The sequence below is a fragment of the Eschrichtius robustus genome, chromosome 2 (genome assembly GCF_028021215.1).
Source record: "Eschrichtius robustus isolate mEscRob2 chromosome 2, mEscRob2.pri, whole genome shotgun sequence".
NCBI classification, from domain to species: Eukaryota; Metazoa; Chordata; class Mammalia; order Artiodactyla; family Eschrichtiidae; genus Eschrichtius; species Eschrichtius robustus.
This window is the reverse complement of record NC_090825.1, coordinates 10,670,583-10,742,671: the sequence shown is the minus strand read 5'-3', so window position 1 is coordinate 10,742,671 and position 72,089 is coordinate 10,670,583. Positions and strand designations below refer to the sequence as shown.

The following is a 72,089-nucleotide window of genomic DNA, read 5'->3' as shown; positions in this document are numbered from 1 at the left end:
GGTCCAGAGACCAAGTCATATTAAAAGGGTGGCATCCGTTGTGAGAGAATTGCTACAAGACAAACAACACAGCACTGACAAATCATTTAAAATGTTTAAACGTGTGGACAGTAATTTCTAGGTGATTGACAGTTCTCTCCGAGTTTTTTAGTAGCAGCTATATACAAAAGGAAGAAAAAATTTTTTAAATCGAGTCATTGTTGATTAAAGGAAAAACAAAAATTACACAAAAAAGGAAATAATCATACTAGACCACTTGGGTCAGCATAGACTGTGATATTCAAAATGATAATAATGTAAAGTGGTAATAGCATAAAATCAAACAATGTAATGGAGCGGAATTTTAGGTGAATGACGAAAACAGAGATGAGAATGATTTTGTAAATAAGAGAAATCCTTTAGCTGATAGATTAAAAGCCAAAAGATATATACTGTCTAAAATTGATAATGTAAAAAAAAAAAAAAAATCATTAACATACTGCCTAAAACAGAGGGATCAAAATAAAGTAGTAAAAATCACTAATTCTGGGGAACAGACTGGGGCCTGGGCATGTGGATTACAATAAAGAACTGATGTTTTCCAGATAAGACATTTAGTACTGAATGACTTTTTTTTTAAGTACAATGTACGTATTACGCTAAAACTCTTAGTTTGACATTTAAAACTGTTAGTCACATTTCTGCCCTTTGTACCACCTGTAAATGTGTTGACTGCAAAATTCTGGCATAACCAAAAGCACATCTGGAAGTTACATTTCTCAATAAGCTAAAAATAGAACCCAGGGTTAACCTAAGTGTACTGGCAGTTCTCTAAGAAGGAAGGATTAAAGTGCTCCTAAAGACTACTGAAGTGTTTACAATTTAAACACACCTGAGACACCTCTTCATCTCCTGCTTTCTTGAGATTCCCCAGGTCCCGGTGTGTCACCTGGGTTGAGGATTATCCACTCACAATTTCTAACACACAGTCTGGGAACTGTCTTTGGAAGAACATTATTGAAAGTCACTTATAAGATATTCGGACTTTTGGTATAAAATGTCAAGCAAAGACTTTTTAAATACCTGCCACACGGCATCTTAGTCGACCATATACAATCAAAATTACGTCTTAAACTCATTTTTTCCTTGACAGTACTGTGTTTCTCTTGCCAGTAGAATTGTTTACAGTGCCAGCTGTAGGCATGCCTATATTTAAAGGGTAAATATATATTTTATAAATGAACCCCCTGGAACCACTTCTAAAGGCTAACCAGGATTTATTCAGTTCCATAAATAAATTTCTGTGTTATTGCCATGCCGTGATTTCAGAAATCACTTACAGACCTTAATGCATGCAACGCTTTTTTGGGTGTTGCAAATGTACGAATGACAAGACCCATAAACCAATGTTCCAGCATCTTTCAAATAAACGACTTAAGAATCCAGAGGAGGCAGTAACTGCTCCAAATCAGGAAGGCAGTGGATCTTTCCTATGAAACTATGAAAAGGGTATAGGGTGAGTAAAGGCGTTTGAAGCAGAGGGAATAACACATACAAGGGCATAGAGCAGTAAAAATGGTTGCCCTTGGAATAATGTTCAGTTAACTGGGAGGGGTTCACTATGGGCAGAGTAAATTATATACGAGGTGAAGTGTCGTGGGATAAAGTTACTCAAGGGACTGATGTTTTGAACACCCATTATATACAGATGCTGCCTGATGTGCTTTGTATATGACAACTCATTGAATTGGGACCAGACAGTAATACATTATTGGAAAAAGAAATCCACAAGACTTTTGAGGAGAGAAGTGACGTAATAAGATTTATTTTAGGAAGAAAATGCTGGAGGCAGTGATGAGGCACGAGTAACTATGTGGGATATGGGCAACACATGCCTCAAAGGAAAAAAAATACAAATCACTGCTAACAGTTTAATGATGAAACTTACAGCACGATCAATGAAGGAAAGAATGATTATCAATATCGTAGAGATAAAGAAAGAAGTAGATGTATTAAGCTGTTATAGGATTCTTACATGTTGCGTAAAGTGTTACCCATTAACTCCAAATAGACAATGATAAGTTAATGGTGATTCTTTTATATTCCCAGAGCAATCAATAAAATATAAATAAACAAACAAACCAGTAGGTTAGCTAAAAGCCAATAAAGGAAATTTAATGGAACACTGAAAATAACAATCATCCCAAAATAAAGCAAGACATTTGAAACAGAGAATAAGAAATAAATTTAAAGGGGAGAAAACATAGGAAAATTGGATATTAAGTACCCAAATAACAGTAACTAAATTAAATATAGATGGACTAAGCATGCTAATTACAAGGCAGAGATTGCCTTCTGTTTTAAAATAAAACAAGACCAACTATAAGCAATCCACAGGAGACGAATTTCTAAAATAAAGATGCAGGTAAGTTTAAAGTAAAATGATGGATAAGAATTGAGCATAAGAAGACACTAGTGGTCACATTAAATTCAGTCAAGATAGATATTCAGAGATAACATATATTAGCGTAGATAAAGGCAACTATTTCAAAAAGACTAAGGATCAATTCATAAGATATAGCAATAAATATACTTTTATAGGATAGCAAAGCTTCTTAATACATGTAACAAACACTGACATAATCAAGGGCAGATATACTTATTGTACAGTATTCATTCAACTTACCAGATTTGAGAGAAAAGGGAGAAAAAAACTGAGCAATACCAGATTGAATAATAAGTTAAGGGCAATATTCATACATTGCTTGAGCAAGCATGATTTGTTACACATAATTTGGAAATAATTGAGCAATATTCAATCTAATTCAATTTTTGCATATCCAACGATTGAACAATTCAACTCTAGTTTCATGCATTAAAGACACATTCAAAGATTTTTATTGCAACATCCTTTTGTAGAAGAATTCAGAAATAGCAATGTCCAAAACTAGGAGAATGAATGAATAAATTGCATTATCATAACTTGGTTTATTGTAGAAACAGTTGAAAGGAATGAACTGCACTTTTAACACTGGCTAGGTTACAAAGTCAAAATGTTGATCATTAATAGATCCATATGGATAGAGTAAAAATTAACAGCATGAATTGTAAATAAACATATCAGATTAAGAACAGTGAAGCTTTGGAAAGCATGGAAGAATGAGGAACATAATTTGGGAGGATTAAACATAAGTATTGAATATTTCAACCATATTTGTAAAATTTGCAATTTATGTTAAAATAAACAGTTTTGGTAAAACATATTAAAACTTAACATTGTATTTCATTCCTGATAGACTATCCATGAGTGTCTGTTATAATCCCTTCCTAATTATGTATGATTAAAAATTTTTCAAATTAAAATGAAGAACAAATGCATACACCTCAACAGAACTAGAAAGAAAACCAAAGGTAAAAGTATTATCTTGAGTCATAAGCAAGAAGTTAGCACATATGCAAGGAATTTAGTATGTTGTCACCTATCCTATCTTTCTGAAAATGTAAGTAGTGATGTAGAAAACTATTTAAAAAGAATGGTTATTGTCAAATGTATTTGCATATGTTTTAATACATAAATTAATTACAAGTATAAAACAGAAACTAAAGAGCCCTTATTTTAATTGAGGTATAATTGACATACAGCATTATGCTAGTTTCAGGTGTGCAACATGATGATTTGATACTAGTATATATTGCAAAATGATCACCACAATAAGTCTAGTTTATATCAGTCACCATATACAGTTTACAGAATTATTCTTCTTGTCATGAGAGCTTTTAAGATTTACTCTCAGCAATTTTCAGATATGCAGCACAGGATTATTAACTATAGTCTCTATGTTGTGCATGACAGCCTCATGACTTATTTATTTTATAACTGGAAGCATGTACTCTTTGATTACCTTCACCCATTTTGCTTCTCTTCAACCCCCAACTCCTGCCTCTGGAAACCATCAATCTGTTCTCTGTATCTACGAGCTGGGTTTTTTTTGTTTGTTGGTTTGTTTGTTTTGTTTTGTTTTAAACAGCTAATATTTTTAAAGTGAGAGAATATACAAATACAATTTGTACTATAACAGTCTAGTCGTATATCTTAGAACATGTTAACACATCTGAAAAACATATTTGCTTTGTACGACTATTTAGAAAGAATTTTTGAAGAAAAGAGCATAAATGTGGGGTACTCTCATCTTTTATTTAATGTTATTAAAGTGAACATCTTAAGACCAGATGCCAGAATTTTTATACATAGATTTGCTTTAAAAGATAATCAAATCAAAATTTATAGTTGCAGACAATTTTACAGATGGGTAATTTCAAAATTCTAGATGTAAACATTCTTTCTTTGTAAAAATTTCTGAATGATAAAAAGTACTCTCCAAAATTTTATATAAGATTACAGATTGAATCCAAAAGCTAGTAAAGATCATATGAAAGAGAATCAGTTTTAAATAAATCTTATTTTTGAAGGGATAATAATACTTTAAGCTTCCTTTTGCAAGCATAGTGATCTCTGCTGAGTGTTGCCGTATTTAACACAGCTAATCGACTCTAGTTAATGGAGATTTGAAAATTTTGTTGCCACTTGTGAGCTCTGGGAATTGTTTGGGTTACAGTTGCTTCATAATTCTTTTTCAGGATTCGCTTAGCCTTCTTTTATAGAATTTCACCTTATGCATGCCAAAGGCTCAAGGCCAAACCTATGCAGATTTTTGGACTCTTGATTGTTGGGTTTTATGTGGGTTCCTCCTCCCTCAACCACTATGTAGATATTTCCATGGCCCAAAACTCTGGGGAAATGTGGAGCTCACTTTGTTAGCTTCCTATAGCTTAAGAATCATATCTCTACACTGCTTCCTAATTTCTAATTTCAGAAAGAAAGTTTCTGATATTTTGTTCAATTTGGAGTGTGTTTAAAAATGTGATTCTGAACCCTATTGCACACTCAGAGCTGGAAGCAACATTTGTCTGCTTATTATTTTTATAAGATATACTAATAGTATATAGTAGTGTAGAACTCAATCATAATTCTATGTTTATTCCCCATTATTCAGTTAGACAGAGATATTCAAAATACTGTAAATTACCATATAAGAAGAAAAATTTTTTGTATTACATGCAGAAAACCACTTTCAACCCCTGATTATAAATACAAAAACTGTCTATAGTGAAGCACAGAAGTAAATGATTCTCACACACACACGAGTTCTTGGAACTGGTGTGTATAACCCAAAAAATTATTTCCAATCTTATATGATGAAATTATTAGTACATAAAATGTTTGATAATTTCTATGCCCTTTCTCTTGGTGAAAATATAAATAATTCATGTAGAATCAAATACAAAAATGATGTTTTCTTAAAATATAAAAAGATATTTGAGGATTTTGAAGGAATTGGATATCATATTTTCTAGAGTGATATGACATTTACATAGAAGAATTATTTTTTAAATTGAAATACACAAAGGACTTAGGAAAGTATTTGTCTTTATATTATGTCATTTACTAGACAGGCTGTGAATCATAGCAAAATTTTTGATGGAGAAGTATTCAGGTTATTAAAAATAATAAAATATTAGTGTTCAAGATGTGAAATTTAATTTTGTTAAAATGCTATAATAGCAAGCAAAGAAAATAAGCACAGGAATTGGCAAGTAGATAAAATAAAAATACTTTGAAAGACAAAAAGCTCTAAAAACAAAGAATACCTTCCATAAGAGAAAACATTCCAAAGAGTAAAATATAAATCCCTAAAACAAAATTTCCAGGAATAAAATGCAAATGAATCTAAAAGAAAATAAAACTTAGTGGACATCCAGCAACAGTGATTATCTGAAAATATCATTGCAATATCAAGAACGATATATCATGGTAATAAATTCACAAAAATATGTTAAGATAAAATGATTCCATCTCCGAGAGGAAATATTAATGAATTTTTGTAAGCCATTAAAGCCAAACACTCCATTTCTCTATCCCAGTATTGACCCCAGTATTGACCCCAGTATTGACTACCTTGATACAGCCCCGATTTGCAGTGTCTCGGAACTGGCAAAACCCCAAGGAAAAAGAAAATTCAAATCATTCAGGCTCCCCGTGGTTCCCACCACTCCAGAATCATAGTCCCTTGGTCTTTTGTGGTTCTTTAATTTTGTGAAATATTTGATTGGATGATAATTTTATATAAACATTTTACTGACATACAACAATCGTGAAAAACAAAGCTCAAATCATAAGTATACTGCTGTTAGAATTTTTTACAAAATGATTATAACCGTGCAATCATGGCTGAAATGAACAACAATGGCAACAGTAGACCATTATTGGATCAAATCCAGTTCTACCACTCCTCCACCCCAGAAGAAATATGATCATAGCTTATTAATCATAAAGACTACATTGCCTCGCTTTGAAATTTATATAATGAAGTCTTTGACTTTATTTACTTAATATTAGATTTGTAAGGTTTATCCATGTTGTTGAATGCAGTGTTCGTTCATTGTCTTTTATTGCTATATGGTTTTCCAGTGTCTTAGGTATCATAATTTTTAAATATCTTCCACTATTGATGGGCACTGAGTAACTTAACAGTTTAGAAAATTATGAACACTGCCGCTATGGTCTTCCTTATATATATATTTTGGCAAACATTTACATGCATTTCTGTTGAGTATATACCAGGAATAGAATTGTTAGATCATAAGATATTCATTCTCTCTCTCCCTCTCTCTCTCTCTCCCTCTCTCTCTCTCTCTCTCTCCTTCTCACAACTTGATTTGCTCTTCTTACTCTTCTGTTTTCTAGGCAACATCTTTAATATTTACATCTTCCATTTTATCATGCCATTGAGTTAGAGTCAACGTCTCGACTCCTTAATCAGCTCTAGGTTTAAACAAATACCCATCTCTTGGAAACTCAGTATGTAAGAGTATAGGAAAACTGGATAAGGCTTTCTTTGCTTCCCCCTTCTTAGATCTAGAAAGAATCAGTCTGGGAGTTTCTTCTTCACTGATATGAATTAATGAATTACCTCACTACAACCCACTGGTATGGGAAGAACAAATAATTACAATTACCATTCTTACTTTAAATTACATATCATGTATATTTTTGTTACAGTATTGGTTAAGAATATGGATTTTAGAAACAGACTGCTGGGATTGGATCCCACCTCTGTCACTCATTATTAGATATTTGATATTTAGATAACCCGTATACAAGTTTGCCATTTTTTAATTTTATTCTTAAAGTGATCTAAAAAAAAAAACTACTTTAAGGTATTTTTCTAGTCTTTCATGGTCTAATATCAGCATTAAACTATAATCTGATACCAACAAGTAACAGCTTAATTAGACAGTAGCTAAAAGATTGAATAAAAGTTTAACATTTAGTGAATTCAAAAAGTTCTTAGGATTATACATTTCATTTTAACATATTTTGCACATTGTAGTTTTAACAGAAGCAATTTCATAAAAGAGATTCTCACCTCACTGTCTATAAAACCTCTATTTTATTCTTGATAAATTTTTATACAACATATTAAATAAAATGATCTATTTTAATTTATATTTACTAAGTAGAACTTGTGCTGTTTAAAGCAACCTCTTTTCTTAGTCTTTTCTTTTTCCTTAAATAAAAAGACATTGTCCCTATCTATCAACAAAGCAGTACCTTTGAATGCCTGACATTTTCATTCTTGGAATATTTTATTTAGATTATATGGGTTTATGGAAAAGGAAGCTTTTTAAATTTTCTCATGCCCAAATTTTCTTGCAAAGTATCAGTGTTTTCTGGGAAAAATTTTTTTTTTACTAAAGCTAAACTAAACTCTTGGCATTATTTTTGAAATTCTAAAAACTGAATCATTTTAGATTATTGGAAAGATATTTTGTTTAAATTCAATCTCAATTCTAAAGTATATTCTTACTTTATTAGAAGGTGTAATGGTATAAGCCTTTATTTATGCAAGTGAAAAACTTAACTGTTATTGTTCAAACATTATATGAACTATATCCAACCAGTGACAAATTTGATATATTTATTTCAGAGATTATTTACCATCAAATCCTTCGAGAAAAAAAAAAAGTCTTGTGAAAACACATTATTTGCCATCTTTTAGTAACATGAATTTCAGTAACATGAATCTTTCTAATTCTTTGTTACCAGTCCTGTATAATAGAATTTATATTTCCTCTCATAATTCTAGAAATGAAACTAGTTTGCTGATTCCTAAGAGGATTTGGGAACAGAAACTGTCTAGAGCAAGATAGAATGTAAAAAGTTGAGACCTTAGAAACATTAATAAGGTTACAGAATCAACCATCAATTTGATATTAGATTACTATTTATTTGGTAACAGGGTCAAATATGCACAAGAATCTTCAATTAATAATAGAATAACTTAAATAGGCTTGCCTCATGGAGTGAGACTGCACATCTAGGATGTTGCTACTATAATATTATCACACTTCCCTGTTACATTTACTAAAACATCTTCCTTTCTCCTTTTGTCCTTCTTTCAGCTCTTTCCAGGGAACTTAAATTTTCTTAAAATAAAAGTATTTATTGATATCTGTAAAGGAGCTAGTCTGATAATCAGACATCATCAGATAGAACTTTGTGCCACCTGTTAGGGAAATTGCTGGTTTGATGCTACAAATTGTAACACAGACCCTATACTGTACTATATTAAGTAAATTCAATAACCATATACATATAGACTAATGTGTCACACTTTGAATTCCTGATTACGTGAGCTTATTTTAAAACAACAAAAATAAGTATAGAAGAGCTACTATTTGAATTTCAAACAATACTGGGTGGGGGGAAAGATTCTAGAATCTTTGTAGTGTTTATAAACATAAATCTTTCTGAAAATCAAGGGGTAATATTAATGGTAATAATTTTCAGATTCGAATGTATTATCATTCAAATTTTGCAGGGAAATATATTAAAAACAGCATAAAAAGCTTTTACTACAAATTTTACTTAGCAAGAAAATCCAAAAAGTTGTGTGGATTGCCTGACATGAGGCTCTGGGGAACTGAATGTTATTTATGTGAAGCTTGGCTAGTGTTGCTGTTTGGATTGTGGCTGAACAAAAGCCAAGTGCTTTAGAATTTTACATCAGGAAATAAAACTTTCACAGAACTCAGTAGTCACAGATGCGTACTCTTCTCTCTTTTGGCCAAAGTTCCCTATATTTATGAATTTTAAACTGCACTGTTCTATTGTTTCATTTCAGCAAATGAGATTTTTTTTTTGAGAGGGGAAGTAATTCCCAAATTAATCTCCCCATACTTAGTGAAAACATTTATTTAAAATGAACTATGTTGTATTTCATATTATTTTTATTTGTTAAATGAAGTAAAAGGAGTACATAGTATAATTTTATTGCATTAGTAAATATACTGAATTGAATTTGTATTGTGCTAGAAATGCTCTATATCTTAAGTGAGTTGTATATTTAAGAATTTGTTTACTTACGAATATTAGATTGTACCTCAATAAAATTGCCAAAACATAAATGTAGTCAATTATAAAATATTTTATTTTGCCTTTCTTTTATATGTATCTATTAATCTTTTCTTATACTCTGACATTTCGTTTTTGTGTCACGTTGCTTTTATACTCCTCACCACCTTTTTCCTATGCTGTTTCATTTTGCAGAAGGTTGACGCTTTCCCCACCAAATTTCTAGCTTCAGGTCAGGCCCAGCCAGGTTGATTTCTTCCATAACTAGAGAGAAGATTGGACAATGGGTGGTGACCTCTCCAATAGCTGCTTGTTCAGGTAGCTCTTCCCTTTATGGCCTGAGTTCCCATTGGGCAGCCCCACTGTAACTCTTTCCTCTGTTGAGCAACTCCAAATCCTCATATCTGGTTTCATCCACTACTCCATTCTCCCATTAAATTCTATTTTGCTGTTATTAATGTCACAGTTCTGTCATTAATATACCCTTTTTAGCTTCTCTATCAGTTTTTTAACCAGTTACCACATTAAATTGCATGGATTAAGATACCTGGCCAGGATTTTGTTTTCCTGAATGGACACTGTTTCGTACAAGCTGAAAAAATATTAAAATAAAATAAAAAATTTAAACTTTATATTCAGTTACTCTTTGAGTGTACACTATGAGGTAGGGTTTTGGGGTTATTTTTTATTATTATTATTATTTTTAGTTTTTTTCCCTATATGATAAGCAATTTCCTCTGTAACATTTATTTGAAAGTCCATCTAAACATCCTCTTATGATGTCATCATAATAATAATTTGTGATTCTATACAGTCTCAAGTCTATTTGTTTGATCTCTATTCTTTGGCCTATTTTTCTATGCTTTAATTTGTAATATATCCTTCTATGTAGTATAACACATTACATTTTTATACTTCTTTATAATAAATACCCCACAAAATGTGTTCTTTAAACTGTATTGATATTTATTCACTCACTATTCTATGTGAATTTTGGGATGCCATGTTTTGTGTGATATTCTGCTGGCATAGCAAAACATTATAGATTAACTTGAGACGGTTGATGTCCTTTTTATACTTTATCTCCCTATCCATGAATATTGTATACATCTATATTTATTCAAGAATTCTGTGAAATTTAAAATGTTTTCTTACTACTCAGTGAATACACCACATACATATTTACATGGATTAATCTATACTGTTTCTATTCCCTGGTATTATGAGTAGATTGTACACTCAGTTATAATTCAAATCTGTATATGAGTTATAGATTTTTTTATATGTTGATCTAGAATCATACACAGTACAAATTGTTAGTTGATTTATACAGTGTCTGATTTTTTTCAGTGTACAATCATATTATCTCTGAATAAAAATGATGTTATTTCTTTTCTCCAGTCCCAATGATTTTATTTTATTTCTCTATGTTATAGCATTGAATTAATCCAAATGTACTGTGAGGAACTGAAACAATTACAGAGGGCATACTTGTTTTGCTCCTAACCTTACTGGGAAATTTCCCTAGGGGAAAAACCTGGTTTTAAGATTCTGATATATATATTTTAACAGTTTAAACAGTTCAGCTCTCTTCCTGGTTTTCTGGGAAATCATTTTTTTGTTGTCATTTGTGAATGAAAGCTGAATTTAGTTATTTTTTATTTGCTACTTTATTCTTGATAAATAGTATCCTATAATCTTGAATATTATTTTATTTGTTTATAAGATCATTATTTTACTTTATTTTATATATTTATTATATTTAAAGTTTTAAAACATATGTGTAACCATTTAAAATAAAACAAATTTAGAAATCTATAATTATCCATGTATATATTACATCTTATTTTCACCAAAAAGCAAATTTCATCTTCAGAAACCAAATACAAAATTCATGTATCAATTTTAAATTAGTCAGTGTAATTCACCTAATTAATTAAATTAATATGTATATACCTGTGTATAGAGAAACATACACACTCCTTAGATCACAAATTTTTTGCAGTCTTTCCAAGTGTCTGTGTGTGTGTGTGTGTGTAATTCTTGGTGAAATAAAGCTGGTTAAAGTTTTAATGAAGATGCTACAGTTTTTAACTCTTAGTTTTTCTGATACTGAAATACGTCTGTATTTGTCAATTAAATGATAGCTTAGCTAAGTAAGAACATGTAGTAAGGCAGAGTTTCCCCTTTCACTTTGAACATATAATTTTATTGTGTGTTGTTTTGTCTCTGACACTAAGTCAACTATCAGTCTAATTGTAATTTTTTTTATAATCTGGTGTTTTTCTTTGGTATCTTTAACTAATGTCTTTAAACAATTTCTGTAGCTTTACTTCTGTGTCTAGGTATGGATTATTTTTTAATTTTTAGTTTGTATTCAGAACTCATTTTTTCCCTAGGATTCATGATTTTTCTTCACACCTGAATAATTCTCAGCAATTATCCCTTCAAATTTTACTGCGTCACTCTTTCCCCTTGTGTCTCATTCTAGGAATCTTATTAGATGTTTTCTCAAGTTGTTAAATGTGTCTTTCATTTAACTTAATATTTTTATATATTTTAAATTTTTTGATATCTGAGCTTTGTTCCTAGAGAATTCACAGAAGAATTTTAACATTCTCTTATATTTTTCCAAACTAGAATATTTTCCATATAGCTATATTTTCACTGTAATAAATATGTTTTAGATTATATTATCTGTTTTATCCTTTTTCTATCTACTGTTTTTTTATTTCTACCTATATGTTTTACATTTTCTTACGCTTTCATATAATGCTATCTCTTCATTTTTTGACATATTTGAAAAATATGCCATAATTTTCGGTTTGATTGTCTTGACTATCTTTTTATGTATTGAGAATTTTGTTTACAGACTAGTTATTTTTTTTTAACATCTTTATTGGAGTATAACTGCTTTACAAGGGTGTGTTAGTTTCTGCTTTATAACAAAGTGAATCAGTTATACATATATCCCCATATCTCTTCCCTCTTGCGTCTCCCTCCCTCCCACTCTCCCTATCCCACCCCTCTAGGTGGTCACAAAGCACTGAGCTGATCTCCCAGTGCTATGCGGCTGCTTCCCACTAGCTCCCTATTTTAGATTTGGTAGTGTATATATGTCCATGCCACTCTCTCACTTTGTCCCATCTTACCCTTCCCCCTCCCCGTATCCTCAAGTCCATTCTCTAGTAGGTCTCCATCTTTATTCCCATCTTGCCCCTAGGTTCTTCATGACCACTTTTTTTTTTTTTTTTTAGATTCCATATATATGTGTATATGCATACGGTATTTGTTTTTCTCTTTCTGACTTACTTCACTCTGTATGACAGACTCTAGGTCCATCCACCTCACTACAAATAACTCAATTTTGTTTCTTTTTATGGCTGAGCAATATTCTGTTGTATATATGTGCCACATCTTCTTTATCCATTCATCTTACAGACTAATTTTTTATGTGACTTTCTAGCTCTTGTGATTCAGCTCCCTAATTCTATAATTGTATTAAAAGCATCCGAAATTCAGTCTCGAAATCAACAGACAGCCAAGCTCTGATCCTGAATGCAATCAGTTAGGAAGTAAACATGGGTATACAGCTATCTCCTGGTTTTTGAAAGTTTGCTTTACATCACTTCACTTTTACAAAAGACCTACATGAGTACCGGTGTTCGCTAACTGAAAGAAATCCAAAGAAAATGTTCACTTTTACCAAAACAAGTCAAAAAGCAAAAGTAGCCAGAAGGCATTTGTTTTGCAGCAAACCATTATAAAGGCAGTGTGCACCCCAAACAGCAAGAGCGGCACCTCCAAGCTCCTTCCCTGGGAACTACTCTCAGAATCAAGATGCCATAGCTTTGAACTGTCTGTGAGCATCTGTGCTTTACCCAGATTTATTTTGTGCATCAAGCAAGGTGTGTCCTAAGGTAATTACTTCTTCGCTTTACACCATTTCAGGAATGCTCTGCTTTCAGATAGTGGGGGAAACCTGTACTTAAAATACCCTAGAAGGACTTTGGGTAGCAGAAGACAGTTTTTGGTGCCGAACGTCAATGTCATTTTCACATTAAAGATAAAATGTATAGCCAAAGCCTAGTATAATATTTAGAAAGCCAAGAATGAGTATAAATGTGAAAACTAAATTTAATTTGGTACTTCTGATTATTTATTTCAGTAAAACTTTATAATTATGCAATAGTGCTAAACATTTTAACTGTGTACACTTAATAGAGAGTATTTTCAAGTCATTTCCTGTTTTGAGTCATGTGTTTATGGTTTAAATACATTGTGTTTGAGTGCTTGAAAGGATGCTATTATGTATAATGGATGCTGCCACTTTAGGAAAGCTGGAAAAGTTATTGAGATGTTACATTTGACATTCTATTTGATGGACTTAAACAGATGATCTATGCAAAGCCTGCTATATAGCTAAGGGGAAAAAAACCAGACTAACAGCAAGAAATATCTTGTATCAGCAGAAGGACATGGAAATTGTTGGATGGTAGCCAATTGCATGAAAAGAGTGATGCAACTTTAACTTTGTCTAAAGTTCTTAGTCATCTAGAAAATTGTTAACAATGACCTGACAATCCAGGATGGACTATGTATACAGGGATCATAGGAAAATATAGAAACAACACAAAAGCAAAACAAAAATAGCTTTAGAAGAAGATTCTGGCTATTTAAAGACAATATAAATGGGTTAATGGAACATGTATCAATATATAGAAGATGCCTATCAATGAATTTTAATGGACATAAACACTGTTTCGTAAAATTGTTCTTTATCTTCTTTGTTTTGCAGGGTTGTTTTTTTTTTTTTTTGGCATACACTATGACTAAGTTTCAGTCAAAATAAATCAATACAATTGATAAGGGAAAATAGCAATATTAGTGCTATCAATAAAGATAAACTGAAGTGGAGTTTGAATGGGACTCAGTGTTATAAGAAAAAGGAAGACTTTGATGCCAGAAAATACAAAAAAAACCTCCAAACTTGCGCAAAATAAAATGCTTAAATATATTATGCCGGACAGTTTTATCCCACTGTAAGAGTAAAGTCACAAAGTAATAAGGAGGATTAATTTGAAAGCACTGCCAAAACTAAAAGTATAGGAAAATACAGTGCAATTTAACTAATTATTTATTTTCTAATTAGCTAAACGTGGCTTGTATTTAAAAGGATTTACTGTAGATTGCAATACCCTTTTGTCTGGACACAATTTCCTTAGAAATATTGATTTTCCTTGTTCAAATATGGAAGTAATCTAGGTAAGTTACCTTTTTATCCTGGAAAAAAAGTAAATTATTTAACCTCTCTGCCCAGGATCAACCAGAAATTAGTACTGAGGCAAAGACTGGTTTATAAGTCCTTTTATTGAGGAATTTGATCCCAAAAGCAGGACTAAGGGACGAAGGAGAGAGAAATGTAAGGAAGGAAGCAGATACAGTAAAGGAAGCATTATCAAGTTGACTGCTGCTGAGGGTGACTACTGGTTAGATCCAACACTGGGAGACAGAATTAGGGATGCATTTATCCATTAGCTCCTACTACTCACTGTGCAAAAGTTTACCCAATAAGGCATTAACTCTGCTGATTTCCTATAGGTGCTGAATAGGTTTTCTCAGAAGCCCATACTACAGTAATAACAGAGAAGTCCTGAACACAGGAGCAAAAGAAAAAGTACAACGCCGTCCTGTGTCAAAGTACTGTCAATATCCACTTGTGTGAAGATGGAGGGAAGCTGTGCAAAACTAGTCACTGCAGGGATGCCTTGACTAAGAGAGAAAGCCAGGTCAATTATTTAGAAGTGATGGAGAAGAGCTGTCCAGTACATAACACTATATTCTGAGCATAAGATTATAGCTAAATTTAGGCTAATTTCATCTTACCTGATGAGTGTTTGATATAATTTATTTTGATAAATTTATTTGTCAACCTTCAACTGTTGTTTCCTTAGAACTAAATATATTTATTAAGTCTCCGTATGGACACCAAGGGGAGAAAGCGGGGGTTGGGGAGGGTGGTGGTGGGATGAATTGGGAGATTGGGATTGACATGTATACACTAATATGTATAAAATAGATTAATAAGAACCTGCTTTATAAAAATAAATAAATAAATAATATTTTAAATTTTTTTAATAAAATAAATAAATAAAAATAGAAAAATAAATAAATAAATACATTAAGTCTCCAAGTACATACTTGGATCTCAGAAGAATCTTTACCTAGAACCTTACTACTTAGAGTGTGGTTCATGAACCAACAACATTGGTACATGGGCACTTATAAGAAGGGCAGAATTTTGGGTCCATTCCCAGATCTAATGAATTGGAATCTTTATTTTGAAAAGATTCCCACATGACTTGTAAACTCATTGCATGTGGAGATGCATGAATCCAGGTGGGATCTTCATTAATTTTACTTCTAATCTTCTGTATCACAAAGATATTTAACTCAAGGGTTAAATATATGGAAACAGACCCAAAATGAAAAACATTCATCCCTGAATTAATTCATTGTTACTGAAGAATTTATGAAAAAACATACTAAAAAACCATTCAATTTGTCATTGGCCATGATATATTAATACTCAGCTGTATACAATGTTAAGGAATTTTGAAACTATATTCAAAATTTATAATCCTATTCATAACATAAATCATGATTATGTCAATCATGTTAAAACATATGTTAAAAACACATCTCTTGAGAATGCTAATTATGTATTTGTGAAGTATGAAAGATCTTTTTCAAAAAATTATTTGGTATAGCACTGGGAAAATAGATAAATTTTTCTCCATGTCAGTAAGATGGTGGCATAGGAGGTCCCAGCACTCATACCCCACAGAAATACTAATTTAATAATCATACGTGGACTAAAATATCTTTATGAGAGATTTTGTTTCTAGTTAAGAAGTTACAATACCCTAGACAAGCACAGAAAACAGTCGCATTGAAATGGGAGAAAAAGAGACAATGTTGGTTAAATGTTTATCCAGCTACCCTAACCTTTCACTGCACTGCCCTAGGGAAAACAAGTGGTGGCTTATTGCTGCCAAATCAGCTCTGAGAGATCCGGATAAGGCACACACCCCTGAAACATCTCCCCCAGAAGGGAAGGAGAGGAATGAAGGTGTGCATACATGGAAGGGATCCCAGGAATCTCTAGCTGGGCTGATTGGTGAAGGTCTTTCCCTGTCGAAGCCTGTCTATAAAGATGGGAAGAGGTGATCTTTTGTAAATTCGCGGACACCAATACAAAACATAACCCTACAAAAAATCAACAAAACACAAAGGAAGACAGCAACAGAGGGAAAAAAATGTCGAATGAACTATGAGATAGGCAGAAAACAACAGTATTTCCTTCTCAATTGATAATCACTTTAAATATAAATGAATTAAACTTCCCAATCAAAAGACATAGAGTAGCTGAATAAAACAAGATCGAACTCTATGGTTTCTAAAAGTGAATCACTGTAGCTTTAAGTACATATATACAGGTATAGTTTGGAAATATTTTGGGTTCATTTCCAGACCACCACAACAAAGCTAATATCACAATAAAGTGAATCACACGAATTTTTTGATTTCCCAGTGTGTATGAAATTTATGTTTACCCTATACCATATTCTATTAAGTGTGCAATAGCATTCTGTCTTTAAAAAACAATGTTTATACCTTAATTTTAAAATATTTTATGCTAAAAAACACTACCATATGAGCCTTCAGCAAGTTTTTTGCAATAGTAACATCAAAGATCACAGACACCATAAGAAATATAATGGAAAAGTTTGGAATTGTGAGAATTATCAAAATGTGACACAGAGACATGTAGTGAGCAAATGCTATTGGAAGAATGGCACCAGTAGACTTGTTTGACTCAGGATTGTGACAAACCTTCAATTTGTAAAAAAACACCATATCTGTGAAGCACGAGAAAGCAAAGGGTAATGAAATGAGGTATGCCTGTGAGCTCTAAGTGAAGGGATGGTAAAAAGATATTCCATGCAAATGATAGCCAAAAGATAGTAGGGGTAGCTATACTTATATCAGACAAAATATACTTTAAATCAAACACTGACACAAGAGACAAAAAGTACATTGTATAAAGGTAAAAGGATCGATTCATCAGGAAGATACAATTATAAATAGATATGTACCCAACATCAGAAAACCTAAATATATAAAGCAAACATAGACAGAAGTGAAGGGAGAAATATACAGCAATACAAACGGAGTAGGACATTTCAATACCCTACTTTCAACAATGGATAGATCATCCAGAAAGAAAGTCAGTATGGAAATAGCTCAGTTTAACAAGACTATATTCTACAACATGGATGAACCTTGAGAACATTGTGCTAAATGAAATAATCCAGTCACAGAAGGAGAAAAACTGATAATACCACTTAGTTATCCAAAATACTCCAATCCATAGAAGCAGACAGAAAGTAGAATTGTGTTTGCTAGCTACTGGGGAGAGGGGTAAATAAGGAGTTGTTCAACAGGTATAAAGTTTCAGCAATGCAAGATGAATAAGTTCTATTCATCTGCTGTACAACATACTGCCTATAGTTAATGGTATGATATTGTACACTAAAAAGCTTGTTAAGAGTTTAGTTCCCATGTTAAGTGTTCTTACCACAATATAAATAACAAAATGAAAAAAAATGGTAAATAAGTTCATTTGTACCATTTTTTTAGATTCCCCATATAAGTGATATATCATATGACATTTGTTTTTCTCTATCTGACTTACTTCACTCAGTATGATAATCTCTAGGTCCCTCCATGTCACTGCAAATGGCATTATTTCGGTCTTTTTTTATGGTTGACAGAAATAGAGTCACAGATGTAGAAAAGGAACTTATGGTTACCAGAGGGGAAGATGGGGGGAAGGATAAATTGGGAGATTGGGATTGACATATACACACTACTATATATAAAATAGATAACTAATAAGGACCCACTGTATAGCACAGGGAACTCTTCTCAATACTCTGTAATGACCTATATGAGAAAAGAATTTTAAAAAGAGTGGAGATTATATATATATATATATAAAACTGGTTCACTTTGCTGTACAGCAGAAAATAACACAACATTGTAAATCAAATATACTCCAATAAAAATTTTTAAAAATAGTGTAAAATAAAATGGTAAGGAAATTCAAAAAGGAAATTTATATTAATACTGCACCTATTCTCATTAAAAATGAACTTTATTTTTGTTACTATCCCTTATACTCCATTTCTCCCTTTTAATATATTTATCCTCTCTCTCTCTCTCTTTCTCACCCCTTCTTCCCCTCTCTCTCTCTCCCTTTCCCTCTCCCTCTCTCTCTCATTCTTTGTGGAAAATGTGTTTTATGGAAATCTCAGAAGAGTTGTATATTTTTTTGAACACCTTGGTGCTTTGTTTTTCTTGCATAAGGCAACTATACAGCCTTACTGATTTTGTGGTCCGTTCTAGAATCAAGAGAGTCTGACCTATGTACACCGTACCTAACATGGAAGCACATACTTTCATGAAATAATACTTTTAATTCTTCCAGGAGAATAAAAGAGCAATGATGTCACAGTAACTCTACTATTTCTCAATTCTTCCAGGTCATTTACAGCTGAGAACCTGCATTCTCCAGTGAACATTCAAGGGACCAGGGAAAGGCCAATAAAGATATGATGCATCTTTAGTGGCCACCTTGTTTTTGTTATCTTTTAATTTTTCTTTTTTTTTTTTTTTTTTTACTTTTTCTTAAACAATATGAAACACACATAATGAACACACATTTTGTGTGTACACAAAATGAACAGACTCATGTAATATCACTGAAACCAAGGAAAATGTTACTAGCACCCCTAAACTTCCCAGCTTTGTCCCTCTTTCCATCACTAAGTCACTACCTCTCCAAGGATCACCAATATTGTGACTATGTACGTATTATTTATAAAAATGAGGTCATACAGCACATATATATTTTTGGCATAAAGCTCCTTTTTGCTTAATGTTTTGGTTGTGAAAATTATTTATGATGTTTTGCAGTGTTCTTTCTCTTTGCAGAATAGGGTTCCGAAGTGTGAGTATTCCACAATTTACGGTGGTTTTCAGTCAGTCTAGGTCTCATTTGTATAGTATTGTTATAAAACTTCCAGTATGAGTGTTTTGGTGAGTATTATACATGCATAGTTTTTGAGTATACACTTAAAGTTGTTGGGTCATATGTATAGGTTCAAGGTTAGTGGTTGCTGTTAAACTGTTTTCCAGCCTGAACTATAGGATTGGATTCCTCTGTATTCTTCAATCCTTCACATCCAAGTAAGGAGCAAATCATGCCATTTTTAACTCAAGAATATATTCTGAATCTATCTATTCACTTCATTCCATTCCCACTGCCACTACTCTAATCCATACCATCATACTTCCTTGCCCATTGTACCTTAGCAATAATTTCTTAGCCTTAATTTCCTTCCCTTCTTCTAGTCTTGTTACCACACAACAGCAAAGGCAATTAGATATTGCTACTATGATGACCACTTCCGGAAAAAAAGTCAGAGTCAAATCTTACCCTCTTGCTGCGTTTCACAAGGCCCAGCCTAGGGTCTGATTCTGCCCTTCTCTGAGCAGCCCCTGAAGCTCAGGGCATCCCAGCCCATCCTGCCCCTGCCCCACCCCTGCTGGTCCACCAGCACTGACCCCGCCCACACACCTGAAACTTCTTAGCGCACCCCGTGGGCTCCCACTGCCCTTTGTCTGCCTTCCCGGGAAACACCACTCTCCACCCACCCATCCAGGCCTCTGGTGTCATCCAGGGTGTTCAAAAGAGGAAAACATCAGGTAAAACAAGAAAAAGGAAAAAAAAATTTTTGAGGAATCAAAGTTGTGACTATTATTTCTAGAAGGTGTTTTAATACTTGAAAGCCTGACCCTTTTATCCATAAACATTCATCCTTTTCTAGACAATACCTTGCTACCCTAATTTCTAGAATGTGTTTTTAGACTTGTAATTTTTTCAGGCTTTTTGTATCCTCAGGTCTCCCTGTTGGAGTCCCTATGACTTGTAATACATTGACTCCAGAAAGAAACCAGTGACACTATTTTTATGATAAGAATCTCCCCGAACAAAATAAATCCACAGCACATGATATCATAATCTTAAAAGAAAAGAGTGCTTGCCCTTTGACCAAAACACAAAGCCTCTTTAGCTGTTCATTAAACAGCCTCTGACAGGTCTCCGTGGTGTAACTGTGAACGTGTATTGGTTTTGTCTGGAAGGCTTTAAAAATATGTTTTGCTCAGACATGTATATTTGCTTTTCTTCAAGAATTTTGGGGATCATTACATCACCTAACTCACAGAGAACTGCCCAAGAACAGATATTTTCTTTCTATTGAACTCCTGTCGCATCTTTTTGAGAAGGTTAACAGAAATATCAAACTGTGATTACTACATTTCAGGTTATTCACTCCAGAAATGATTCACTCCAGGTTATCATTAAAGTATTTTATTTTATTTCCAAAGAAATGACTCTATCTTTGAGTTTAAATAAATTAATCATATCATTTCATGTGGTTAAAAAACTCAGTATTTAAAATCCCAACCGATGCAAGGGTAGTAGTTATTTTCATAAAGAACCAATATACATCTACATCTAATTATTTAAAGAAAATTTTAAAACCTAAACATTTTTTGTGTGGATGGAATTCCTTATATTACATAATCTATTACATGTTTTTTTGGATTCATTATAGAAAAATATAATTTTAGAAACTCTCAGAAAAAGTTAGTTCCCAAAATGTAATGTTTGCCCCCAAATGTAATTATTACCACTAAGAAGAGATAATAAATGAATTGGGTTACTTGGCCTTAAGCAATTTAATATGAATGCGTAAAATCACTTGTATTATTTTAATATATACTGCAAACTTATTGGAATCAACCTTAAAAATAAAACCAACTCCACAACTTTTTTGTGTGCAAATAAAGTTATTTTTTAATTGAAGTGTAGTAACTGTACAATATTATATAAGCTGATTCCTTACCTTAAAGTAGGACTAGAAAGCTGTATTAAATCTGTAGGACGTATTCAGTGACTCCATTTGGTTATGTTTTACCAATATTTGAAGAATATAGAATTTAGGCTGGTGTCAAAACCTATGAGATGGATTATGAAAAATCCCTACTTCTTTTTTTTTAAACTCAATAACTTGATTTTCTTTATTTTCTTCTATAAATCAGTGCTTCTAGTAGCTACTAAAATATGACCAAAACTAATTATTTCAGTGAAAATATACTCGTGGTTGATGAAAAATAAACCATAAAACATGGAATCTCCAGGTATCTCTATAAAGATAATTTTCTAACCCCTCTCTCCATATTCTCACACTGCTGTCATAGATCTGTACCAAGATTAAGATCATTATTTCAATTAACGTGGTGATCAAGACCCTAGAAGTATATTGACTACATTGGTTCTGATAATAAAGAGGTGAAACTATTTGGTCCTATTGTCTTGGGGTCTGCTTAGTTAGCAATGGATCAACGGATTGTATCTGAGGGTCTAAGGCAATGAGTGCACTGACCAGAGAAAGAGAGAGAGAGAGAGATTTAATGAATCTATAACGTTGTTTCTTTAATTTTGAAACATAGCACCCTGCTCTTCTAAACATACTGTACTGATGGGAGTTTTTCTCAAGTTTTTCTTTTATGGGCATTTCCTGCCTATCTTTTATCAGAGCTCCTCAGTTCTCCACACTCAGTCCTTTGAAGAATTAATGCACTCCTGGTTTAGCTATCATTCAGAGAAGTTATGGATAAATAGCTAATTATAGTTTGATATAGTTTGATAAAAACATTTCACCCAGATAGGTTTGAAGATTGAAAAACCAAAAAAAAAAAAAAGGAAGAAAGAAACATATGCATCACTTAAAGATGGAAACTTGGCATTGAAAGCCATATCAAGATGTTCCTTCTTATTTCATTTCCCATATTTATTTTCATGCCCAACCTGGTGTTTGTGGTAATGTATTGATAATTATAACTTTGTACATGTTCTTTTTGCAGAAAGGGAATTTAGGTCATACAGGTCATACAGACTCCAATCTGTCTCAAAGTCCCAAAGTGTTATGAAACTAAAGTCCAAGGCTTGAAAGAATATCAGAGAAAACCTGACTAAAAATTGCCTCAAGAGATAGAAATTTTGGAAATTGATTTTTGTAGATATCCAAGGGCATTGGTTGATTTTGATAAGGTATATTCTAACTTAAAAGCAAGAGATAGTGAACTAAAAGCACAGTCATTGTGTATCAGTCAGTATAGATAAGCTAAATTACGCTGCAGTAACAAACTACATCAAAAATAAAGCAGCTTAAAACAAGAGAAGTTTATTTCTTGTTCACACCATAACCTTCAAAGATCATTTGGGGGCTGGCTCACCTCCCATCTTGTTCTTGATCTCCCTCCAAGACGCATGCTGATGGATCAGCCAATAAACTGAAACATCCTCATAAAGCAGAGACAGAGGTAAAGAGCCCTCTAGATGTCTTAAATCAGCATGAAACACACCAGCCCAGAAGTGACACATTTTGTTTTCACTCCCAGCTCATCAGACACAACAAGATACACAGACAAACCCAACCACTAAGAGAGCCAGGAAGTATACCCATGCCATTTAACTGGAAAGGGATGGGGGTACCAGAATACTGGCAAAATCTCTCACTGTATTTTGCCTTCTGTGCTACACTCCCAATCCTGACAGTAAAGAGGAAGATCTCATGGAATGATAATGATGCTAGAAAAGCAGGAGCACAAAAATATTGCTAAACAGAATAAATAAAGGCATATTGAGGAGAGCGACTGCCTTTGGCTGGGGAAAACCATGGAGGATTGCTATTTGCAGTTGACACCTAGGTGATATAATGACAACCACCTTCAACAGTGTCCTTGAAAATGGATAGATAAATCCAACTGAATTTAGAGATGTACGTTTGGAATATATCCCCATGATATTAATTGTGTATAAAGACAAGAAACTGGTAAAGGGCAAATAAAGCATTAGTGTATTTTAAGACTAACAAGCTTGAAAAATAGAGACCACAGTAAACAATTATCTGGCAAAATCAGAGAACGTGGATTGGATCTCTGATAAATATACACGTTGGCTTTCTCTTGTAGTGATTCATATATTTGAAACAAACTCTCAGAAATGTTTTCTATATACTGTATGTAAGAATGCAGGCAAATTCACTGACCTAGTTGAAGGGGAAGCACAAAGGAATTGAAGGAAAGTCATCTCTGATAAACGTGGAGTCATGGCCTCTGAGGTCTTTTTCCCAGGGAAAGAAGCAGGTGGGGGGCGGGGAGGAGGTTGGGAGTTTTGTGCAAAACTTTTTGAGGAAAAAACAGAGAGGAAGCCATTTTATATAACATTGTTACAAAATATTATATGATATAGATAAGCAATTAAGATGTTTTGAATTTTCCACTAGGAAAACAATGTTGGATATGCATGCTTGCACACGCCACTTGGATTTGCGTGCATCTCCTTCACTTTGGTATTTATCAAGAAGAGGACGTGCTAGAATGTAAACCATGCCGATTTCCATTTTACTACAAGTACCCAGTTTCTCTTCAACATGGCTATAGAAATTGTACTCCAGTCAAAATGTGTGAATTTTCATAATTCGTCTACAGAAATTATATTGTCTAGATAAATCCACAATTTGCTGATTAGTGGGTTAGAGCATTTTTCTAAACTGTGATTCATTTTCAGTTTCATGTTAATACTTTTTCAATAATTTAAGTTGGCTTTTTTGACTTGATTTAATCGATTAGAAAGGTTTCTTCAACTGTTTCGGCCACTGAACCTAGTCTATTATATCTATTTGAAAAATCTATTCCTTAAGATTCACTTATGGAATTGTACTTTGTTATAAGGATAATTTAATGTACTAAAGTTTGTTGTTGTTTCCCATTTAATTTTTCTTGAGCCCGAGGATGACATGGGAAACTTGGAATAAACTGGTGATCCAAACTATAGGCATGTGATTATATGAACATTGCTATGTGACAGAAGAAGTATTGAAAATCAGTGGAGAAAATAATGCGCTAGTCAATATATGGTTCTAGACAAAGTCTCTCCATACTGGAAATGCGTGTGTAGTTATATAGTCACATATAATAGTTACAGTTATATTTCTATTATACACCATGTACAAAAAAAATGTATTCCAGATGGATAAAAAGACTTAAATATATAGAACAATTTTTTAGAATGAATAAAGGATAATCTAGTTATTGTATTGCAGTAGAATAATAACACAAGTTATAAACAACCCAAATCACTAAAATTAAAAATCATGATAGATTTGTATCAAACAAATGCTTTTTAAAATTGTGTATTTAAGATCGTCTAAATAAGATAATCTATACCAATTTTTTCAGATCTTATTTACAAAGCAGAAATAGAGGCACAGACGTAGAGAAAAAACGTATGGATACCAAGGGGAAAAGGGGGGGTGGGATGAATTGGGAGACTGAGATGACATATACACAATATTGATACTATGTATAAAATAGATAACTAATGACAACCTACTGTATAGCACAAGGAACTCTACTCAATGCTCTGTGGTGACCTAAATGGGAAGGAAATCCAAAAAAGAGGGGATATATGTATACATATAGCTGATCCACTTTGCTGTACAGTAGAAACTAGCACAACATTGTAAAGCTACTATACTCCAATAAAAATTAGAAAAACAAACAAAAATGTGTATTACAAAACAACACTATGCAGGGTTAAAAGGTAAGTGATTGTGTGTAAAAATATATTTGAAAGCTTATAAGGAACAAGGATTGGTATCCAGTATATATAAACAACACTTTAAACCCATAAGTAAATTTAGGCAACTCAATAAAAGAAAAGAGAAATGGGCAGTTAATTCAAAGGAAAGGGAACCTTAATACTTCGATAAACATAGGAAAAAATGTTCGCTCTCACTTGTAAGAGAACAAAAGAAAATATAGAACATTTTTTCACAACTTCCATTGACTCAATTCAAGTTTTAAAATTTAAATTAGTTGTTTGTTTTTATTTTCATTTGCTTTATCTGACTATGAAAAAGGAAATGATATTGACTCACTGATAAACATGTCATCAGTTACAACCACTTTGAATATTACTATCACACCATCCAGTGCAATAGAAGATGTGTGTCTTCCAAGACCAACAATTTCAGTTCCAGAGCCATATCACTAGAATAAATAACTGTTGAATGTTTTCTGCAGATCTGTTTTAATAGAGAAAAATAAAGAACCCACATACATAATCTTCAAAGGGGGAATATTAAAACATATATGACAATAGGAAAAGAAAATACAACAACAAATAAAGTAGATGGGAATACAGAGAACAATTGTAAATCAATAAATAAACTATATTTAGATGTGTCATTGTAGATGTACTACACTTTTCATATTTTTAATAATTACGACTAAATAAAAAAATTATTTATTGATACTAATAAATATATTGCATTATAAGAAGACAGATTGAGAGTATAAGTATATATTTAAAGGTTATGATTACGTCTTGGGAGGGAAAGAGAATGGAAGATAAAAATGGTCCATTGAATCTAAACTTTTCATTAAAAACATTAATTCAAACATGAAACGTGTTAAAATCTGTAGTATTTAGTCTGTGATCATAGAGATATTTTTAAAAATATTATTCTCTATACTTTTCTGCTGTTTAACATATGTTATCATTATTATTTGAACAAAAATTAAATCAGTTCTTTACTATACTGTCGTTCTTGAAAACTTTTGCCAAATTCCTAGGTAAAAAGATCTCTCGTATATACATATGTACACATTTTTCTTCTCAGTATGCCTAGAGGCCATCTGTATAGGACAGATGATATCTCATAATATCCTGGATGTGTCAAAAAAAGAAGATATTTTTAGCAATAAATTAACATGCAGTGTCAGCATGGTGGTGTTATCTGGGTCCTAGCCTCCTATCTAGGTTTGTTGATGTTACATTAACGGTCCTGTCCATTCCATGATCATTGGTTCCTGAGCCTTATTAATCATAAAAAGTTGGAAAAAGCCCAGGTAGGAGAGATCCACATTCTAGAAGGTATTTAATTCATTACAAACCCATCAGTGACTGAGGCAAATAGCTGAGAGCCTAACAGCTCTATGTGGTTCAGGATAATGTATCTCTCGTTGTTCCTTACTGGGCAGAACAGGATACAAAGTCCAAATTATGCTTTTTGAAAGAACACATTTGGTATCTGCTTACTGAAGCAGTTTTTCCTTCATTTGTTAAGATCAGGTTTTCATATACCCGCTGAATTTATAATGCATATAAAGGATTTTCTGTTTGTTTTGTCTTGTTTTAAATTTTTATTGAATATAGTTGATTTACAATGTTGTGTTAGTGTCAGATACAGCAAAGTTATGTTAGTTTCAAGATACAGCAAAATGGGGACTTCCCTGGTGGCACAGTGGTTAAGAATCCACCTCCCAATGCAGGGGACACGGGTTCAAGCCCTGGTCTGGGAAGATCCCACATGCCGCGGAGCAACTAAGCCCGTGTGCCACAACTGCTGAGCCTGCGCTCTAGAGCCAGCGAGTCACAAATACTGAAGCCCACGCACCTAGAGCCCGTGCTCTGCAACAAGAGAAGCCGCCGCAATGAGAAGCCCGCGCACCACAACGAAGAGTAGCCACCGCTTGAAGCAACTAGAGAAAGCCCGCACGCAGCAACGAAGAGCCAACACAGCCAAAAATAAATAAATATATATATATAAAAATAAATTTTTAAAAATTAAATTAAAAATTAAAAAAAAGATACAGCAAAATGATTCACTATACATCTATACATTAATATATATATTCTTTTTTTTACGTTCTCTACTTTATAAGTTATTACAAGAATATTGAGTAGAGTTCCCTGTGCTATACAGTAGATCCTTATTGGTTATCTCTTTTATATATAGTAGTGTGTATCTCTTAATCCCAAACTCCTACTTTATCCCTTCCACCACTTTCCCCTTTGGAAACCGTAAGTTTGTTCTCTATGTCTGTGAGTCTATATCGGTTTTGTAAATAATTTCATTTGTATCATTTTTTTAGATTCCATATGTAAGTGATATCACATAATATTTGTCTTTGGCTTACTTCACTTTGTATGATAATCTCTAGGTCCATCCAAGGCTGCTCTCTAATATTAATTTTTATTTATGCTTCAACTCCACCCAAATGGTGGCACCTAATACCCCTGTGTACCTTCCGTGTGGTGCAAAATCAAGGCTTTTACAAATTATTTGCCAACACTAAGAGCATAATATGTGGGATTCACTGTAAACAGTCACCACATATCTAGAATTTCTTCTGCACTTTATCTGAGTCTGCTTCTGTATCTTCATGCTGAAAGAATCATATATTCAAATTTAAAATATTGGCTCATAATTTCTCAGTAGATGGCTTGAGATATGTGGACCAGATAAAGTTAAAACTATGACAAAAATATGAGAAACCCAGTAAACGAGAACAAATGTTAAAAATGTTCTATGTAGAAAAAAACTGACAATCCATTCTGACTGTGGACCCACATTTAGAGGTAAATGAGAAATTGGACCAACACTACCTGGTCTCAGAACCAGGATACAAAATGTCATAGGCAACGTGACTTTGGATAAATTTCTGAACTTCTTTACATCTCAACAGTTTTGTTTACAGGATGGGAATTTTTAAAGTTTAAATCAGTTAAAGAATGTTAATCACTTATAGTAGTGACTGGAAGATATTAAATGTTATTTAAAAGTTATTATTATTATTATTACCATAATTACCCCAGAGATTTAAGATGCACTCTTATTGAGACAGCAGCAACAACGACAAATAGTGGTCACATACATAATATTTGGTAAGGTTAATTGCTTTAAGACTTCTCAATGCTGTGACTTAATCACTTACTAGTGGTGCTCAGGCTCCTAATAAAGATGGTACTGATGCTTTTTTTCCCCTAAAAGACTCTTCTCAAACACCTTTCTTAAATTGGTTGTAGCTGCAAGAACTGCAATACATCTATATGAGTTTCATTCTCACAGAAGCAATGCTATCAGTTTGACTTTTCACATCATTTCTCCACTGTACAACCTACAGTGCATTGTCATAAGATACAAACAGATAATCATGAAATCAAAGTAAAATTGAAAAACCCCCATCTTGCACATTTTTTTGTCTATTGGTTTAAATTTTGTCACAATGTACATTTCAATACTGAGTGCAATTCTAATCAAATGGTAATTCTTATAAAGGACAGAAAGATGATTCTCATAATTATGATCGAATCATATGTTTTAAAATAGCATAATTTAAGGATTCAAAGGTACCAACCAAATATATAGTTTTTTTTATTTCAATAAGCACCCAAGGAGTAAAATAAACATTCAGAATTTGAAACATTGGCTGCAACGTACACCTGCCTCAAAGTTTCCCCACTGGGTCAAACTAACACTCATTACTACAAAAATAATACCAGATATTTTATAAAAGTTACTGCTCTCTCACTACTTCTAACTGTAAGTCTAATTAGTTTTGAGAGGAAAAATGAAGGTTAAAAAGGTAATCATCACCAGTGACATGTTAAGAATGGCACAAAATATTACACTATAGAGTGATCCAGACAGGTCTATGGGAAATGAAAAGTTGGCATTAAAAGCAACATGAAGACCTTGATGCAGTTTGTTTCCAAGAAAAGTACATTTGAAAAATATAAAGCCCATGTTTACTGAATGCATAGACGTGCTATTGTTCTGCTCGTGTCCCTATTTCAAACTATGTTTGTCAATAAATTATTTGACTCACATTTTCCTCTGAAGTCATTTGGAGGTTAGCATGGCTGCCTTAAAGAAAGGATATTAGCTGATACTCATAAGATTTTTAATATTAGGTATCTTATTTTTTCATCCTTTACTTTTCCACTCATCTCTCTTATTTCATCATTCTCTTCTTCTTGACGTCCAACCTCAAACCGGTTGCTTCCATGTTACCTTTCCTTCCCAGATATCAAAGCATCTACTGCCCTCATTACATTCCTACACTGTCTGCCCGTGGAGGGGGGGAAGTGTTCTAAATATAAAAGAAGAGGTTGGAGATGGCAGGTAGCTTCGAAATTGATGTATTCTACTCCTAATAACTAATGCCTGTAGCACTGCATTTACCGAAAGCCTCTTGCTGTGATCAAACTGCCACAAGCAGCTGTCCTCTGACCAATGTCTAAATGTGGTATAACCTAAGACTGAAGACCCTTTACATAAGGTTAGAATAGTAACAGGTGACTTTATAGGTCAGAGCCTACCTGACTTAGCAGAATCCTTTACAAACCACAAAGGTCTAAACACGGGACTACACAGAAAAGACAAAAGACCCAGGACCCAGGAATGCCAATGTCTGAGGGTAGGAGATGGATGTCCCAGCTCACGTAGAGAGAGAAAATTTGCCCTTCCTCTGCTATTTTGTTCTGTTCAGCACCTCAGCAGGTTGGATGACACTCTCGCACACTGATAAAAGTGATCTTTACTCAGTCTATCCATCCATTTGCTATTGGCTGTTTTTGTCTACTATCTCTCATTTACTCAGAAAGGTATCCTCAACCTTCCAATATTTTTAGGGATTTGTCTATTTTTCCTTTTATTTTTCACATTTCCACTCTATGCATGTTGACGTTATATTACTGGGTATATATAAATTCAGAAATGCTATAGAATCTTGATGAACTTTTTGTTTTTTATAACATTACCCCAAGCTTTAAAAAGTCAATATGTGCGTTTTAAAAAAAATAAGAAAAATAATTTGTAATCATAAGCTATTTGTAGTTTAAGTACTGAAGCATCTGGCTTAGCCCTTGTGTGTATAAACACACAATTGAGCATACATTTTTATGTGGTTGAGACGGTACAGTATATCATGCTTTACCACACATCAAAAATACTTAAAGCTCTGAAAGCAATGAGTATTTTGATAACTAAAAATATACTATACCAATTTACTTAGGGCAGAAATATAATCCTGCCTCTCATTGGGGCAAAAAATTCATAGTATGGTGTTAGGCATCTGGACAAAGATATTGGTTGAGTTACAACAAATTACTGCATTCCTTCAGTGCTCAATTTCAAATGACACATAAAGAACTAGAATATAGTAAGTATAATGCCTCCAAGAAAATTATCAAATATATTATTAAAATAGTAGCAAAAGTAGGTTTCAATTGAATTATTTAGTAATATATTTATATAATGCAGCCAAGAAATACACACGTACAACGATTAAAATCAGAAAGTAAGTATGAATACGTCTGAGTGTCTCACTTCCCTTGTGCTTCTTTCTGTCCCACTTCTGCCAACCCAGTGAACAATTCCTAATGTATACTGCTCAAAGGTGGTCCAAAAATGCCTTATCCAAGATGTTTCTTTTCTATGAACTGTAACAAAAGGGATATTCCAGGTTTGTTTATTTACTAGCTCTACATTTTATCATACATTGTAAACTCAAGATATTTTAAAAGCTTAGATGTTACAAAACGAAGGATGAACTCTGTCCACAATAAATACATGCACTTTACCAAAAACTGCACCTGGGACATCCTGCCCTCCACACTTTCTCCTCTTCTTCCTTTACCACCCCAATGACTAGTACACAAATGAGTCCAGCTCCAAGAGGAGAATTAACAAAGGTCGCTCTCTGAAGGCAATCCTTCCTAACAAACTAACAAAGGAACATTTATAAAGAGGTTGTTTTATTATCTGTCCTTCTAAAATGTTTTGGACATTAGGACATTGCATTGTCAATATACACAGAAACAAGGAATAAAATGCACACACAAACAAGGGTTAAACATGAAATGTCTTCTAAATATTACCAGTCTGGCATAGAGCTCTCTCCCTCCTAGTACCTACATTATTAAGGTCTGGTGCACCAGACTGCCAGGCTACCCTGCAGTGGTCCACACACCTGCTTCCCATGGAGGCCTTGGTTCATTGCTGTCGGGCACTGTGTGATGTCTGGTCCTGGTGGGCAACGGCGTTCAGCACGGTCCAGATATGATCGCTTCCATGGTTTGAGCCCTGAGGTTTTATCATTAGGCCTCCTGGTTTCCACAGAAAGGGCAGCATGGACAGGGCCCTCCTATATCTCTACACTTAGATTTGTTATTACTGTAAAATATCCCGGTCTAGATCTCTTACTATATCTTATCTTAGCCTCTATGTTTTCTGATGTTAGAAAGTTACACCTTTATCCTTTTGTTAGTGTTTGCAAAACTATATCTTTTTTATCTCTTTGATATCAGTATGTGTATATGATCTGGTTTTCTTTTATTCATATATTCAGTCTGACAATTTTGTCTTTTACTCAGAATATTATATTATTCCATTTATGTATAATCTAAATATTATACCTGAGTTTAATAAACCATCATTCTACTTTCTAGTTGTTTCATTTGTTTAATTTTCCTTTCTTATTCTTTTTTTCATAAATGGCTTATTTGGTTCACACACTTATTTCCTTTTTAATAGTCAAATTCATCTTCTACTACCTTGATGGGTAAATATTTTTATTACTATTTTTGTGTTTATCCTGAACTTAAACACATCTTTGACTTTTTAGTACCTTTCTTAGAGCAACATTTTACCATTTATTAGTTGAAGAGGGGAACTTAGAGCAGTTTAACCCCAATTGCACAGGTCCTTTCTTTTGTGCTGTGTTTTATTTTTTAATTGTGGTAAACTATACATAACATAAAATTTACCATTTTAACCATTTTAAGTGTACATTTCATTAGTATTAAGTATTAAGTCATATTAATATGCAACCATCACCACCATCTATATCCAGAATTTGTTAACCATCCCAAACAGAAACTCTGTATCCATTAAACAATAACTCCCCATTCTCTGAATCCCACAGTCCCTGGTAACCTGTAACCTACTTTCTATCTCTATGAATTTGACTACTCTAGGTACTTCATATATATGGAACCATACAATATTTTCCTGTTTTGACTGGCTTATTTCACTTAGCATAATGTCTTCAAGGTTCATCCATGTTGTAGCATGTATCAGAATTTCACTTTTTAAGGCTGAATAATATTCCATTGTATGTATAGACCACATTTTGTTTATCCATTCACCTGTCAGTGGACACTTTGGTTGTTTCCATCTTTTGGCTATTGTGAATAACGCTGCCATGAATGTTGATGAACAAATGTCTATTCAAGTCCCTGCTTTTGATGCTTTTGGGTATATACCCACAAGTGGAATTGCTGGATCCCATGGTACTTCTATGTTTAATTTTTTTAATTGAAGTACTGTTTTTCATAGCAGTTGAACATTTTGCATTATCACCAGTGATGCACAAGTGTTCCAATTTCTCCATATCCTCACCAATACTTGTTATTTTTGTTTTTCTTTCTTTCTTTCTTTTTCTTTTTTTGATAATAGACATCCTAATGATGGTGAAGGGGCATCTCATTGTGGTTTGATTGGCATTTATGCTATTATTTTAATGTATTATAATTCTACATATATTTGGTCTCCAACTACATTACTAGTTAATATTAATTTACATTTATCCACATATTTACCATTGTAATATTTTATATTTTCTTGTTTTTATGATTCCATCCATGATAATGTATTTTCAACTTAAAGAACTATCTGTAGTATTTCCTTATTATGGCACTGTAGACCACTGAATTTCATATTTAAATCTATGAATACATGTTAATTTTGAATTAATTTTTTGAAAAAATATATTCACTGGATATAAAATTAGAGGCTAGCAGTTGTTATCATTCAGTGCTTGAAAAATGTTATTCCACTGTCTGTCATCAAAAAGATTCCATCACACCTATTGAGAACTAAACTCTGTCTTATCAATGATCCTCTATAAGTAATCTGAATTTTTCTCTTTTTCAAAATATTTTCATATCTCATTTTTTTTCAAAACTCAACTCTCATTTTCTAAGGTTTATGTTGCAGACAAAAAAGTGTCACTTGCCTTTTCAGTAAACAAAGAATGTTGCCTGCCATTCCAGTAAATGATGAATGTATGTTGCCCAAGTCAAGCCATCAGCCACTGCAGCAGCCCCTGGGGGAGCACCTTGAGGGGAATTCAAGATGGAGAAAAACAGGATACTAGCCCTAGATAGTTAAGATGCATGTCTAAGGAATGATTTTAATGAGCCCAGATTCTTGCATCTTCCCATGCATAGAAAAGCGCTAAAATCTTTAACTTAAATATCTGTTTTGTGTGATTAGCAGTAATCTTTTGATGCTCCACTATATGTTCTTTTTTTCCAACAAAAACTCCTGTATATCCTTGCTCCTCCCTTGCTTCTTCAGAGCAGTTCCTGGAAACTATCTGAGAGGCTGTCTCCTGGGGTCCTGGGTAAGTCCCCCGAATAAAATATAACTCACAACTTTTTTTTTTAATTTATTTATTTATTTATTTTTGGCTGTGTTGGGTTTTCGTTTCTGTGCGAGGGCTTTCTCTAGTTGCGGCAAGTGGGGACCACTCTTCATCGCGGTGCGCGGGCCTCTCACTGTCGGGGCCTCTCTTGTTGCGGAGCACAGGCTCCAGACGCGCAGGCTCAGTAGTTGTGGCTCACGGGCCCAGTCGCTCCGCGGCATGTGGGATCCTCCCAGACCAGGGCTCGAACCCGTGTCCCCTGCATTGGCAGGCAGATTCTCAACCACTGCACCACCAGGGAAGCCCCCTCACAACTTTTAAGTTGTTCATTTTTTCTTTAGTGGACACTGTTTTTGCTGTTGTTATTGTTGTTCTGGTGGTGGTGGTGGTGGGCTGTTTTTAATCTTGCTTTCTGCTTGAACTTACTATTAGTTTTAGAAAGTGATCAGCCAATACTTTTAAAAATATTGCTTCCTATTACCTCCTTTCTTATCCTTTTTTTGACCTAAAGGACATATATGTTAGAAATCTTAACTGTGTTCCATATGTCTCTTTGTGATCCAGTTTGCCTCTAATACTGTGTTTCTTTCCTCTTTTTTACAAACAAAAGTTTAGTTGAATACCAGACACTGTGCATTAAATAAATTACACGTGCATCGTTAAGGCTGGTCTAGTTTATCTGTGCTGTTACTCCAAGAGTTTGGAATTCCTGTGTTCTCAGCTGAAGCCTTAGGGTGTTTAATAGAGTGTCACTTCATTGGCATTTATCATGAACTCAAATCTTTGCCTGCCTAGCGCTATGTAACTGCTCAAATCTCCTCTCAACTCTTTAGACTCCTTTCCACTATTTTTGTATGCTTTCTAGGCATCTCATATTTTGCACCCACCGAGTGAATCAAGAGTAGATTACATGGAATTTGAGGCTCACTTCCCTGTTGCCTTGTCTTTCCCTAGATACTTCAGCCCTTCCCAGCAACTTGGCAGCTTCGAACTCCAACATTTGTCTCCTCAGACCCATACAATTTTTAGCAACTCAAAGTATCCACTTCCTGCTCATCCTAAATTATCCCTGCATTGAATAGACAAATGCCTCAAGGGGGGGATAAAGAAGGCTAAAGTGGGGACAACCGCTGTTTGCTTCTCTTTGAAATGTTGATCTTTTATTGATCTTTGCTTGCCGATGCCTCCAAACAATATATTTTTTCTTCAATTTTATCAAGCTTTTAAATTGTGTTTTGGGAGAAAGAAGAAGATGTTCCACAGTTCTTTATTAAAATTCTACAATGCCAGCAACAGTCACACACTTTCAGTAATTTCTAAATTGAAGTATTCACATATTTACCTATTTTCAGCTTGTTCTTTGAAGACTTGATGCCAGGCATTGACTTCCCCTTTCTAGCTATGAAAGTTTTAGATGGCATCTTCTTCCAATATAAGGTTGTTTCTTCTACATTGAATATCTGTTGGTTTAGTGTAGCCATCTTCATGAATTATCTCAGCTAGATCTTCTGGATAACTTGATACAGCTTCTACGCCAGCATTTGCTGCTTCACCTTGCACTTTTATGCTACAGACATGGCTTCTTTGCTTAAATTTCATGAACCAACACCTGATAGCTTCAAATTCTTCTTCTGCAGTTTCCTCACCTTTCTCAGCCTTAGAATTGAAGAGAGTTAGAGCCTTGCTCTGCTGGTTTGATCTTCTATCCAAACCACTAAAACTTTCTCCATATCAGCAGTAAAGCTGTTTCATTTTCTTGTCATTCATGTATTCACTGGAGCAGCACTTTTAATTTTCATCAAGAACTTTTTCTTTGCATTTACAACTTGGCTAACTTTGGTACAAGGGGCCCAGCTTTTAGCCTGTCCTGGATTTCAGCATGCTTTCCTCACTAAGCTTAATCATTTCTAGCTTTTGATTTAAAAAGAGAGATATGAGGCTCTTCCTTCCACTTGAACACTTAAGAGGCCACTGTGGGGTTATTCATTGTCCTAATTTCAATATTATTGTGTCTCAGAGGATAGGGAGGCCTGAGGAGAGGGAGAGAGATGGGATGGGGGGTAGCAGTCAGAACACACACGACATTTAAGGAGTAAGTTTTCTGTCTTGTAAGGGTACAGTTTGTGGTGCCCCAAAACAATTACAATGTTTACAATATAGTAACATCAAGGATCACGGATCACAGACCACCATAACAAATACAATAATAATGAAAAATTTTGAAGTATTGCAGGAATTACCAAAATGTGACACAGAGACATGAAGTGAGCAAATGCTCACTTGAAAAGATAGGGCCAGCAGACTTCTTGGAGACAAAGTTGCCACAAACCTTCAATTTTGCAAAAAATATAATATCTGCAAAGTGCAATGAAGTGAAGTACAGTAAAATGGGGTATGCCTGTAGCTAACCATATGGATTGCAAAAATTATATGGATCCCACTGACACCGTCAGGGTGTACAGATCAGGATTAAATTGCTAGTTAAAGAAAAGGAGAAAATATTAGGAAAACAGCTTATGGGAACATGTATTAAATGTCAGGGAAGTCTTAATAAAATGTTGACAGTATTTAATGGCATGCTAAAACATAATAAAATTTAAAATGTATATTTATTTAAAGACTGGCAAATTTTGAAAGTTAACATGAGCACACAGGAAGAAAAAAATGTAAAAATAGGCATTTAATTAACCTCTTATAGAAAACTATTATCAAGTTTCAGATGAACTGAAAAGTCACAGGGATTCCTGAGGAACTTGGAAAATTTGCAGAGGTCTGAGAATACAAGTACCGAACCAACCAGCACAAAGCACAGTAGGTTCCAGGCACTGGCTGAATTGTTCTTGAAGGCTTTGGTATGGGGGCTGAGGGAACTAAGTGTGCAAAGCCATCTTCCAATAATATGTTCCTGAAATTTCTTTGCAGGGTTGAATAAAGGGGCAGGGAAGCATTTAGAAGAATATTGAAGATCTCCAGGTGCAAGGGTATGAGGATCCTACATTGGACTAGTTTCACAGGGAATTGAAAAGAGCTTAGCAAGTAGAAATATGAGAGTAAAAATGAGAACTAGCAAGGAGTCCAGGATGGTCACAAAAATTTAACCTTGAAAGATGGGACAATAATCACTTCAAAAATGAAAATTTAAAAGTCCAGAGAAATAGCATGTTTTGGAGGAAAGATGGATTCAAGTTGATAGAAGGGCATCCAAATGAAGATATCCTACAAGTAGTCTGAAATAATGGAAATCAGGAGAGAGGCCAGATGTAGATACAGAAATTTGAAGCAATAAATGAAGAGCCGTCAAAATGAATGACATTTTTTGAATAAAAGGGTACAAAGAGTAGACCTGGGTTCAAGAGTAAACTTTTTCTGCAATATATTTTATGTTGGAAAGAGAAAATTGAAGCAGGAAGAAATGGTTAAAAAAAAAAAGAATAAGAAGAGAACAAAGAGAGTAAAATGAAGAGCAAGAAATACTAGTAGTTTAAAAAGGGAACATTGAAAGGTTTGACTAAAAAAGAATTAATTCTATCATGTTTTACCTTGCGTATATTTTTAAATGTATATTTTAAATTTTGTGTTATGTTGTTATCATCTAATAAACTCTTTAGGGAAAGTGTAAGTAGTAAAATAGGTGCATAGAGGCAAAATATCCCTAGCAGTTTACCGATACATATATATGTATATATTCTATATATTCTACATATATTATAATATAATATTATATAGTATATATTATATTGTCTATAATATATTTTATATAATTGTATTTTAAATTCATATATATGTACATATATAAATTTAAAACACAATTCATAATAATTTAGAAATAAATCATAAAATATAAATGATATGTAAATACTCTAATTTTAGAGTTGACATAGATAAATTCACATATGCTCTAGGACTTATAATCAAATGGTATTTCAAAAGAGTGTATTCCAAAGTGAGTAAGAAATACACCCCAAATCACTAATATACGTAATGGAAGTAGAATAAATGTCCTGGACAAATTTGTTTCAGGTGTATTGTGGACAGATCCAAGATTAAAATGTACAGCCACCAGTGCTCAGATAGGCTTCTAATTTCCTGACACTGACAGCAGAGAACTACTTTGTGTGCTGCATTTGAGACAGGGTCCTTCTTACAGACCAGTGATGTATTTGATGTGGAAACAGTAGTTGTCATGAAAGAGCTTTTCTTATATGCAGAACCTCACAATCATTTGCCTTATTGAGGCACTCAACTGCCATTTTGGACCTCAAATGGAATCCCCAAGAAGGTGAAAGTGCAGCTCCTCACATTGTCCCCACTTTCCTGGGGACTCCATGGTTTTGACCCCAGTATGTTTTATACTTTAAGCACCTTAGCCATGATACTTTAGGGACAAAGAAAGAACTTTTCAAAATCCTATGCAATTGTTCAAAAGAAAATTATACTGGCTCTAAAATTTAGCGAGCACAAGTGTACATTCTCTTTGATATGGTGTAGAATGGGACTTCCAAATTAGACATTAATGAGCCATTAAAAATGGGAAATAAAATGGCTTTGCTTTTGTTTTCTTCTTTAAATTAGAAATCAACAGTTCCAGATGAGTTATCTGTTTTCTGAGGTTCATGTGAAAGTGGTAAAGAGATCCACATTTATCAGGTCTATTATTTAAGAAACTCATATCATTTATATTTTTGTCAACATGGAATCTCTAGGATTTCTTGGTCCCATTATCATACACATTTACTCACAAGAGGGCTTTCTAAGACTTGGTCACACAATGACTGCATAACATTTTATCTGTAGTAGCACGTCAAGCTACTTACAAGAGGTCTCGCATGTAAAATGTTTTCCACATCCAACTATGAGCAAGAAAGCAATATAGAAAAAGTAAAAATAAACAAAAACCAAAAGAAAGAAGCTCTAAACAGTGATGAGCTTCTAGGGTTGATTTCATTCCATTGTATGTAATCAAGAGTAGATTTAGGTATTTGAAGGTAATGAAGGCAATTCAAGATTTTCCTTTTTGAAATGCTCATGTTTATGTAACCAGAAGCTCTTAACTTTTGGCCTTTAGAGCATTTTTTAAAGGGATTTGGTAATGATTTGGTAACTATGTTGGTAACAACCATCTGTCCTCTCCTGCAATTCCCAGCATATATGAAAGAAGCAGCAGATATAATGGGAATCACGGATTACATCGTACGGAAAAACCCGAACGAACTTTTTAGCCAACCCAATATTAAGAGAGGCCTCATGCCTCATAACGTACAGATCTCAGAGGTCAAGGTGGCCTGGAGACCACAGATGGGCTGGAGACCAAAATCATGGATTCAGAGGACAGCACTTCCCTCTGCCCTCACTTCCAAACCCAACCTTAGAATTCTCCTGGCTACACGGAGTTTTGTGGCCACCATGAAAACCCATCTGATGTCACAACCGAGACTAGGAAATAGCACAGCACATTTGTATGTGTTGTTTCTTTCTATGTGGTCTGAGTGGAAAGAGATTGTGTTATTTAGAGGTTGCAGAACTTAGTGGAATTTTTAAAGTGAAAATGTTGGGTAGCTAGAACTCTGGCAAAGGAGACATAACCAGACCATTCAGCAGTGTGCAGGTTCCAACTCTGGTCCTCACCATGAGTCTATAGGGTGACAGCAATTCTCAAACACGGAAAAGGCCTACAGGAGTGTATTAAACCAGAGCTGATATTTTCTCAGATCATGTATAAGGACATTAAGGAGAGAGTCTTTTAACACCTTGTCAAGCTCTTACTTGTAATGGTAATCATGGAATCTAAGTTGTTTAGTTAAAGAAGATAGGATACTCCTTCTCAGAGCCATGAAACATGCACTGAAGTTGCTTTGATTTACCTCAGAGGGTAGTTGTAAAAGAGAAATGCACAGAGGTGCCCCACTAATTTAATTACTTTATCTGCTAATCCAAAACATCTGTTAAAATACAAATAATGTTAAAAATCTACATCTTTCTATTGCCTTTAAAAAGCCTTTAATTTTTTGTGAGGACAAAGAATTTTTTTTAAAACTAAGTGATTTGACTGACACAATGATGCATCTGGATGTGTAGTTGTTGATGTGCCCACACTCCCATGAGGAAAATCATGATGCAACACAATTTTATTTTTAGTCTATTGAACACTTACCTTTTAGGCTCAGCACAACCCATATGCTGACTATTTAATGTTAAAAAAGAAGATCGATGATATTTAATATATACTTAAAATTTACACATAACTAAAAAAAAAAAAAAATTTACACATAACTGAGAATAATGGGAAATGTAAGTGAATAAAGAATACAGCACTAGGTAATTCAAATACATTAAAAAATTCCATGTTTCATTGATCATTCATTCACGTATTGACTCAGAGTTTAATACCTACCATGTTCTGGGTAATTAATTACTAAATATATTTAAATGAAGAATGAAACTAATACAAATTTTCCTCATATAATTTGGTATAGTCACTGCATTTCTCCCTCTAAAACTTGAGATTATAGACTTAGAAATATTTGCAAGACTGCTACTGAAAATAGAATCACAAGGAATGAATAGGAAATAAAAAAAGAGCAAATATTGTAAGAGTTTCCCACTTTCTATTTAGTATTTGTAATACCACAAACATTAACAAACACAACACAAAGCAAAAATCGTTTGCATCTTCCTAATTAGATATTGGCAATTTAAAAACAAGAGATTATCAGCATCCCAAATGAATGCTCAGTTATTGATACAGACAACAATATCATATGTTGCTTTTAAAACAATTTTGAATTGCAGACAGGTATTGATGAGGGTAAGCCAGACTTTGAATTAAATTTTTTTTTCAAAATATTGCAGTTTATTGTCTTATTCCTTGCTTAGAAAAAGATCCAATTGTATTTAACATTATACTGCATTATAAAGATAAGAGACTGTTAAAAAAGTAAAGATGCAACAAATGAACTGTGTACACCCCTGTTGTACACAGCCCGATTTAATATTCACATTATAGGATACAGTAGATTTTATATAGAAGTGATTTACATTTTAGAATGAGATAGTGGCCTCCTTACTATTTTTCTGAAATTGATTTAAAATCCTGTTCTGATTAAAGTAACTATAGACAAAGAAATCAAGTTAGAAAATTAAAAGTGGATTTTTGAATTGATTACATCATTTTGATGGTCTGAGTGTACCCTTTGAGTGACTTACTGTAAAGCTGAAAGCTGTAGTGTGATAATATCTGACCAGAATCATTTACCATGCACCTGCCTGAGGACAAGAACGAGGTCTGGCTCATTCTCTAGTTTACTTAAAGACTGTCCTTATCCATAACTGAGTCATTCCTTTGAACTCTCCCATTATTCATGAAAAAGAGTTGCTATGTTGGTTCAAGTTTGGTTTAGACTTTAAGTAAATTGAGGCTCCACAAACTGAAAAAAAGGAGCTTTTACCATTCATTTCCTTTTAAATTAAAAATAACAAATTATATATAGCCGCTAGTTTACATGTTTGAGAATACAAGTGTTTATATCAGGGTTATAACTTACATTCTTTCCTTTGCAATGCTAACGAACATAGAGTCCTTAGGTAAACATGTGTTTCAAAGCTTTTGATTAATATTGCAGAGATTAATAACCGGCACTTGGATAATCAAGGATTTACTCTGTGCAACATGGAATGTAGGCTGTGCTATATGTCAACAGATTTTCAGATGTAAAATAATAATAATAATAATAAATGTGTACCTGAATTAAAATTTGTCCCATATATTCTATGGAAGTTTGGAGTAAAGAGATCAGTTTAATTTGATTAACTTACCAATTACTAGACTTATTAGAGAACACTATTGTTAACTCTAGGGAACCATGTTCTAAACATTTTTTCTGAAATCTCCGTATTATAATACATAAAACATTAATTATAAAAGCAAACACTTATTGGTGTTTACTACATGTTTGGAATACTTCAACTTTATGGAAGTGAAATCATTTCATCTTCACCCAATAGTGTTTTCATCTTCCTTTATTTGGATAATAAAGGAGAGTCCTGAATGCAACCACCAGACATTCAGGCTGATTATTCAGCTTTGTATTTGTGAATTTCTATGCTGCCAAAGTTTGCTAATGAGGCAATGTTTCTTAAGTTGGTAACTAATACAAAATCTTTTATCTCTCACCCACGTACATTTTATGATATTTTTCCCCCAGTGCATTTTTGAACAACTTAGGGAAAAAAACTCAATTGTTAATGGTGATTTAATTCAAATACTTAAAATTCTAATGTAGAGATTTCTTTTTCCAAGTAAAAAATTACATAACATTGAAAGCTAAATGTATTTAAGTATTTTTACATGAACAGATTCTTCTGTCAATTTGATGTAACTAGCTGTTTCATAAAACCTATAAATCTCAGAAAGTTTTAAAAATAATCAAATGTATTGAATTTATTATTTACCATAAGGCCATATAATTGAAGTCTCCATGGCCTGCTTTCAGCTACCACTCTTAACATATTAGTTTAATATAAAAAGTAAGCTGACATTTATTGTAGTAAGTACATGGTCTTATGCCTTTAATAGGACTCTGAAAATATTCTATAATTCTTGCAACTCTGAGTCTGTTTATATTTCCAAATAAAGCTGTTTTGAAATTTTTACAAATGATTTTCCTATTTTTTTTTCTTTGTGTATTATTTTTTGTTAATAATTTTGCTCTGCTTGACAGAACTTTCATTTCAGACTTAGTACCATTCTTTTCCTAGAGGAATCTAGATTAAAATACACATATACACGTGTATATACACCCACTATTACTCTCTAGTTCAGAAATAGGGTAAAGAAGCTGCAAAATTCCATGCAAAAACATTCTCCCAAATCTATATAGAAACATCCTCCCAGCATAACCCTGAGGTTGTGAGATTGAAAATGATTTAAACAAAGATACACTGTCCTGTTCAGTAATTAAAAGTTAGTTTTCCCTGGGGGAGAAATTTATTGATGGATCTTATTTTTGTCTATTTTTTCACTCATATTTATGATTCTGGTAAATTCTCCTATTTAATCATCACTTTTTATAGCTCATTTTCTTAACTCAGACTTTTATTCATTTTGCTATATTTTTAAAATCATAGTCTACTTAACATACATTATATTGTACCTACAATTCCTCAAGATAAATATAATTCAAATTGTGAGCATATGTCATTCTAGGCATTGTGTTCAATTTCCAAGTGAAGAAAATGGACACATTAGGGTTCAGATATTATCTCTTGAATTTTTCCCCTTGCAGGTTCTCTAATGTTTTTTAACAGACAGTCTCAACTATTGAATTGTTACACTGCCTGTCATAACCTGTATGGTTTTATAGATAATGAGACTTCACTTCACTTTCTACCTAATTCCTGGAAAATTATATTCTAGTGTCATTTTGTCACTGAAATTGTCAAACGGAGAATCATTTTCTATGCATTTGAGTATTTCATTCTGGGTAAAATAGTCTACCCATTATTTTTAATTTGATACATGACCTTATCATTGTCTGCTTTGTTACACTAACTTTGTTATACATACTACCTTTGTTATATGTATTAAAGGTAAACTCTGTCCTTTAAAAATATTTTAAGCATCTGAACAGCATGTTAAATCATAATTTTATTATGATATTTTGAAAAACATATTGGGTTCTGGTGATTCTTTAATTGGTGTATGATAATCTATATACAAATCTTGACATAATTTTCTGAATCCCATATGGAATTTACATTCATTTTTCTCTTTTGTGACTTTTGTGAGACAATCTACTATGTGTGATATATTGCCCAGAGGAATCACTTTTGATTTGTGACATCTCTTTAGCGTTCAAGCGTTCCTGGTTTACTTTTCATTGCCTCTGAAATATTATTGTGAGAAATAGTTTCTCCTCTTCGCTAAATAATGAAGACTTTTCTATTCTAGTTGTTTCACTTTTCAGACCATTAGCCATATAATAGCTGTCTAATCTAATGACAATTTTAGTTTCATATAAAAGTTGCTCTCTAGAAAAGCTGACCATAAGAACAAAACAGAATTCTATTTAGATTAAATATACTCCAGTTAGTAAGAATCTGGCATGCATTCAATTTTTATACAAGTAATTCATCCTCTTGAAAGAGAGAGGAAAACATAAAGGGTATGTGTGTGTGGGAGAGAGAGAGAGAGAGAGAGGAAGGAGGAAAAGAAGGGGGAGGAGGAGAAGGAGGAGGAGGGTGTGGAGAAGAAGGAGAAGGAAAGGAAGGAAGAAAGAAAAGATATGATACATGGTCTGTAGAAGATGATTTGAAAACCTATATGAATTATAAAATAGTCCTCTCTCAGCAATTCTCCGTCTATGAATTTTTGAAAAGGAAATACTAGGGACTATTTACAAATGTTTAAATATAAATGCTTCTTTATTGAAACATTACTTATAATATTGTAAAATTTGAAATACCTTAAATGACCAACAATCGGGAATAAATGCTAGATATAGTATGTTTACTACATACTTCAGTGAAATTAAAATAACTTCATTATATAATTCCTAGTAAGACTAGTAAATGCCAAATAAGTGTGAATTAGTATGGCATTTTGCTGAATAAATATTTTTCCATATAATTCCTATATATTTAGCACTAAAAATGTTTCAGCTATATTAGTAGGAAAAATCAGTAATCAGTTTAACTTTTTAACCCAAACTAAAAAACATTTATTGTCAGTCACACAATCTTCCAAGCACTTTCATATATTAACTCATTAAATTTCTCAACAACCCTAGAGATAGGCACTATTATTAAAGATGAGGAAACCATGACACACAGAGGTTAAGTGATTCACCCAAAGTAACACAGGTAGTACATAATAAAGCTCAATTTTGAACTCAGCAGTCTAGCTGCATAACTAGTGCTCTAAATCACTACACCATTATGAAGTTATTTCTGATATATGAAAATAAGAAAACGTAACAGATTGATTTATTATTCCCTAACATCTTATTTAAATAAGAGCATTGACACTAATAAGAATAGTCCTTGTAAGCATATTTTTTTCTAGCACCAAACTTGGAGTGGAAGAACAATTAGAAATGGTAACTTTTATGTTGTCTATCTTTATTCTTGTTTTAAAAGCTCTGTTTTGATTATTCATTACTTACATTTCTAGAAGTTTTCAATACTATTGAAAGACAGATTTTCTTAGGAATTTTGTACAAAATAAAATACAAAACCAACTTTGAAAGCTGAGAATTTAGAAGTTCTTTCTATTCCTCTGTAAATGGTTATGTGACAATCGAAAAATATGTCTTAATAACAATGACTTAAATTTTTTAAAAGTATAGTAGACTCTTCTTTACTCAAAACTCTGTAACACTTAAAGTCACATGTCAGTTAGATATTTATTATGTATAAACTAGTAACATTATCAGGGGCTTCCCTGGTGGCACAGTGGTTGGGAGTCTGCCTGCTAATGCAGGGGATGCGGGTTTGAGCCCTGGTCTGGGAGGATCCCACATGCCGCGGAGCAACTAGACCCGTGAGCCACAACTACTGAGCCTGTGCGTCTGGAGCTTGTGCTCCGCAACAAGAGAGGCCACGATAGTGAGAGGCCCGCGCACCGCGATGAAGAATGGCCCCCGCTTGCCGCAATTAGAGAAAGCCCTCGCACAGAAACAAAGACCCGACACAGCCAAAAATAAATAAATTAATTAATTAAAAAACAAAAACAAAAAAAAACTAGTAACATTATTATATCAGCTGACCTTGTATGGGTATATATTATCTTCCTGCCTAGAAAATTAGTATTTTGAGGAAGGATTAAATGTTATATTTTGAATCACTTATAGTGACAAGCATAGTAACAGATGGTAAGTAAATGTTGATTTATCAGTATTATCTTTCAGTTGAATACTGTATTCTTACCCTTGTTTTTAAATCTATTAAATTTCAGAAGCAAATGTATTGCAAATATCATATATCCAACCAAACATCTCTCAATTATTTAAATTATTTTTTTCAGCCAATATTTTGAAGGTAAATTTCTTTGCCTAATGCAAATGAAGATAAATAGAGATTAATAGGGACCCAAATCCAGTCTTGAAGACATCTCAAGTGGGTACCAACAATAGAGAACTTAAATAAACTTTTAGAAAACTTAGAAAGAGTGATGAACAGAATGGGAGACTGACAAGAGCTTGATAGAGAATCTCAAAGGAGAGAAGTAGTGAGATCAGGGTAGAGAAGCTTAGGGAAATCTAAAACAGGTGTCTGGGTCTCTGCACTTCAGTATGTACTGCTTATCTTGGCAATGACTATTAAAAGTTTGTCCTCATTAATTACAAATTCACCTTGCAGTCACAAAGCAGGATGTCTCCAAAACTGCCATTATCATTCAGTTAATCAAGGTTGATGAATTTTTACTGAGTGACTCCAAACTACTGAAAAGAATCTTTTCCAAGTTAAAATGTAGGAAAAACCGATCAATAGAATGGTTTCAAAATAAAAGTCGCTAAGCATAGATATATGATTATCTGTTTTCAAAGTTTATTGGAAACAAACTGGAAACCCAGTTGTTGTTGTTTTATGGGAGTGTTTATGCTGTTCTTACATATTCATGCAACAGAGACACTAGTGGGCTATTTAATACCTAGATATAAAAACAAAATATTACAAGGTGAAGACATTTATAATAATAGTGTAGTTATTCCAAAGAGGTATTTTGTTCAAAGTGTGGAAGTCTTACTTGATTCTAAACTGAACACAGTCTTTTCAGCAATTTTAATATTTTCATTATTGTTTATGTTCAAAGATTTCATAAACTTACTGTGTTTGTTAAATGGACTATTTTTAAGAAAGTAAACTTAGAAAAACAGAACCCAAGAGCAGAAACACACTCCTAATGAGTAAAACATGGAAAAATCAATACAAATTAAATTTAAAGCAAAGACCTGTACCATTAAAATTAAAATTAAAGTGGAGATAGCAATAATCAACTATTGAATTGTATTAACGTTATCACATTCTTGCTGCTGGGGAAATAATCCTGTCAAGTGCTGTTTATGAGGCAATATGAGTATTTAATTACACATTTTTCCTAATTAAATTAACTTAATTTCTTAGAAAAATAGAAGAAAATGCAACAAAATGAGATTTTTTTTTAGTCACATGAAAATATTGCAATTTTTAATTTCTTCTGCAATTTGTTAACTTCCTTTTGCAATTTCTAATTTCTCCATAACTTTTTTGTAAGGTATCGAAAGGTATAATTTTTTGCAATGACAGAGATAAATTACAACACACGATGAATAAAGGCTTATTTTTCTTTAAATACAATGTTTCCTTGAAAATTAAAGTCTGATTTCCTTTAGTCTTGATAAATGAAAAATGGAGCACAAGTAAAAAAGAGTTATAATTATGCATAGAATGTGGTTTATTTAAGAGAAATGGATATATTCCATGAAGAAAATGTGGAAGAGAAATGTACACTTTACCCTCTCCCCAGCTTTATTGTGATATAATTGACATACAACATTGTGTACCTTTAAGGTGTACAATGTGATGCCTTGATACATTCATATGTTGTGAAATGATTACAATAGAGTTAGTTAACACTTTCATTACCATATATAATTTCCTAAATTTTGTGTGTGGTGAAAACATTTAAGATCTACTCTTAATAACTTTCAAGTGTATAATAGAGTGTCATTAACTATTGTCACTATACTATACACTAAAGTCCTAGAACTTATGGATCTTATAACTGGAAGTTTGCAACCTTTGATCAACATCTTCTCATCTCTCCCTAGCCCTTAGCCCCTGGCAACCACCATTCTATCCTCTGTTTCTCTGAGTTCAGTTTTGGTTGTTTTTTTTTGTTTGTTTTTTAGAGTCTACATGTAATTGAGATCATGCAGTATTTCTCTTTCTCTGGCTGACTTATTTCACTTTGCATAATGCCCTCAAGGTCCATTCATGTTGTTGCAAATGTCACAAATGGCAGTATTTCCTGCTTTCTCGTGACTGAATAATATTCCACTCTAAATTTCATTGTATAAATGTGTATGTATACACAATGTGGTAAATATAGATATAGATATGAATACAGATAAATATATCCCACATTTCCTTTATTCATTCACCTGCCAATGGACACAGTTGTTTTCATATCTTGGCTCTGATAAACAATGCTGCCATGAATGTGGGAGTGCAAGTATCTCACTGAGATAATGATTTTATTTCCTTTCTATATATGCCCAGCAGTGGGATTTCTAGGTCATATGTTAGTTCTATTTTCAATTTTTTTGAGGACCCTCCATACTGTTTTCCATAGTGGCTGTACCTACTTACATTTCCCCAACAGTGTACAGGGGTTTCCTTTTCTCCATAGTCTCACTAACACTTGTTGTCTCTTCTCTCTTTTATAATAGCCATTCTAATAATTGTGAGGTGATATTTCATTGTAGTTTTGGTTTGCGTTTCCCTGATGATTAGTGTTATTTTCATGTATCTCTTGGCCATTGTATGTTTTCTTTGGAAGAATATCTAGTTAGCTCTTTTGTCCATTTTTAAATCAGAGTGTTTTTTTGTTTGTTCTTTGTAACTGAGTTGTATGGATTTCTTCTATATTTTGATTATTAACACCTCATTAGATAGATGTTTTATCAAATAATTTTCCCCATTCCATAGGTAGGAATTTTGTTGACTGTTTCTTTTGCTGTGCAGAAGTTTTTAGTTTGATATAGTCCCACTTGCTGATTTTTGCTTTTGTTGCTTATGCTTTTGGGGTCATAGTCATAAACTTGTTGCCAAGGCCAATGCCAAAAAGCTGTTTATCTGTGTTTTATTCTAGGAGTTTTACAGTTTCAGATTTTACATTACATATTAAATCTATTTAGAGTTAATTTTCGTGTGCAGTGTAAGATAGGGGTCCTATTTCATTTTGCTGCCTGTAGTTATTCACAATGCCATTTATTGAAGAAACCATGCTTTCCCCATTGAGTATTCTTGACTCCTTTGTCAAATATTAGTTGACCATGTAAGTGAGGGTTTATTTCTAGGCTCTCAATTCTGTTGCATTGGTTTATGTGTCTATTGTTATGTCAGTACGACACTAGTATGATTATTATAGCTTTGTAATACAGTTTGAGATCAGGACCTGTGTTAGCTCCAGCTTTGTTCTTTCTCAGAATTGCTCTGGCTATATTGAGATTCATTTGTGGTTCCATACAAATTTTAGGATTGTTTTTCCTATTTCTGTGAAAAATGCCAGAAATTTATATGGATCCCATTGAATCTACAGATCAGTTTAGGAATTATGGACATTTTAACAATATTAATTCTTCTGATCTCTGAGCACAAAATATCAGTACATGAATTAAATCTGGAAAGATGTTGATGGCATAGTTTTTAATCATCCAGAAGATGAGGGAGAAAAATGAAGTTGAGCAAACAAAAAAATTTGATTAACTAGATAGCAAACAAATAGCCCCCATCCCTACAAAATGAAAGAAAAAAAGAAATCCAATTTTAGAAAAACATAAATAAGGTGACAGATATCAAGGATTAGATTTAGAAATATAAAATTAAAAATTACTTTAGAAATGAATAATAAAGTAATAAAGCAAAACAAATGAGTTACTAGAAAAAAAGATAATGTAATGCTTTAAGAGAAATGTTAAGTAAAAAATAAAATTTTAAAAAATGAATGAGATAAAATTATTTAAGAGAAAGTAACAAATATCAACTATAGGCAAAAAGATCCAACACGTGAATATAACACTTCACAAGGAATAAAAATAAATTAGAGAACAAAACACTACAAAGTATAGGTTCCTGGAATAATGTTTATTTACCTCAGTTTCTACAGTCCTAGACAAGATGTCTTATGCTCAACAAAAAACTCAAAGCACACAAGAAAAAGCAAAGCAAAAAAGACAACACACTCACAAAGGGCAAAACAATCACAAGAACTAGACTGAAACAGGACACAGATTTTGGAACAATCTGAGAGAGAATTTAAAATAACTGATTAATATGTTAAAGGATCTATCATAAAAAGTGGACAATAATTAAGATCAGAGAAATAATAAAGTACAGAGAGATAAAAATTGTAAAAGCCAATGGTACTGCTAGAAACATAAAGTAAGAGAAATGAATAATACCTTCTACTGCTTAGCAGACATGGCACAACTGCCGTGAATATATGAACTCGGAGATAAGTCTAAAAATTATCCGAATGTAACATAAAGCAAAGAGAGATTTACTATTGAAAAAAAAAGTGCAACAGAATATCCAAGAGTTGTGTGACAATATTAAGCACTCTAACACATAAATAGCTTGAATTCAAAAGAAGAGAGAAAGAGTACAGGGCATCAAAAATATTTTAGTAAATATGAAATGAGAAGTTTCCATAATTAATACCAGAGACACCAGGGAGCAAAACAATGATTCTAAACTCTGACAACACAAAGCAGGATAAATTCCAAAACAAAATAAAAACAAAACACTCAAGCATATCATATTCAAACTCCTGTAAACAAAGCACGAAGAGGCAATCTCAGCGGCATCTAGAGGAAAAAAATACGTTATATAAAAATGAACAAAGATAAGAATTATATCCTGCTTTTTTCCTTCAGAATCTATGCAACAAAATAAATAAAGAACAACATTAAGTGTTGAAAGAAAATGTCAATCCAGAATTCTACATCCATTGAAAATTTATTTTAGTAAAAACTATTCTACTCATTCATCATGATCTGTTACAATGTTAAATCATTTTTAAAGTTTTTTTTGTTTAAGTATAATTTCTTTTTTACTGTCTTCCCAGGGGACTGTATTTCTTTAGTCTTTAGGGACTTAGCTCCTTGCATGGGCTTTGGTGGAGGTCGTGGGGCAGCACCAGCAGGTCTAAATTGGGGTGAAGGTTTTCAGTCCTTCCGGGCTTCCCGAGAACGATTCATGACTACCTTGCTGTGAATGGTACAACTCACACAGTAATGCAGATTCACATACAGCTTGGGAAGCACATAGGCACTGAAAACACTCGCTTCCGAAATGCCCTGACAGCTGCAGCCTCTACAATGTGCCGAACAACTAACTTCTTAATGGCCTTATCCTTGGGCACACATCGGGCGCAGTTGGTGCAGTGAATAGGCTGCATGTGGCCGCGGCCCTTTTTGGCATGACCATTATTCCTTCTTTTCTTGGTCATCTTGGAAGTGAGAAGGCGAGAGAGCAAGTTTTTTAAAAACTAAAATTGTGCTACCCCATGCTGTAAGCATTCAGGTTTTAACCTGCACACCATATTTTCCAGTATATGATACCATTAATCATCTAATTGTTTAAGCCAAAAACTTGGCAGTCACTTTGATTTACTCACTTATTTATTCTTCTCATAGCCAATCAGTAGACCTCGCTATATCTTTCTCTGGAATAACCTTCATATCATCTCATTTATTTTTCATCTGCACCGTAAGTACCAAGTGAAAAACATGTATGCTTTGGATTCCTACGGTGGCTTTCCAACTTGTCTCTTTGTATTCATTCATACCGTTTTCTGATAACTATGGGCCTAAAAGGTATCCATGATCAATTATTATTTTAAATGTAATGTCATTTATATCTCATCTATATTGTCTCATAGGAAAATTTTCCCTAATGACTAAAACTGTCTACATATTTATTTAAAACAAGAAAAATAATTTATATGCCTATTGAATATTAAGAGCAAATGTTTCATAGTGTATTGTGTTACTATTGCTCTTCATATTTAACACAGTGTATTTAGTATAGCTTTTAATTTTAATATAGCCTTTAATTTGGATTTTAATTAAATACTAAATAAAATAAAATAAACTTTGAAAGCTTAGCTATATTTGGTGCTTCTATAAGAGAAAACACTTTATAACCCCCCAATATTAATATTCCCTGTAAAAGAGAATTTGCTAGAAGAACTAATTTCTTTACAGTAGGTCTTAGATGCTGAAATAAAATAGGTGCAGTACCATTTTTAATTTTCTCTTAAGAAATCCTATATTTCAATATCTTAGTAAATTGGTGTTTGAGATGCTCTATGAAATTTTAAAATGTAAAAAAGTGATCACAAAGCTAAGATAATGCATTAATTCTTTTTTCTTATTGGTTTGTTTTTTAACTTATTCTCTATTTACAAGGTCTCTTAAGGGTTGGCAGGCATCATATTATATTTTTAAGCTGCAAAAACAGATAAGGCGTGACTTATGCCCTCAGCTGAAATCATTATAGTATATTAAATTATTATATTGTTCATAATTGTAGTATTCAACATCTGATCTGTCTTTTGATATTTCCAAATTATGGCAAGACAGGATTCATTAATTATAAAACAATTTAGATTTCTAGTATTAAGGTCATTGCCTCCAATATATCAGAAAAATAAAAGCATAACAAGCAACCAATACCAAAATTATCTAGCTCTATTTCAGAGAGGAGTGGAATATAAAACTATATTTGATTTAAAATTTTTCAAAATATGATGGATTTTAAATATTTTATTTCTTCATTTGAATTCCCATGAATTACATGAGAAAGTAACAAAGGAGGTACTTTCAGGAAAAAAAGAGTGCAGTAACTGACAACAATCTTAGAACAACATGTTCAAAATATTCTCATAAATTTGATCATGTAGAAGATAACAGCAGAATTCTTTCAGCTATGCTGATAGCTAGCTCCACCTGATGCATTTTACCCACTGGGTTGTTACCACTTTTCATCACTTGTCTTCTCGTATAGATTTCACAACACACTACTAAAACTCTTTACTTCTTAAACCTTTGTATATACTTGCTTACCTCTGCCCCAAACATTGCTAAGTCATGATTTCATGAGAAAATTGGATATTAAAACATGCATATGTGACTTACACATTCAGTAATGATCCACCCATGTGAAAAGACATGTTTCCAGAGAAGAGACAATGGAGAACCACCAATGAGAAGAAAAGAGAATCTTCTTCCAAGTCTTTTTAATTCTAAGTTTAAACAGGCATAGAGGAGCTAACAACTAATGACATCTTGGTCAACAGAACACATGCATTTTTTTTTTTAACATCTTGATTAGAGTATAATTGCTTTACATTGTTGTGTTAGTTGCTGCTGTAGAGCAAAGTGAATCAGCTATACATATACATATATCCCCATATCCCCTCCCTCTTGCATCTCTCTCCCACCCTCCCTATCCCACCCCTCTAGGTGGTCACAAAGCACCAAGCTGATCTCCCTGTGCTATGCGGCTGCTTCCCAATAACTATCTATTTTACATTTAGTAGTGCATATATGTAAATGCCACTCTCTCACTTCATTCCAGCTTACTCTTCCCCCTCCCCGTGTCCTCAAGTGCATTCTCTACATCTGTGTCTTTATTCCTGTCCTGCCCCTACGTTCTTCAGAACCACTTTTTCTCTTTTTTTAGAGTCCATATATATATGTTAGCATACAGTATTTGTTTTTCTCTTTCTGACTTACTTTACTCTGTATGACAGACTCTAGGTCCATCCACCTCACTACAAATAACTCAATTTCGTTTCTTTTTATGGCTGAGTAATATTCCATTGTATATATGTGCTACATCTTCTTTATCCATTCATCTGTCAATGGACACTTAGGTTGCTTCCATGTCCTGGCTATTGTAAATAGTGCTGCAATGAACATTGTGGTACATGATTCTTTTTGAATTATGGTTTTCTCAGGGTATGTATCCAGTAGTGGGATTGCTGGGTCATATGGTAGTTCTAGTTTTAGTTTTCTAAGGAACGTCCATACTGTTCTCCATAGTAGCTGTATCAATTTACATTCCCACCTACAGTGCAAGAGGGTTCCCTTTTCTCCACACCCTCTCCAGCATTTATTGTTAGCAGGTTTTTTGATGATGGCCATTCTGACTGGTGTGAGGTGATACCTCATCATAGTTTTGATTTGCATTTCTCTAATGATTAGTGATGTTGAGCATCCTTTCATGTGTTTGTTGGCAATCTGTATATCTTCTTTGGAGAAATGTCTATTTAGATCTTCTGCCCATTTTTGGATTGGATTTTTTGTTTTTTTGATATTGAACTGCATGAGCAGCTTGTATGTTTTGGAGATTAATCATTTGTTAGTTGCTTTGTTTGCAAATATTTTCTCCCATTCTGAGGGTTGTCTTTTCTTCTTGTTATGGTTTCCTTTGCTGTGCAAAAGCTTTTAAGTTTCATTAGGTCCCATTTGTTTATTTTTGTTTTTATTTCCACTTCTCTAGGAGGTGGGTCAAAAAGGATCTTGCTGTGATATATGTCAAAGAGTGTTCTGCCTATGTTTTCTTCAAAGAGTTTTATAATGTCTGCTCTTATATTTAGATCTTCAATACATTTTGAGTTTATTTTTGTGTATGGTGTTAGGGAGTGTTCTAATTTCTGACTCTGATTTTAGATCTTAAATGCGAAATCTACAGGTCCACTCAAGCAGTAACAACTAAAAATACATGTGTTCAGCCACATGTAAAAGAACACATGTATTTTTAATTGTTACTACTTGAGGGGACCTGTAGACTTTGCATCCAAGATCTAAAATCAGAGTCATGACTATTCTACTCATTAATTTAAAAGAGCAGAATAGGGGCTTCCCTGGTGGCGCAGTGGTTGAGAATCTGCCTGCCAATGCAGGGGACACGGGTTCGAGCCCTGTTCTGGGAAGATCCCACATGCCACGGAGCAACTGGGCCCGTGAGCCACAATTACTGAGCCTGCGCGTCTGGAGCCTGTGCTCCGCAACAAGAGAGGCCGCGATGGTGAGAGGCCCGCGCACCGCGATGAAGAGTGGTCCCCACTTGCCGCAACTAGAGAAAGCCCTCGCACAGAAACGAAGACCCAACACAGCCATAAATAAATAAATAAATAAATAAAAGAACGTGAATTTCTTTAAAAAAAAAAAAAAGAGCAGAATAAAGAAAAATGTCACTAAAGAACAAGCTCCCAGCAATTCAGAAGATATCACAACCTAAACTTTTTTGTAAACTACAAGTTGACCACTAGAAATAAGCTCATTAGGAAAAAAGCTCAAGAAGTGAAAACTTGCATAATTCAATTCCAAGTTAAAGTCTGAGAAAAGCTAACTAGCCAAAAATACACAGTAAATATCATACACGCAATATATGTAACTGAGTCTTGTAAACAAAGTCATATACAATACAAAATATGTTGCAAAGTGTGTAAAGTTATCAATTTCCCCCAAAGATAGAAGAGCATGTTTTGAGAAATGATACTTCAATAGCTGTAAAGATGTTTGCAAACAGGTCAGTGGAAACATTTCTAAGAACAGAAAATTTCAGTCTTGGGATGTTTTAGTATATTTTGTACCCAGAGTGGAGATGACTCTGATGCTTTTAGAGCTTGTCTTGTCACTGCTCCAACTAGGTTGAAATGTTTCTTTGCACATTTGTTCCCATCCTTTATCTATGGTGACTTTTTTTTTTTTTTTCTGGGAAGAGCTGATAGACTATGGAACAGTAATGAGCCATAGGCAAATCTCCAAGTCAAGCCTACTTCTAAACATAACCTATGATGACCACTCTCCCCAACGTGTTGAACAATACCTCCATCAATCCAACATGAAACACACCAGGAGTCAAACAAGAAGAAGACTGAAGTGAAGACAAGGAATAGAGAGTACAAAGCAGAAGTCTTGAGGTAATAGAAGCAAAGAGAAAGCCAATTTCAATTGCAATTTCAATTTCTTGTGAAGAAAAATAAAGAATTAGAAAAAATCAGGATAAATATTAAATCAAGACTACCACCTATTGAGATGATAGCTATTAAATTGTACGTACATACATAAAATTTGACCTGAAATTGTTACTTTCTCTAGAATGATTCCTTATTCTATAAAATCTAGTTCTGATATTTTTGAGGAAGATAAACTGTGAACACTTTTAACACAGTTATATTTTAATAACATATTAATACTATAAATAGAATAAAACATATGAAAATAAATTTGATTTAACCACCTAATTAGCATTTATGCTAAAAGAAATGCAAGAAAAATGATTCTTATAATAAATATAAAATGATTTATTAATTATGTCCTCCACCATGATATTGGCCAATCAGCAGAAGGCCTGACAGGGGCAACAATATTTAAAGTTAAACGTCTTTGATTGTGGATAACTAGCAGTCAGATGCACAGATCACTTGACATACATTTTTCAACTTTAATGTTATAAAGATTAATCTGTCAAGATAGGAAGAGAAAACATATCTTATTTAATAGTTTCTTAGCTTGATTTACAACTTTGAAATTGTGACATGCGGTACAAACACCTCCATTTATTCTCCTTTCCCGAGTCCCACAGAGGTTAAGGGTGAGTATATATCTGAAGTGAAATTGATTTAGAGGTATAGAAAACTTATTTCTATGTTTAAGTGTAGAAACTCATTGTTCCATTCACATAGTTACATTATGCCAACAATAAATGGTTTTGCTATGTAAATTTGCATGCAATTCTAATACATTTATTCATTTTAAATGCTTAATGATATTAGATTGGTTTGATTTTCCAAATATAAAGACAAAAACATTTTTCAATGCAAAAATATCCCCATGATTACTGTAGGTAAACATGTAGAATGTAATTCTTTTAAAAAATATCTTCTTTTGTCTTTGTGCAGTAGATCCTGATAAGAACAACATATCTTTCAGTTGTTTTTAAGATTAAAATCATAAAGCATTATAATAAAATGAGAGCCTATCATTCATGACTATTGTTACAGATGGAAAATTCTGTAATTACATCTATATCAATTAATGTGTTCATCGGTTTTTGTATATGGAACTCAGCACCCTATTAGGTCTTAGAAGGATGCAAGACAAATATAGTCGGTGTTCCTCACATTAAAGATCTATTGTGAATAACGTAAGATTTGAGTTAATCCTTGAGTCATCAGTTAAAATTCATAAATAAATACTACAAATAAACTGGAATTGGCGGTAACAACTTACTCCTCCCATGATTATTTTGGGACAGTTGTTGATATTAATTAATTCTGACAAGAAATAAAACAAAATGCATCACTCTATTTTCCTCTAAGGTACATCATTATCAATGAGAAGAAACTTACAAATTACATAATAGATCACAGATAACTTTTTTCGTTCTTACGGACTGGGAATTGCTAATGAGAACAGTTAACTGCAGAAGTTACTGGGTAGAATTTTAAGAGATTTTTTCATGAATATTTGCAAATAATAAACATTAGCATAAACCAATCTGAAATTTATAATCACAGCAAATGATGACTGACTATATACACATAGTATATATAGTCACTATATACGTTACAAAGTAGCAATTCAAAATGAACTGGTATTCATGGGATTTACATATCCTCTGTGTCAGGATGATTTATTTTCCAAAGAATAATGTTACAAATACGTTCTAAATTCAAAATGCTCCTGCTTCACCACTAACTGAATTAGAATGAGTGGGATATAAAAACAAATAGATTCACATTGAAAATTTCAAACTAGACAAATAAATCACATTTGGTTTTAGACAAAGGAATTCAGAGGAAGATGGTAAACAACAGAATCATGATCAGTGGCTCATGTCATTGGACATGGTGACAGGAGAAAGAAACAAAATACCAGGCTCTTAAAATATTTCATTTGCATTTAGGAGTAAAAGAGTGTCCTGCGAGAACACATGGTCTGTCCATGTGGATCTCCTTGTTATGAAAAGACGTCCTAGAGCTTTTGCTCCAGCAATATCCAATGAATTACTAATCCTGCAAGTACTGTATGTCATCTTACTCATTATCAAGTCTATCTTGACTAAAGGAAATCTCAGGGATCATATAATTTTCACACAGAGTGGTTAACTTCTTTTGCAGGGAAGAAAGTCAATTTACAGGAGCTGTGCCAGACTCATGAATAAATCACCTGTTCTATGCCATGCATATTACTCAGAGCCTTGGGTATTTTTCCAAAGTCATATCAACATTGGATTTGTTAAGTATGGATAACATCAACAGTTGAGAACATTGTGGTTTTCCTCTCATGTTCTGTTTGAACACATTAATCACTGCAGGAATTGTCCGTTTCCAGTTGGCAATTTCATGAAGTGGCACAACCAATATTTACTACATGTTGGTGGTGGTGGTTGTTATGACGTGGTCTTTTGATTTGAACTGTTACTTTGGATGTCACTGTATTCTTTCATTACTTGATGAATATTCTAAACTTTTCAAGCTTCATAGACAACACGTGATTCCCTCCCCACTGCTACCTTGCAAGGTATAGAAAAGTCAGTCATAGAATACAGATTGAGGGCATTATTAACACTAACTGCTACTACATGGAAATATATATATTTATTATTTGTAAAAGCATGCATATATATCAAAAGGTTGTTTTGTCATTTTTAATGTTTGCTTGTTCTCGAATCATAAATTTCACCTCACAATTGTACATCAAATATTACTGGCAAATGAAAACATTTTTCTCTTAAAGACATGGGAAATAGTCATGTCCTATTTTTCCTCTGATTGTTTTTGGCATTGCAGACTTTGTGCTGTCACTTTTATTTGGATATCCACATTTTCCACACATACCAATTGTGCAAAACAGTAATCACCACGTTTACCTAATTGGTAACAGGACTCTCATTTCAGAACTACAGACATTTGAAAAAGAGAAGATTAAAAGATTATATTAACCCTATGTGCACAAAACTTATGCACTTAGGGTTATGTATGACTCAAATACCTCCCATCAACATAACACCAGAATCCAGAATATGATTGTCATGGTGTGTGTGTGTGTGTGTGTGTGTGTGTGAGGGTGATGGTTTTCTGCCTCTAGGATATGAGCTCTCGACTGTCTTGTGAGATCTCATCTGATCCTACTATTTTGGGATGCTTAACCTGAAATTTTGGTAACAAAGTTTTGCTTTTGTGTTTTCAAATTGCATCCAGTATTAATAAGATTCTTTGCATTTTGAGGTTCAGAAACGCTTTGGACCAGCAAATCGTACATATACACATGCATTGTGTATATATTCAAAGCATCACAAGACTTCATTAAGGTCAAGTATGGAGTTCTCTATTGGTTTCATGTATTCTCAGTTAATAAAAGAGGAAAAATTATCACTGCAATGTCCATTTATTAATTACAGACAGGCAGATTACCGTAGTTCTAATCCTATCTATTTGGGGCAATAAATAGGAAGTCTTCTGAATTAGAGAAGACAACCACAGGCCATTTTCTAAATAGAAAATCAAACAGAATTTACCAGTTTCATTTAAAATAAAATTATTACCAGTATGTAACTTAAATGGTCATCCAAGTTATCAAAGTACTTGGAGCCTGGACTATACTATGAAGTGGAAATTAAAAGACATGAATCACTGATGAATTCTTCCAAGCCTCAGCATTATTTTCTGAATTGTCAAGGATTATACTGAGGGTTTCTAAGCAAGACAAAGGCGGAGAGTTTGGCTCTAGTTTCATATACCAATCAACAGAATCAAGAATGGGAAAGGGAAGTTGTGTATCAGTCAGTTGCCAACAGCACTTCAATTGTTTGAAGGTAAAATATAAGAATTTAAGAAGTGTTTCTTCCTTTCACCCACAGGGTGTTAGCCATGAGGAAACCATCAATCATCTTCTAATTCTCTTATGGATAAAATAAATGCCAGAGCTTTATTTATTCAATAGATTAGTTTCCCTTTTGAGAAACAAAACCCTCCTCTTAAACAAATGATTTGTCTGTGGAAGTCAGTGTGTTAGAGCTTGGAGTGTGAGTTTGTTTGTTTTTTAGTTGTTTTTTTTTTTAACATATATACATTTTTTTTCTTATTCTTTTCCATTATGGTTTATCTCAAGAGATTGGATATAGTTCCCTGTGCTATACATTAGGACCTTGTTGTTTATCCATTCTATATGTAATAGTTTGCATCTACCAACCTCAAACTCCCAGTCCATCCCTCCTCCCCTCCCCCGTGGCAACCACAAGTCTGTTCTCTATGTCTGTGAGCCTGTTTCTGTTTTGTAGATAGGTTCATTTGTGCCATATTTTAGATTCCACATATAAGTGATATCATAAGGTATTTGTCTTTCTCTTTCTGACTTACTTCACTTAGTATGATAATCTCTAGTTGCATCCATGTTGCTTCAAATGGCCTTATTTTGTTCTTTTCTATGACTGAGTAGTATTACCATATGATCCAGCAATCCCACTCCTGGTCATATACCTGGACAAAACTATAATTCAAAAAGATACATGCACCCTTATGCTCATAGTAGCTCTATTTACAATAGCCAAAACATGGGAACAACCTAATGTCCATTGACAGATGAATGGATGAAGAAGTTGTGGTACATATATACAATGTTTGTTTGTTTTTAATCAACATGAATAAAGGGAAATAGAATGAAACAATGACACGTTACAATGCAGGACCAGGAAAGCCTCTGCCAACCACGAAGGATACTCTGGATTAAAATTGCCCTTCATCTTTGTTTCACATCAGACCAAATTGGCCAAGCTTTTTATAACCTTGGGAAAGGTGGCTTTACCTCTGAGGCTGGCCCTGAAGGAACTGACAGCAGGAAGAAGTCCATTGACTGCACTCCCTGAAGGATGACATAAAACCCTTCCTTGAAGAGAGAACTACATGGGGTGACTTCCTGTCTACTACACCAAAGGAAGATAAAGCTGTACTCATAAACCCTAAACCTGGGAACATGTAAATTATGATCATTATTGGAATGAATGAATATAATGCAGCCTATCCATATGATGCAACATTATATAACATTTATGCAAGAACAAATGTATTTATGCAAGAACATAGGTACATTTTACAAACATATTAATTAGAAAAAAAGAGACAAAACAATGTCTATGATTCCATTAATATAAAATTCAAAACCAAGCAAAACACACCTATGATGCCACAGTAAGAATAGTGGGACATTGTGTAAGCACTTCTCCCTTTAAAAAATAGGTCAGACAGGCCTACGACCACTTCTCCTTCATCCAAACTGTACTCAATTATAACCAGTGCCCAGCGCTCAATTTATCTCCTTGATTACTTACTTATACCAGTGCTCAATTTATATCACCAGTTTGGTTTTGGAGAAACTGAGAAAGGTGGATAAATTAGAAAAATGTTAACGATTATTTTATAGTTAACTCTTGCTTTTATTAAGTTTTTTACTACACCAAATTTCCTTTAGGGGATATCATAAAAATTAAGATTCATGAAGAAACAGGAAATAACCTTTTGGTGTAGTCCTATTCAGTGACATTTAATGAACTGTTGTTGAATACCTATCCAATGTCAAAACAGTGACATTTAATGAGGTTGATAATTAATCACACATGATTTTTACCTCCCAAACAATTTTCATTCTAATGGATGATACAGAGAATTTCAATTCAATTTAATAAATCTTAGTATGGTAGAATGTACATGGTCTTCAATTAGCATATTAAAGACAAATTAGTTAAGCCTGGTGACATGACAGTTCATCAGTGACACCTAAACTGTGACAATTGAGCTTAAATGGGAAGACAAATTTTAAAAAATAGATTTTAATGCTCAAAATCATTCTACATTATTGTGGGAGGTATACATGACAGAAATTGAGTTATTTAATTAACATGAAAGTTTAGGAATAAGAATGCCATTTAAAGTACTTTTTCTACCAGGTTGCGCATTCAACATTAAAATTAAAATTGCATTTGGGGGGCTTCCCTGGTGGCGCAGTGGTTGAGAATCTGCCTGCCAATGCAGGGGACACGGGTTCGAGCCCTTGTCTGGGAAGATCCCACATGCCGCGGAGCAACTAGGCCCGTGAGCCACAACTACTGAGCCTGCGCGTCTGGAGCCTGTGCTCCGCAACAAGAGAGGCCGCGATAGTGAGAGGCCCGCGCACCGCGATGAAGAGTGGCCCCCACTTGCCACAATTAGAGAAAGCCCTCGCACAGAAACGAAGACCCAACACAGCCATAAATATAAATATATAAATAAATAAATAAATAAATAAATAAAAAAGAACAGCAAACTTAAAAAAAAAATTAAAAAAAAAAATTGCATTTGGGAAGGTGAGAATAAAATGGGTACAGAAGAAAGGGAAAGAAAAAATATTATTGCTATGAGGAATACATCATTTCTCATGAGGAAATGTGCCTTTCGCACAAGTAATCTAGTTGCCACACTGCAATGATTCACCTGACAATAGTGAATCATTATCTTTTATTTTTCCTCTATCTCCAGAGATTATGCACATTATTGAGACTAGCATTGTATATACTCAAACGGAAACAAAAATCTAATTAGAATAAGCCAATGCATAGACTGTGCTTTAATGAGAAATACAATATTTATTCAGACTTCATGTCCTCCTTCAAATATTTCAGATAAAATTTCTAAGACTTTCACCTCCCCTTATGATTCTCTTTGACTCTGTAGAAAGTGACAGTGTAAAAAAGTTCTCAAACAGCAAAACTGAATCTGTCTTATGTGTTTGATTTTTTTTCACAAGTGTGCCATACTTTTTTTTAAACTGATCCCCAAATTCATTTTGATGAAACTACTCATATGTAAAGTTTTGTAAGTGATAAAACACTCATAAAATTTTGAAAGAATGAAATATTGGTCATAAATAAAATGGAAATCTTTGCTCTGCTTGGTACATAATTCATTTTATTGTGGAACAAAATATGTGCAAATCAAATTATGCTAACATAATGTAAAAATGCAGAGTTTGAGATGATCTGGCTTTTTTGATGAATGCAGATGAAATCTGAAGCACATTCAATCAAATCCTATAGCTTCCTAAACACAAAAAGAATTTTAAATATTTACTGTTTGGTTGTTGTTAATAACTTTTTAAATTTGTTGTTCTTATTTGTTTGTTCATTTTTTGTCGTTATTATTATAAATTTTACTATTCCTCTTTCTCCACCTGAGGCTCTTGACTAAAAGAAACAATGCCCAAAAGAAACAGTATTCAGAGAGACCTTCAAGATGGCGGAGGAGTAAGACGTGGAGATCACCTTCCTCCCCATAAATACATCAAAAATACATCTACATGTGGAACAACTCCTACTGAACACTGGCAGAAGACCTCAGACTTCCCAAAAGGCAAGAAAATCTCCATGCACCTGGGTAAGGCAAAAGAAAAACAAAAAAACAGAGACAAAAGAATAGGGATGGGACCAGCACCTCTGGGAGGGAGCTGTGAAGGAGGAAAAGTTTCCACACACTAGAAAGCCCCTTCACTGCTGGGGACAGGGGTTGGGCAGGGGGGAAGCTTCAGAGCCATGGAAGAGAGTGCAGCAAGAGGGGTGCAGAGTGCAAAGCGGAGACATTCCTGCACAGAGGATTGGTACCGACCAGCACTCACCAGCCCAAGAGGATTGTCTGCTCACCCATCGGGATGGGTGGGGCCTGGGAGCTGAGGCTTGGGCTTCGGAGGTCAGATCCCAGGAGAAGACTGGGGTTGGCTGCGTAAACACAGCCTGAAGGGGGCTAGTGCACCACAGCTAACCGAGAGGGAGTCCAGGAAAAAGTCAGGACCTGCCAGAGAGCCAAGAGACCATGGTTATGGGGTGCACAAGGAGAGGGGAATTCTTCCTCCACGTGCCCACAGAAGGCAGAGCACTGCCTAAGTGAGTTCCAGAGACATGTGCGAGCTGTGGCTATCAGCTCAGACCACAGAGACGGGCATGAACTGTTAATGCTGCCACTGTTGCCACCAAGAATCCTGTGTGCAAGCGCAGGTCACTATCCACATATCCCCTTCCAGGAGCCTGTGCAGCCCGCCACTGCCAGGGTCCTATGATCCAGGGACAACTTCCCTGGGAGAGCACATGATGTGCCTCAGGCTGTTGCAATGTCACACTGGCCACTGCCACCACAGGTTCATGCCGCATTCCAATTATGACTACCATACAATTCCCTCTCCCTGGCCTGAGTGAGCAAGAGAGCCATAATCAGCAGCTGCTTTAACCCCCTCCTGTCTGGGTGAGAACAGACACCTGAAGGCAACCTACACACAGAGGCGGGGCCAAAACCAAAGCTGAACCCCTGGAGTTGTGCAAACAAAGAAGAGAAAGGGAAATTTCTCCCAGCAGCCTCAGGAGCAGTGGATTAAATCTCCACAATCAACTTGATGTACCCTGCATCTGTGGAATACCTGAATAGACAACAAATCATCCCAAAAGGGAGGCGGTGGATTTTGGGAACAACTGTAGACATGGGGTTTGCTTTATGCATCTGATTTTTTGGTTTCATGTTTATCTTAGTTTAGTTTTTAGTGCTTGTTATCATTGGTGGATTTGTTTATGGGCTTGGTTGCTTTCTTCCTTTTTATTTATTTGTTTTTAATTATTTAATTTTTTTCTAAATTTTTAAATATTTTCAATATTATTTATTTTTTAATTTTTTTACATTTCTTTTTCCTTTTTTCTCTTTTTGTGAGTGTGTATGTGTATGTTTCTTTGTATGATTTTATCTGTTTAGGTTTACTTATACCATTTGTCCTAGGGTTCTGTCTGTTCATTTGGTTGTTGTTGTTTGTTTGTTTTCTTTTTATGAGTGAGTGTGTGAAAGTTTCTTTTTGTTATTTTGTGTGTTTAGTTTTGCTTTTACCATTTGGTTTGGGGTTCTATCTGTCCTTTTTTTTCTTCTTCTTCTTTTAAGTCTGAGCCATGTGGCTGGCAGGGTCTTGGTGCTCTGGCCGCGTGTCAGGCCTGAGCCTCCAAGATGGGAGATCCAAATCCAGGACATTGGACCACCAGAGGCCTCCCAGCCCCACATAATATAAATCGGTGAGAGGTCTCCCAGAGATCTCTGTCTCAAAGCTAAGACCCAGGTCCACCCAGCGACCAGCAAGCTCTAGTGCTGGATGCCCCATGTCAAACAACTAGCAAGACAGGAACACAACCTCACCCATTAGCAGAGAGGCTGCCTAAAATAATAATAATTTCACAGACACCCCAAAACACACCAACAGACAAGGCCCTGCACACCAGAAGGACAGGATCCAGCCACACCCACCAGAACACAGGCACAAGTCCTCTCCATCAGGAAGCCTGCACAAGTCACTGAACCAACCTCACTCATGGGGGCAGATACCAAAAATAATGGGAATTATGACCGTGCAGTCTGCAAAAAAGGAGACCCCAAACACAGTAAATTAAACAAATGAGAAGACAGAGAAATATGCAGCAGATGAAGGAGCAAGGTAAAAACCCACCAGACCAAACAAATGAAGAGGAACTAGGCAGTCTACCTGAAAAAGAATTCAGAGTAATGATAGTAAAGATGATCCAAAATCACGGAAATAGAATGGAGAAAATACAAGAAACGTTTAACAAGGACCTAGAAGAAATAAAGAGCAAACAATGATGAAAAACACAAAAAATGAAATTAAAAATACTCTAGATGGAATCAATAGCAGAGTAACTGAGGCAGAAAAATGGATAAATGACCTGGAAGATAAAATAGTGGAAATGACTGCCATAGAGCAGAATAAAGAAAAAAGAATGATAAGAATTGAGGACAATCTCAGAGACTTCTGGGACAACATTAAATGCACCAACATTTGAATTATAGGGGTCCCAGAAGAAGAAGAGAAAAAGAAAGGGTCTGAGAAAATCTTTGAAGAGATTATAGTTGAAAACTTCCTTAATATGGGAAAGGAAAGAGTCAATCAAGTCCAGGAAGCACAGAGAGTCCCATTTAGGATAAATCCAAGGAGAAACATGCCAAGACACTTAATAATCAAACTATCAAAAATTAAATACAAAGAAAACATGTTACAAGCAGCAAGGGAAAAGCAACAAATAACATACAAGGGAATCCCCATAAGGTTAAGAGCTGATCTTTCAGCAGAAACTCTGCAAGCCAGAAGGGAGTGGCAGGACATATTTAAAGTGATGAAAAGGAAAAACCTACAACCAAGGTTACTCTACCCAGCAAGGATCTCATTCAGATTTGATGGAGAAATTAAAACCTTAACAGTCAAGCAAAAACTAACAGAATTCAACATCACCAAACCAGCTCTACAGCAATTGCTGAAGGAACTTCTCTAGGCAGGAAACACAAAAGCAGGAAAAAACCTACAATAACAAATTCAAAACAATTAAGAAAATGGTAATGGAAATATACATATCGATAATAACCCTGAATGTAAATGGATTAAATGTCCCAACCAAAAGACACAGACTGGCTGAATGGATACAAAAACAAGACCCATATATATGCTGTCTACAGGAGACCCACGTCAGACCTAGGGACACATACAGACTGAAAGTGAGGGGATGGAAAAAACCTATCCATGCAAGTGCAAATCAAAAGAAAGTTGGAGTAGCAACACTCATATCAGACCAAATAGACTTTAAAATAAAGACTATTACAAGAGACAAAGAGGGACACTACATAATGAAGGGATCAATCCAAGAAAAAGATATAACAATTGTAAATAGTTATGCACCCAACATAGGAGCACCTCAATACATAAGTCAAATGCTAACAGCCATGAAAGGGGAGGGCGACAGTAACACAGTAATAGTCGGGGGCTTTAACACCCCACTTTCACCAATGGACAGATCATCCAAAGTGAAAATAAACAAGGAAACACAAGCTTTAAATGACACATTAGACCGGATGGACTTAATTGCTATTTATAGAACATTCCATCCAAAACAACAGAATACACTTTCTTCTCAGCACTCATGGAACATTCCCCAGGATAGATCATATCTCGGGTCACAAATCAAGCCTCGGTAAATTTAAGAAAATGGAAATCATATCAACTATCTTTTCTGACCACAACGCTATGAGATTAGATATCAATCACAGAAAAAAAAAATTGTAAAAAATACAAACACATGGATGGCAGGAAGTAACCAAGAGATCACTGAAGAAATCAAAAATTACCTAGAAACAAATGACAATGAAAACATGACGACCCAAAACCTATGGGATGCAGCCAAAGCAGTTTTAAGAGGGAAGTTTATAGCAATACAATCCCACTTCAAGAAACAAGAAAAATCTCAAATAAACAACCTAACCTTAAATCTAAAGCAATTAGAGAAAGAAGAATTAAAAAATAAAAACCCAAAGTTAGCAAAAGGAAAGAAATCATAAAGATCAGATCAGAAATAAATGAAAAAGAAATGAAGGAAAAGATAGCAAAGATCAATAAAACTAAAAGCTGGTTCCTTGAGAAGATGATAGCAAAGATCAATAAACCTAAAAGTTGGTTCCCTGAGAAGATGATAGCAAAGATCAATAAAACTAAAAGCTTGTTCCTTGAGAAGATAAACAAAATTGATAAACCATTATCCAGATTCATTAAAAAAAAAAGAAAAAATAAGAAGACTTAAACAACAGAATTAGAAAGGGAAAAGGAGAAGTAACAACTGACAGTACAGAAATAAAAAAGATCATGAGAGACTACTACAAGCAACTATAAGCCAAAAAAAAAAAAGGACAACCTGGAAGAAATGGAAAAATTCTTAGAAAAGTACAACCTTCCAAGACTGAATGAGGAAGAAAAGAAAATATGCACAGACCAATCACGAGCACTGAAATTGAAACTGTGATTTCAAATCTTCCAACAGGGAGGGAGGGAGATGCAAGAGGGAAGAGATATGGGAATATATGTATAACTGATTCACTTTGTTATAAAGCAGAAACTAACACACCATTGTAAAGCAATTATACTCCAATAAAGATGTTAAAAAAAAAAACAAACTATGAATCCTGCCACAAGTGGAAAAATAAATAAATAAATAAATAAAATATCATCTTTCAACATAAAACAAACAAACAAACAAAAATCTTCCAACAAACAAAAGCCCAGGACCAGATGGCTTCACAGGCGAATTCTATCAAACATTTAAAGAAGAGTAAACACCTATCATTTTCAAACTCTTCCAAAATATAGCAGAGGGAGGAACACTCCCAAACTCATTCTACTAGGCCATCATTACCCCGACACCAAAATCAGACAAAGATGTCACAAAAAAAGAAAACTACAGGCCAATATCACTGATGAACATAGATGCAAAAATCCTCAACAAAATACTAGCAAACAGAATCCAACAACACATTAATAGGATCATACACCATGATCAAGTGGGGTTTATTCCAGGAATGAAAGGATTCGTCAATATATGCAAAGCAATCAATGTGATACACCATATTACCAAACTGAAGGATAAAAACCATATGATAATCTCAGTAGATGAAGAAAAAGTTTTGACAAAAATCAACACCAATTTATGGTTAAAAACTCCCCAGAAAGTGGGCATAGAGGGTACCAACCTCAACAAAATAAAGGCCATATGTGACAAACCCACAGTCAACATCATTCTCAATGGTGAAAAACTGAAACCATTTCCTCTAAGATCAGGAACAAGACAAGATTGCCCACTCTCACCACTATCATTCAACATAGTTATGGAAGTTTTAACCATGGTAATCAGAGAAGAAAAAGAAATAAAAGGAATCCAAATTGGAAAAGAAGAAGTAAAACTGTCACTGTTTGCAGATGGCATGATACTATACATAGAGAATCCTAAACATGCTACCAGATAACTACTAGAGCTAATCAATGAATTTGGTAAAGTAGCAGGCTACAAAATTAATGCACAGAAATCACTTGCATTTCTATACACTAATGATGAAAAATCTGAAAGAAAATTTAAGGAAACACTCCCATTTCCCACTACAACAGAAAGAGAAAAATACCTAGGAATAAACCTACCTAAAGGGACAAAAGACCTGTATGTAGAAAACTATAAGATACTGATGAAAGAAATCAAAGACGATACAAACAGATGGAGAGACATACCATGTTCTTGGATTGGAAAAATCAACATTGTGGGGGCTTCCTTGGTGGCACAGTGGTTGAGAATCTGCCTGCCAATGCAGGGGTCACGGGTTCGAGCCCTTGTCTGGGAGGATCCCACGTACCACGGAGCGACTGGGTCCGTGAGCCACAATTGCTGAACCTGCGCGTCGGGAGCCTGTGCTCTGCGACAAGAGAGGCCGCGATGGTGAGAGGCCCATGCACCGCGATGAAGAGTGGCCCCCACTTGCCACAACTAGAGAAAGCCCTCGCACAGAAATGAAGACCCAACACAGCCATAAATAAATAAATAAATGAGTAACTGTAGTGTCATGTACACACACAAAAAAAAGCTTATTAAAAAAAAAGTGTCAATGCCTAAGTTTAAAAAAAAAAAAAAACAACATTGTGAAAATGACTATACTACCCACTACCCAAAGAAATCTACACATTCAGTGCAATTCCTATCAAACTACTAAAGGCATTTTTCACAGCACTAGAACAAAAAATTTCACAATTTGTATGGAAACACAATAGACCCTGAATAGCCAAAGCAATCTTGAGAAGGAAAAACGGAGCTGGAGGAATCAGGTTCCCTGACTTCAGACTATACTACAAAGCTACAGTAATCAAGACAGTATGGTGTTGGCACAAAAACAGAAATATAGCTCAATGGAACAGGATAGAAAGCCCAGAGATAAACCCACGCACATATGGTCACCTTATCTTTGATCAAGGAGGAAAGAATATACAGTGGAGAAAAGACAGCCTCTTCAATAAGGGGTGCTGGGAAAACTGGACAGCTACATGTAAAAGAATGAAATTAGAACACTTCCCAATACCATACACAAAAATAAACTCAAAATGGATTAAAGACCTAAATGTAAGGCCAGACATTATAAAACTCTTATAGGAAAATATAGGTAGAACACTCTATGACATAAATGACAGCAAGATCCTTTTTTGACCCACCTCCTAGAGAAATGGAAATAAAAACAAAAATATACAAATGGGACCTAATGAAACTTAAAAGCTTTTGCACAGCAAAGGAAACCATAAACAAGACAAAAAGACAACCCTCAGGATGGGAGAAAATATTTGCTAATGAAGTAACAAAGGATTAATCTCCAAATTTTACAAGCAGCACATGCAGCTCAATATCAAAAAAACAAACAACCCAATCCAAAAATGGGCAGAAGACCTAAATAGACATTTCTCCAAAAAAGATATACAGATTGCCAACAAACACATGAAAGGATGCTCAACATCACTAACCACTAGAGAAATGCAAATGAAAACTACAATGAGGTATCACCTCACACCAGTCAGAATGGCCATCTTCAAAAGATCTACAAACAATAAATACTGGAGAGGGTGTGGAGAAAAGGGAACCCTCTTGCACTGTTGGTGGGAATGTAAATTAATACAGCCACTATGGAGAACAGTATGGAGGTTCCTCAAGAAACTAAAACTAGAACTACCATATGACCCAGCAATCCCACTTCTGGGCATATACCCTGAGAAAACCATAATTCGAAAAGAGTCATGTACCACAATGTTCATTGCAACACTATTTACAGTAGCCAGGACATAGAAGCAACCTAAGTGTCCATCGACAGATGAGTGGATAAAGAAGATGTAGCACATATATACAATGGAATATTACTAAGCCATAAAAAGAAACAAAAGTGAGTTATTTGTCGTGAGATGGATGGGCCTAGAGTCTGTCATACAGAGTGAAGTAAGTCAGAGAAAAACAAATACCATATGCTAACACATATATATGGAATGTAAAAAAAATTGTTTTGATGGACCTAGGTGCAGGACAGGAATAAAGATGCAGATGTAGAGAATGGACTTGAGGACATGGGGAGGGGGAAGGGTAAACTGGGATGAAGTGAGAGAGTAGTATTGACATATATACACTACAAATGTACAATAGATAGCTAGTGGGAAGCAGCTGCACTGCACTGGGAGATCAGTTTGGTACTTTGTGACCACCTAGAGGTGTGGGATAGGGATGGTGGGAGGGAGGCACAAGAGGAAGGGGATATGGGGATATATTACACATAAAGCTGATCCACTTTGTTATACAGCACAAACTAACACAACATTGTAAAGGAATTATACTCCAATAAAGATGTTAAAAAAAGAAAAGAAAGAAACAGTATTCAAACGGAAATACTGACTTCATGGCTGGAAAATATATGAACCCCTCTCTTCCCTTCCCACGCACAGTTCTGATAAGTGCTGTAGTGGAAAAAGCCACGTAGGTCTGAGTGCATTTGGTATACTTTTTGACCTTTCTCTCCCTCCAGACAAAATGACCACTTTTGCTCTGCAAATCTTTTTTTTTTTTTTATTTTTGGCTGCATTGGGTCTTCATTGCTGCGCATGGGCTTTCCCTAGTTGTGGCAAGTGGAGGCTACTCTTCGTTGCAGTGCACAGGCTTTTCATTGGGGTGGCTTCTCTTGTTGTGGCGCATGGGGCCTAGGTGCGCGAGCTTTAGTAGTTGCAGCATGCAGCTTCAGTAGTTGCAATACACGGGTCCTAGTGTCCGTGGGCTTCACTAGTTGTGGCACGTGGGCTCAGTAATTGTGGCTCGAGGGCTCTAGAGTGAAGGCTCAGTAGTAGTGAAACAGGAGGGAAGGAGTCAGGACACAACCTTTGAAAGAATGACATAGCCTGAGGACATAATATCAACTGATTAGATCCAAATGGGTCCAAGATGGCAGGCAAGTTGACTTCCACTAGACCTTGAGCCTCAGTATACACTCACATCAGCAAGCTAAATGACAAACCCACAGCCGCCATGACAGTTCCAAGACCGACCATAAGGATCAAAAAATGGGCAGTGGCCCAATTCCTGGAAATCCCCGCCTCTTTCTAAAATAGTTGAAATACTCCTCCCTCTCAGCCTATGAAATTAACCACTCCTATAAAAACTGACAACCCCATACCGTGGTACCTTTCTCACCTTCAGAGATGGTCCACACTCTGTGGAGTGTTTCTCTCTAAATAAATCAACTTCTTACCTATCACTTTGTCTCACTGAATTCTTTCTGCGATGGGACATCAAGACCCTGAGATTCATTAAGTCCTGAAACCAGGTATGTGATCTCAGTTGAAAGACTGTGAGTAGTGGCCGGGTTCGAGTCCCAGCCATGGGGGTTCAAGTGCCAATCTGTGTTTTGGCCGGGTTCAAGTCCTGGCACATGGGTTCAAGTCCCAATCTGAGGTGTACGGTTTCAGCTGTGGTGTACAGGCTTAGTTGCTCCGTG

At 34.3% G+C, this 72,089-nt stretch overlaps 1 pseudogene; it reads right to left on the bottom strand.

Moving 5' to 3' along the window:
* Positions 1–35,341: 35,341 nt before the first annotated feature.
* LOC137758784 (small ribosomal subunit protein eS26-like) lies at positions 35,342–51,140 on the bottom strand (annotated as a pseudogene).
* Positions 51,141–72,089: the final 20,949 nt, after the last annotated feature.